Source organism: Melanotaenia boesemani, chromosome 22 (genome assembly GCF_017639745.1).
Source record: "Melanotaenia boesemani isolate fMelBoe1 chromosome 22, fMelBoe1.pri, whole genome shotgun sequence".
In the NCBI taxonomy this organism is placed as follows: Eukaryota; Metazoa; Chordata; class Actinopteri; order Atheriniformes; family Melanotaeniidae; genus Melanotaenia; species Melanotaenia boesemani.
The window spans coordinates 25,852,924-25,915,085 of record NC_055703.1 but is presented as its reverse complement, the minus strand read 5'-3'; the positions used below and the strand labels follow the sequence as shown (position 1 = coordinate 25,915,085).

Genomic DNA, 62,162 nt, shown 5'->3' with positions numbered 1-62,162 from the left:
ATTAAAAACATTACAGATGGTACAAAGAAAGCTTTAAAAAGTAGTAAAAGGCAGAAACAACTAGCAAAAATCACACTAAAATTATAAATGCAATGAAAATGATTAAAAGCAAGACAAGCTAAAAGTTACCCTGCAGATTTCATGCATGGATACATGAAAAAACGTTAAAATAAGTTAAGTGCTTTAATGGTCTGGACTCTGGTCTAGACTCTGGCCTTAACTCTGGTCTGGACTCTGGTCTGGACTCTGGCTCGGACTCTGGTCTTAACTCTGGTCTGGACTCTGGTCTATACTCTGGCCTTAACTCTGGTCTGGACACTTGCCTTAACTCTGGGCTGGACTCTGGTCTGGATTCTAGCCTGTACTCTGGTCTGGACTCTGGCCTTAACTCTGGTGGGGACTCTGGCCAGTCTCTGGTCTGGACTCTGGTTTAAACTTTTGTCTGGACTCTGGCCTGGACTCTGGCCTTAACTCTGGTCTGGACTCTTGCCTTAACTCTGGGCTGGATTCTAGCCTGGACTCTGGTCTGGACTCTGGCTTGGACTCTGGTCTGGACTCTGGCCAGTCTCTGGTCTGGACTCTGGTTTGAACTTTTGTCTGGACTCTGGCCTGCACTCTGGTCTGGACTCTGGCTTGGACTCTGGTCTGGAGTCTGGTCTGGACTCTGGCTCGGACTCTGGTCTGGACTTTGGCCTGTACTCTGGTCTGGACTCTGGCCTGGACTCTGGCTTGGATTCTGGTCTGGACTCTGGCCAGTTGCTAGTCTGGACTTTTGTCTGGACTCTGGCCTGCACTCTGGTCTGGACTCTGGCTTGGACTCCTGCCTTAACTCTGGACTGGACTCTGGCCTGCACTCTGGTCTGGATTCTGGCTTGGACTCTGGCCTTAACTCTGGTCTGGACTCTGGTCTGGACTCTGGCCTGCACCCTGGTCTGGACTCTGGCTTGAAATCTGGCCTTAACTCTGGTCTGGACTGTGGTCTGGACTCTGGCCTGCACCCTGGTCTGGACTCTGGCCTGCACTCTGGTCTGGACTCTGGCTTGGACTCTGGCCTTAACTCTGGTCTGCTAGGTTTATATTCTCTGAACATATCACAGTATTCTGGACCTAAATCGTTCTGGGATGTAAACCATCAGAAGGGTTTTAAAATCTATTCTGTGACTGACTGGAAACCAGTGTAAAGATTTCAAAACTGGTGTGATGTGTTCAGATCTTTTAGTCCTGGTTAAAACTCTAGCAGAAGCATCTGGATGAGCTGCAGATGTTTACTGCTCTTTTTAGGAAGCCCTGTTAAAAGACCATTACAGTAACCCAGCCTACTGGAGATGAAAGCATGGATGAGGCTCTACTGGTCTTAATGGAAAATTGTTTCTGGTAAAAAGCCATCTGACAGCTTTGATGTGGCTGCTGAAAGTCAGATCTGAGTCTCTCCAGGGTACCGACCTGGACGGTGGTTTTAAGAGCCGAGTCTCCAGGTGTTTTTCCAACGCTGACCATCTTCTCTTCGCTACCAGACACAATAATCTCAGTTTTCTCTTCATTTAATTGTAGAAAATTCTGTCATCCAGGTGTTTATTTGCTCCAGACACAGACACAGTGAGTCTACTGGGCTGCAGTCGTCTGGTGGCAAAGACACATAAAGTTGTGTATCGTCGGCTGTATAACCCTTACCAAGCACACCGGGGAAAATAAAACACTGGAAATTAAATAATGGATGTTACACTGACCCAAAAATTGTAATGAAATGAAACATATAAAAATATATAAATAAATATGAAAACAATTTAAAATAATTAAAATAAAATAACAAGACACTGGAGGAAAAGAAAGGAAAATTGGTATAAAGGTTCTGCTTTTTTGTTTCTGCTTTTCATTTCTTAGGTTCCATCTTATTTCCACTCAGAGGGAAGACAAAGTATTTATTTAGCTCATCCGGATAAATAAATCTGATCACATCACATTCAAATAAATTTGAACTATAATTTATATTCTGTATTATTAGAGCTGTCCATCTAAAACACATCTTTCTTGTAATTTTTAAAGGTGATGAAGGTTTTTCTGTTTTCTGTCTTTGTTTTAATTGTAAAACCTCTAAACTATTAATTTCTGCTTTTCTACATCTGGGTGTTTGTTTCTTGGTGCAACGAAAGAAACTCCCAGTTAAAAAAAGATGACCAGCAAATCACTTCGTAACTTTTATAGGGAACATGATAAAGAGCAGGAAGGATGTGGACCTCCAAGATCACATGATCACTAAGAGCCATCTAGTGGACAGTTTACAATTTTATCCACATTTCTGCCTCAATTTAACCCTTTAATACTGTATGTTTCATATTTAATACAGTCTTCGAGACCTTTTGCTTCACTTTATGGTAAAAAGTTTCCTTAAAACGCTGCTGTACACAATCTGACCCCCCCCTTAAAGAGTTAAGCTGATTTCTACGTCACTGACGTTTCCTGTTCCTGAAATGTTTAGGATGTCACATGTTCAGACTAAAAAGGAAGAATAAACAGGTTCTACTCACAACATGTTCGCTCGTCAGACGGTTGGAACATGTCTGTAAATCAGCTTGAATTGGGTTCAGTAGGTAAGAATGTGGAAATATCAACAGGATCACTCAGTGTATTTCAGTGTATCCATTTTTACTTGTTTCACATAAACCAACAGCAGTGTGATGACACATTGACTCATGTCAAATGTCCTAAAAATCCTTTTTATATGAATCAGAACCATGTGGAACTTTGGGATTTGTGTAAATTGGCTCATATGTGATCATTTATAGCTGATTTATGGCTCTACTTGATTGTTTATTTGTTAAATTGGTTACAATGGTATAGAGTGGTATTTCTCTGCATCAAATGGTAGATTTATTTCTATTTTCTAAATATAAAGAAGCTGGTAAGTGAAGACTAAAACCAGCTTCTTTTGACTTCTGTTTAAAAAAGAAAACTTTATTTATCGCAGAGGGAAATTGGATTGTGTTTGTTGAATAAATAATCGAACTAATTAACAGATAACAGGCTCTTGTATTTGTATTTGTATTTGTGTTTTGTTGTATTTGTGAAGGTTGTGTGATGGATCAGTGTGGAGACCGAGAGGAGGGAGTCCATCCCCTGTGTGAGGAACATGAGAGCCAAGCTCAGAGGTGAGATGAAGAGCTTTAACTGTCCATAACTCTTCTTCACGTCAATAAAACATCATTATTCACATTTACAAGTTTGTGTATTGCATTCAAGTCCAGCGCAGAAGGAACCAGACTCTGCTGTACCAGAACCAGAACCAGAATCAGGACTGGCTGTCAGCTGTGTGTCCATGGAGAGTGACCAGTCTAAAGAAACTCCTCTTGGTTTTAAAGGACCTCATTCTGAAACAAAGTAAGTCAGTCAAGATCAGGTTTATTTCAGGGTTCTATAGATTAAGTAAAATCAGATCAATGATCAGTCTGTGAATATTTGTGAAGCAGATTTTCAGTCTGGCCTCATCGTCTCTGCTGGTGTTTGACCAGTTCAACCAGTTTTCATCAGCTTCACTGTGGGGGAATGAAACAGCTTCAATGACTAACACCTTTCTCTGTGGGCTGGACAGCTCATCATAAAGATTTATTTATTTATCTGTTTGTGTACAACAGAAACCAGAATCTGAGACACTGTCCTGAACCCAGCTGTGTGTCCATCAGGACCAACATGTCCAAGGATCCTCCGATTGCTTTTAAAAACCTGATTTCCTCTGAGACAGAGTGAGTTCAGTAGTAATATTTACATGTTTCTGTTTATGTTTAGTGCATGTTTTGTCTTCAATAGATGCAAATATATTTGCATATGTATTTACTAAATATATTTAAAAGTTAATATCACAGAAAGGTACCAGAAAGTAAAGTAAACAAGATTAAAAAATATATGTGCAGAGAAAATATTTAATGAGACAAAGTTTAAATCTGACATTTGATTTCCAGTTAAAAACAAGGTTCTTCTACAGGGATGAGCCGGTGAGTTTCTGATGCCTCATTTCTTCATTGTCCTTAAAGTGATGGAGTTACTGTAAATGTTGATAAATTCTCAACAATCCATAGTGATGATGGTGGTAGAGTTCAGGGCTAGACTTGGACTATGATGAGCTGGTCTGATAAATAAACACTTTCATCATGTGTGTGCTGATTTTAAGGCACCCGGAGCAAAAATGACCTTAGTAGGCAGGAAGAAAGCACAACTTGTTTATCTGTATAGGTCCTTATGAGAACTGTGGAGATGAGATTAACTCAAGGACAGTTTAGTATTTTTTCTTTGCACAATCAACATCATTTCTGTCTCCTCTGTTTCCAGCTGTTTGTGAAGAGTCAATATAAGTCATCCAGTGAGAAAAAGTGAAAGTGTGATGTGCTGTTTTTTTCCCCTCAAACATCACAAACAACAATGAGAAGATCATTTACAAAAGAAATCCTTTTGTTTTTTGACTGGGACTCATTGACAAACTAATAGCCAAGCTGTTCTAAAGTTGACTGTTTTGCAGAATTAACCAGCAGAGCTCCGAGCTGCTCTGTGCTCAGCCTGTCACTCAGCACCAAACACAGCTAGACTCCACATTTACAGTAAGAACACCACTAAGATTCAATGTGAGATTCATTTTACAGAAGTTTTCATTTACACATAAAACAGATGCTCAGTGTAAAATGACCAAATCCATTCAGTCTAATTAATCCAGTCTTTAGAAATGCAACAAACACAAAGGTTAGATGGTTTTATTATTTAGTGTTTGTTGTGGGTTAAATTGTCATTGTTATCAAATAATAATGATGTTCACAAACCAGTTTTTCCACTTGATTTACTCAGAAATCTAAAATCACCTTAATTCATTACCTCTGTACCAAAGTAACCTTTATACCTTTTGTTCTTCCAGTTGCTGGAGGAGAACATTATCAGTTTTACAAAGAAAAAACTGAAACAATTCCAAAAGATTCTGAATCCAGATTACCCAGAATGCTCGGAGAGGCAGACAGAGGATGAGGAGGAGCTGTGCGGTGAAGATGAAGATCAGAACAGCAGGGAGTGGTTTCTGAAAATCACGGTGTGCTTCCTGAGGAGAATGAAACAGGAGGAGCTGGCTGACCTGCTGCAGAGCAGTAAGAGACACCTGTAACGTCAGGAAAGAGAGCAACATGGGAGAAGCTTAAATTTCCAAACTAGCTGAGTTTACTTGTGAGAAGTTAAGTCTGCTGAGGATCAGCAGTCGCCTACTGGCAAGTTGTAAAAATAGCTACATATATTTAATAAACCTGACATGGAGAAATATAAAATAATAGTATAAGAAATGAATGAATGAAAGTGTGGTGGCCTTCAGCTCAGAGGGCCCATGGCATGGTAGATTCTGAATTTAATTATGAATCCAACATGTGCAGCTGGATTTGAGTAGATGTCATGGTAGAAAGAAGTGTTTTGCTCTGTTCACAATTTGTAGTAGCTTCTAAACGGGATGTGCAGGTTGATGAGTCCCCATCAGCCCTTTTACCCACTTCCTGATCAAACCTCCAGTATTCCAGTCAGTCAGAAGACACTTCCCCCAAATCCTCCTTGTTTTTAGGAGAACGCTTTCCCCTGGAGAAGGTTCTCCCTCATGTTGAATTAATTACAATCTGTTTGGAGTTGTGTTGGTAAAAGCTAATTTAGAAGTAATTAGGAAAATTAAATGACTATATGATCATGCCAGGTCAACGTTGAGAACAGATAAAGAAATACTTAATAAGTGCAACTAGGGTATGTTAGGATGCTTATGAGGAACAGGACCTAAGACGGGTCTTAGAAATGTGCCAAAAGGTCATGATTAACATGTGGATTTCATCCCTATGTTTGGCCACTCTTGGGCCTTAAGATCCCTTCTGTTCAGGATGAAGTCAAAGGCCACGGTTCTTTACCATTAGCTACATTTACATGGACAAATATTTCATCCTTCCAAATGAAATCAGTCTAATGGTAGATTCCAGTTGACATGTTTACAAGGACACTGGATTAAGTGATCCTGTCAGTTGTATTGACATGGACAGATTTAATACTATCATAACACTTTTGACATGCATGGTGCCTACTAGTTGGGAAGAAGTGTTTTCTTGTTTCTTGGATGTTCAATCGGATTAAAGTGTTCCATGTAAACGTAGCTAGTGTTTAGAAGAAAAAAATAAAAAAAAACAAATAGCCTCCTACTTATATTAAGTGGCTGGAGAGCAGGTTCTCTCTTCGGTTTTTGGTAGTTAGTAACAACTATAATCACATAAAGTGCATAATGCCACAACTATGTCTCTTGATATACTAATTCTGACACGGTCGGAGACCGCGGTACAAAGAAGCAGACCCAAATGCAGAACACTTTAGTGAGACAAGGAGTGAGATGCAAACAATGTTTATTTATAATAAATGTTAGTGGCTTGGTCCAGGTCCGGGAAGATCTTCCTATGAGAGGGCAGAGGATTAATGTGGGTCTGAGAGGGTGCTGGGTTATGTCTGCTATAGCAGCGGCTTACTGTATTCCAGAGGAAGACTGACGGTGGAGGAGTAAGCCAGGTGATGGTTGCTGGTGGAGGTGGAATGAGTTTGTTTGCAGGCAGGGCGAGCAGGCAGGCAGTCGACTTGGCATGAGGGACAGTCTTTATCCAAGGTGCTGTGGTGATCCAAGGTAGCAAGGTCTAAGGCTGAGGAATTAAGATGACAAGATAAGTTTACTGAGAACAAGGCACAAGGTAAGACTTAGAATGAGGCCTGGTTACCACGCAGTAAAGTGTGACAATCTGGCGAAGACTGGAGCTCCTGCATGATCTTAAATAGCTGGGAGGTAAGCTGGCTAACGAAGGTGCTGATGCGCTGCAGGTGGGATCAATTGTGGTTCCAGCCTCCGCCCTTCATCCCCATGGCAACCTGCTCAACCCTACCTGCAAAACTCAGACACACAGAACCATGACAAATTCTAGAGTGTATTAGTTCAGTTTTAAAAAATTTACACAACAAGCACAAATTTTAAGTATTTATGAGAAGCACAACAGATTCAACTTCCGTTTTCTTTTCAGTTCATTCTACTTTAATCTGAAATTTAGAAACATGCTTAGCCTGTCTTTTGCTAGAAATAAAATCAACATGTGACAAAAGTGACATCTTTGAATATTTATCTTATCAGTTACAAAAACAACTTTATATCTCAGTGGTTCCCAACATAAAACCGAACATGGTTACAGCAAGGGTTGGGCAGGGGGTGCATGGCTTTTTAGTATTTGCATGAAGGGGGTCTCCAAGGAAAACAGGTTGGGAACGACTGGTATATCTTACTTTTAATGACCTCGCTGGTCCTGTGAGAGAAGGAAAACATCACATTTAGGAAAGGGTACAAACTTATGTAAATAATCCAAAAGATGATGGGTTGTATGTATGGATGAGTGGATTGAAGGATGGATAGATGGTTAATTGTATGTATTGTTTGTTCATTCAGGGGCTTCCACAACAGAGTTTCATCAAAAACACAAGTCAAACCTGAAGAAGAGGTTCGAGTGTGTGTTTGAGGGGATCGCTAAAGCAGGAAACCCAACCCTTCTGAACCAGATCTACACAGAGCTCTACATCACAGAGGGAGAGACTGCACAGGTCAATGAGGAACATGAGGTCAGACAGATTGAAACAGCATCCAGGAAACCACACAGACCAGAAACAACCATCAGACATGAAGACATCTTTAAACTCCCACCTGGAAGAGATGAACCAATCAGAACAGTGATGACGAAGGGAGTGGCTGGCATTGGGAAAACTGTCTTAACACAGAAGTTCACTCTGGACTGGGCTGAAGACAAAGCCAACCAGGACATCCAGTTCACATTTCCACTGACTTTCAGAGAGCTGAACGTGCTGAAAGAGAAGAAGTTCAGCTTGGTGGAACTTGTTCATCACTTCTTTACTGAAACCAAAGAAGTCTGCAGCTTTGAAGAGTTCCAGGTTGTCTTCATCTTTGATGGTCTGGATGAGAGTCGACTTCCTCTGGACTTCCACAACAATGAGACCCTGACTGATGTTACACAGTCCACCTCTCTGGATGTGCTGCTGACTAACCTCATCAGGGGGAAACTGCTTCCCTCTGCTCGCCTCTGGATAACCACACGACCTGCAGCAGCCAATCAGATCCCTCCTGACTGTGTTGGCATGGTGACAGAGGTCAGAGGGTTCACTGATCCACAGAAGGAGGAGTACTTCAGGAAGAGGTTCAGAGATAAGAAACAGGCCAGCAGGATCATCTCCCACATGAAGACATCACGAAGCCTCCACATCATGTGCCACATCCCAGTCTTCTGCTGGATCACTGCTACAGTTCTGGAGGATGTGCTGAAAACCAGAGAGGGAGGAGAGCTGCCCAAGACCCTGACTGAGATGTACATCCACTTCCTGGTGGTCCAGGCCAAAGTGAAGAAGGTCAAGTATGACGGAGGAGCTGAGACAGATCCACACTGGAGTCCAGAGAGCAGGAAGATGATTGAGTCTCTGGGAAAACTGGCTTTTGATCAGCTGCAGAAAGGAAACCTGATCTTCTATGAATCAGACCTGACAGAGTGTGGCATCGATATCACAGCAGCCTCAGTTTACTCAGGAGTGTTCACACAGATCTTCAAAGAGGAGAGAGGACTGTACCAGGAGAAGGTGTTCAGCTTCATCCATCTGAGTGTTCAGGAGTTTCTGGCTGCTCTTCAAGTCCGTCTGACCTTCATCAACTCTGGAGTCAATTTGATGGAATAGGAGCAAACACCATCTGAAATATTTGAACGGAATAAAAAATATAAAGAGCCAAAGCTCCACCAGAGTGCTGTGGACCAGGCCTTACAGAGTCCAAATGGACACCTGGACTTGTTCCTCCGCTTCCTCCTGGGTCTTTCACTGCAGACCAATCAGAGTCTCCTACGAGGCCTGATGACACAGATGGGAAGTAGCTCAGAGACCAATCAGGAAGCAGTCCAGTACATCAAGAAGAAGATCAGTGAGAATGTGTCTGCAGAGAGAAGCATCAATCTGTTCCACTGTCTGAATGAACTGAATGATCGTTCTCTGGTGGAGGAGATCCAACAATATCTGAGATCAGGATGTCTCTCTACATATAAAATTTCTCCTGCTCAGTGGTCAGCTCTGGTCTTCATCTTACTGTCACTGGAAAAAGATCTGGAGGTGTTTGACCTGAAGAAATACTCTGCTTCAGAGGAGGCTCTGCTGAGACTGCTGCCAGCGGTCAAGACCTCCAAGAAAGCTTTGTAGGTGGATTTGTGTTTTAGATATCTGTAACTTTAGGTATATGAAACTAATCATTAATTTGTCTCCACTGTTACTTCTTCCACAGTCTGAGTGGCTGTAACCTCTCAGAGAGAAGCTGTGAAGCTCTGTCCTCAGTTCTCAGCTCCCCATCCTCCAATCTGAGAGAACTGGACCTGAATAACAACAACCTGAAGGATTCAGGGGTGAAGCAGCTGTCTGGTGGACTGAAGAGTCCACATTGTAAGCTAGAAAATCTCCGGTACAGTTCTTTATTGATCACTTAAACCCCTCACATACATGTTGTTGTATGTGTTCAACATCTGTGGTGCTATATTCTTTTCCTCTTTGGTTACGACACTCTAATTCCAGGTTGTCAGGTTGCCAGATAACAGAGGAAGGCTGTGCTTCTCTGGCCTCAGCTCTGAGCTCCAACACCTCCCACCTAACTGAGCTGGATCTGAGCTACAATCATCCAGGAGACTCTGGATTGAAGATACTGTCTGCTGCATTAGAGTATCCAAACAGGAGACCAGACACTCTCAGGTATTGACTGATAAAGAATTCTTACAACTTTTTACAACCTAGGAAAACTTTTATATGAGAGATGAAGAGTTAAAGAGCCAGAAAAAACAGAAATCTAGTTGCCTTTATTCAAGCACTTAGATGCATTTCATTCTTGGACAGAGGTAGTTGTTTGCAGCACTCTCAGCCTCCACAGATGGACATATTTTCAACTGAGACTGACAACGTGCAGTCTTTAATAAATACTACAGCACAGAGACCTCTGACCTGACACTACACATTGGTTGAATGCTAACTGGCTAAAAGTTAGCTCAAGCCAGTAGGGTCTGACTCTACTGAACAACAGCTGATTTAACTTCCTGAGTCCTAGTGTCCTCATACGAGGACATCACATATTTGGTTGTCTGCACCACAACACTAGATTCTGTAGAACTGGAACATGTTGAACACTTACACTGCCATCTGGTGGTGTCAGGAAAGACTTTGTTTTTCAATTTAAAATTCTATTTATATTTACATCATATAGAAAAAAATATGTATAATCATTAAAAATGTGTATAATCACACATTTCTATATATTGATTCCTCCTAACTCCAAAAATCTGTAACACAAGTCAAACTTAAGCTCAGGTCTCAGGAGCAGCTACTGGCTGGGTGGCAGAGTACATCCCGGACAGGTCACCACTCCATCACAAAGACAAACAATGTTTCACATTCACTCCTAAGGAGATTTTAGAGTGAACAATCAGCCTTTTGGACTGTGGGAAGAAGCCAGAAAACCCAGAGAGAACCCACACATACACAGGGAGAACATGCAAACTCCACACGAAAGGCCCGACTCAAACCCTGATCATTTACCACTGTTTTCACAAAATGCTGAGTAATCTGCACAGTTTGAATCTTAATAATATTATTATCAAATTGAATTCAACTCTTGTTTTCTTTGGTCCATCAACATCAAACAAAACGTTCTGTACTTTTGATTTAAGCTAGCAGCAACGCTCCAGGTGGCCTAGTTTTTCTGTTGCAGCACTGTGAGAATGTCATATGATCCGATCCAGCTGATGAGATCATGGATCAAGGATAATGTCTCTGCCTTTACACTCTGTGATCTGTAACCTGGGAGACTCTGTGATAAAGGCTTGTCTTTACTTGTTGTCATAAAAACAACAAAGAAGGATGGATAGAGATTTAGTAGGAGGATCCTTCTCATCAGGCTCGTCAGTAACAGTTTCTCCACTTACTAAACTGCTAGTCAAAACACACATTTTAAAATTAACAGACATTTTTCAAATACATTAGTGTGTGTATAGAATGTTGTTACTTCCTAATGCATGAGAGGGACAGCACAAACGGATCATGTGACGTTTTCACATTGCTGAAACAGGAAAAACCAGGTTGTCTGGAACATTGCTGTCACTGGAAAGTTCAGATCTGGAATTCTTTCCTTGTTTGACAGTGATGGACGACATAAAACTGATTCAAATGAATGAACTTCCTCATCAAGTTCTTTGCTGCTTGTTAATGAGCCATTCATTTAATTCAGGTGTATTAAAATTGGGTTACTTCTAAAACACGCAGAGCAGTGGGCCCTGAAGACCTGGATTGAGAAACGCTGTTCTACATAATGGTGCCAAAGTTCAGCCAGTCATATAGTGTGAGGCCTTTGGCAGGCGCAGGGCCCCGAGCAGATCTGGTACTTAAACCAGTACTAAAGTTTTAAAACTCAAAGGGTTCTCACTTCACACAAAGTTGTTTGTCCATTCAGAGCTGCTCATTCCTCTGAGTCGGGTCGTAACAAAGACACTGTAGTAAAAAATGGTGGCAGCTGCCATGTAAAATAGATATAAACGGCTTGTTCTAACGAAATGAAAACATCACAGTTATTTTAGTAAAATGATTAGATACCAATAGAAACAATTTTAATAATATATTACATTTTGACCTTTGATTTTGCGACATGCTGCACCTTTTAGACACGAGTGTGAAGCATTGTGTTTCTTCCTGCAGGGTGGACCACTGTGGAGAGCAGTGGTTAAAACCTGGTCTGAGAAAATGTAAGTTTGTTTAATGGTTTGGGTATTTTAATGTTTTTACATTTATTGTTGTTGTTTTTGCATCTTGACTATACCCTTTTCCTCCCAGGCTGTATTATCTTTGGCTCTTGTGCGTTATCTTGATATCCTGGCCCATATCTTTTTTACATCTTGCTTTCCCATATTAATAACAAATTGGTAAATAATGCAAGTTATACAATAATACAAATTAGTCTGCTGTGTTTTTCTCTCCCTTAGATTACTTTAAACCTGAACTGGACACTAACACGATAAACACAAACCTCAAGCTGTCCTACGACAAAAGGAAGGTGACAGTGGTGGAGGATGAGCAGCCATATCCGGATCATCCTGACAGATTTGGCTGGTGGCAGCTGCTGTGTAGAAATGCTCTGACGGGCTGTTGTTACTGGGAGATTGAATGGAAAGGAAGAGTTCACATATCTGTGAGTTACAGAGGAATCAAGAGGAGAGGATTCAGAACTGACTGCAGGTTTGGAGAGAACGATCAGTCCTGGAGTCTGAGCTGCTCTGACACCGTTGGTTACTCTGTCTGGCACAATAACACAGTAACAACTATCTCCTTCTCCTCCCCCTCTTCCGAATCAGTCTCTAATAGAATAGGAGTGTACGTGGACTGTCCTGCTGGCTCTCTGTCCTACTACAGAGTCTGTGAGGAAAAACTGATCCACCTCCACACAGTCAACACTACATTCACAGAAGCTCTGTATCCTGGGTTTGGGTTCTGGTCATATGGTTCCACACTGTCTCTGTGTTAGGAGGGATGGTATCTGGAAGTGACAGGTTGCTGTAAATATTGGGATGTTTTTTTTTTTATTTTTGCTTTGAGCTAAGTCTTTGAGGTAGAAATAATCTGCTTTCATGTTTTAGTAAATCAAGTGATACAAGTGAATATTAAAATTATTTGTGAGAAAGAAAAAAAACATGTCCTTTCTCTTATTAAACTTGTTACTTCTTCACAGATTAGCAAAAAGAATAAACTGACTAATATCTGTGTTTTTACATTGTAAAGCACACACTGCAGTTTATTTTCAAGTGCACAACAGTTAAAGTAAATCTGGCTTTGTGTAAGAGGCTACTGCAGACCTCTACAGCTGCTTGCAGAGCTGCACTATAACTAGATGTATAATAACAGTGAGCAGCATTAGAAACGGTATTGCTGTGATTCTGTTTCATATGGTTCATATGGACCACATCTCCTCTATAAGGGGCTGTTCTTCCTTTCATCACATTTAACTTCCAGTAAGAAACTTTTATCTCAATTTCAGCATCAGTAAAATAAATTCAGAGGCTTGAGAGCTGTAACTGAAAAATAATGTTGTAGCAAATAAAAATGAATAAAAAAATGAATAAGCAAGTAAGCGTCACAATCCCATAATCTCTATGGTTGACTGAAGTTCTCATACATGGGGCCTCACAGTAAGTACTACAAGTGGAAAATATTTAATTTCATTTTCTGTATCTGGACAGTTTGGAGTCTGCAGGTAATAAACATCTCATATTCAGCATGTCACTCAGCGGAATAACTGCTGGATGGAAATGCATCCATGTATGCAAGACAACACTGACAATAGATATGTTTTTCATTAATAATATAAACAGAAAAACAAAATATCATACTGGTGTTAATATATGAAAAAAATATCTGTTCCATGACTCAGGAAAGACTAATTACCTGCTGGAAATTAGTAGGTAAACTAATAACCACGATCAACACATGCAATCAAATCAATTAACATAAGAAAATTAAGAAAAGTGTCCCATAGCAGGCTATATGTAAGAGGACTTTTAGTTGAACATTTCCTCTGATTAAAACCCTGAAAACCGGGACTCCCAGCTCAGCGTTTGTGTTGTCATGAAATCTCCTTGCTGTACCTGTCTGACAGCTTATCTGCAATTTAATTTTTTTTTCCACACAAACTTGTCTAGGCGCTAACCCATCACATTCAATGATGACGGATTCTCTGCGACTCCTTTCCTACATTTAAAACACAAACATGATCTAATCTTTCCTTCATTTTTTTTTACCTGATGTCACCATTTTTTTTTCTCTTTATTTTATAGTGAGCTCATTCTTATGGAAGTCCATTCCCACCACAAATAAATTCAGTTAAATTAAGTGTTGCATAACTATGAGATTTAAAGTCCTAATTATGAGAAAAATTAATTAATATGAGATTAAAAATCATAATTATGAGCAAAAAATCATTTTGAGATAAAAAGGCATAATTAAGTAAGTCAATAAGTTGAGATAAAATTGTGATTGTTTAAAATGCTATAATTATAAATTTAAATCTCATAATCATTAAATACTTTGTCAAAATGTTTTATTTATAAGTGGCAAGGAATGGGCTTCCATAGATTCTGCTTTAAACATGCTGTCAGGGATCAGCGCCATCTAGTGGACAGTATCTGTAGCGCATGTTGGTTCTACAAGTCAGGCCGGTTTTCCTGTTGTTCTAATGTTCTAACACTTGGCCTCTTGAGTTATGAGGATATGATCATTTGCACACAAGCAGCAGGAATGACGACGGAAAACTGCAGCTCCTTTGTTCTTCTTCACACGGTGGCGGGGAGTTTCTGTAAGTCGGCTTGAACTGAGCTGAGCAGGTGGGAAAAAATTCTGAGAAATCATTGAATAATTCTGACCTGTTTCTAATTTCTGTGTCATGCTGCTAAGAACACTGCAGCCTGATGTGTTTACTTATGTAAGTTGTGCTGACTGTGTATATGTGTGTATGTGAAAGTGTGTGTTCTGCGATGGATCAGTGTGAAGACGAGGAGGGAGTCCGTCCCTCTGAATCCAGAGAGAGTGAAGATCAGAGGTGAGAAATGATCTCTCAGTATTCACATTAACAAACCTTTTTACTCACATCACAGTTCTCTGTGTGTCTCTCTCTTCAAGGGCAAAGCAGCAGGACAGAAGAGACTCTGAAGGATTGACACCAGAACCAGAACCAGATCCTGACATTGGTCCTGGACCCAAACCCAACTGTGTATCCATGAAAAGTGACCAATCTAAAATCATAATACCTGATTTCAAAGATCAATCTCCTGCAGAACCACAGTAAGTGTGTCTATATGTCTGTGGTTGAACTTGAATGCATGTTAACAAGACGACACAAAGTTGGGACAAATATAAATTTCTCAGATAGAAACAGAATTTTATTCAGTTAGAAACTTTTAAAATTTAAAATTTAAAATTTGGTAAATGTTTTACTACATTTTTTCCAGCATATTTTATTATATTATGATTCAGAAGACAAATAGGTAACTATAAAGATTATTTATGTTTGTCACCATCCACCTAATTACAAAGCAGAATTGATAATATGATGCATAAATACAATGCTGTCGTCTTGTCCTACACACTTTTATCACTGTGTAAACTAAATGCTTAAACCTGACAAGATCACCATCTTTTTGTTTAACTGTCATGTCCGTTTTTTATAAACAGTGCATGTTGGATGCAAACAAGGCTATCACTTGAGTATCTTATTTAACTTGCATTGTGATGGTTAACTCAGGATCCATTGGAAAACACCTGCCTCCTCAGCACCCAGCTGTGTGTCCATGAAGAGTGACAAATCTAAGCTAATGTTTGAGGAGTTTAGAGCCGAAAACCAGTCTCTTTATGAAAGGTGAGAATGTAAACAGCTGGATTTTATTTAGTCGTTGATATCACATTCCAATATAACAGCTTTTCTCAAAGTGGGGTCCCGACCCCCCACTGGGGGTTGCCAGATCACTGTAATAAAAATCTATATATTTATAAATTTGGGAATTTTATTAGGCCTTTCAAGATTAATGGAGCAAAGTTAATCTGTGCTTTGTACTTATTCTTTTTAACACATTACCACATAAATAACCAAGTTATTATGCCATATTAAAAATATGAATTTGGCATTATCTGGACATGTAGGTGCTTTGTCACAGTGGTGAAAGAAACCACTTTATCTTCTTTATTTATGAAGATTCTGACAGTCTTCAAAGCTTACAAATATATTTTATATATTATTATTATATATATTATTGATATATTATCATTATAGACTAATACCGTTACCAAACTGTATATGTGCTGACAGTAAATGTTTTTTCAGAGGTCACAAACAGAACTCAGATGCATTAAGTGGACATTTGGCCCCTGGGAATCAAGCAGGTGTGGACTCCATATTCAAGGTGAGAACAAACCAGCATATAACACTTTATCGTAACATCAACTTGAAAGAAACTTTTACATCATAGGACGGGACAGGAAGGAAATTTATTGTGATTTTGTGTCTTTTCATTGTTTGTTTTTCTAACCCCAATGTTTTTACAAGATGCATGGATACTGTCCTGGGACATTTGAAAGAAGGTCTCATATTCTTATTTGTTTTGACTCTTGCCTTGTCTGTGTTTCCTTTGGCCCAGCTCCTGCAACACTTGTAACAGGCTCCATTCTGGCCCCTTATGACAATGTTCTTTGAAATTAAACCTCTACTTCAAGAACATCCTCTGTATTTACAGTTCGAAGAAACCTTTATTCCATTCCATCAAGGTAATTTTTGTTGAACTACAGAAGCTAGTAGCAGATTAGATTTGCTCCTGTGAAGATTATTTCCTCTAGACCATGGCTCTCACAAAAAAAATGGTGTAGAGTGATGATATTTTCCTTCAAAGTAAGGCAACCGTCATTGTAGGGTACCAGAATGGCCCTGCGTCCAGCAGCATCTCACCCTTTTCTGACTGAGGACTTCTCCGATTTGAAGGTGCTGATCTTTAGGCCTGCTGCTTTGCACTCAGTTTGCATATGTATTTGTGAATAGAATAGAATAAGAAAACTTTATTAGTCCCTCAGTTCTTTTTGTCTGGGTACACATTGACAGTAACCTCTCATTCAAACTTAAATCCCCTACAGAAGCAATTGGTTATGTATCTCTACAACTGAATTATGGAGAGATTTTCGCAACGAATGCTTGGTTGCATTATAAACAAGGATCCAAGAGACAGGGTTTTCTCTCCTATTCAAAATTGGTCAGACAATCTTTTCAAATTGGGGTTAAATGGTTGCAAATAAATATGTAGAACAACAGGTGATGTCTCAATATACAGTATGTAAGCTTCTCTGTAGAATTCAGTCCCTGTGCATACAGGATACACAGGAAGTCATTCAGAGAAGCAGGCGGAAGATTAACCACCTGTTATTGTTGAAAAGGAGGACTAGAGAAGCTATCGGCGCCTCCACACAAAAACAAATAGACACAATTGTGATTTTGGACTCTATAACAGCATGTGAGGATGGCAAAGATGGAAAATTTAACACTTTTTGATACTTCAGTCAGGGAACTGACAGAGGTGTTTAGACCATTCTGTCTTCACATCCAGATGGTATGAAGATTATTGTCCACACAGGGTCTTTTGATATTCTGAGGAGGAAAACTGGCTCTGAGATCCTGAAGAAAGACTTTTCTCTGCTGTTGGAGAGACTGTGTCAGTTTGGAGCACCATGTTTACATTTCAGGACCCATTCCTACAGCGGGTAAAGGTATTGAACTTTTCAGTAGACTTCTTGGCCTGAACACATGGTTATCAAACGCATGTATCACCCATGGGATAAAGTTCATTGATAACTTCAATATCTTTTGGAACTGTAAGGAGCGATTCAGACCTGATGGTGTCCATCCAAATCTAACTGGATGCAGATTACTTGGTGCACACCTGCGTCATGCTGTTGGGACGGCAAACCCAAACATGAGTGTACAGATAAGAGCGAAGGACACAGCAGAGAGGAGATCAACTCCCAGCTGTCCGCCCTCACCAGACCCTCTTCTCCACATCACCCAAGGTCTTCAAAGGATGTCTCTATCCAGGTCTGAACCCCAGCGACCACCATCTACCAAGAAATACAGGGCTGCCCCTCCTCCCCTCCTCATCCTCCTCTTAGATCATCTGTCCTGGCAGAGCAGGGCATGGGAGGAGGTGCAGGAGGTTCACAGAGCAGCAGAATTCACAACAAAGATAACATCCATGATGCGTTCAGGGTCCTTGCTGTAGTTTTGCTACTACTGACAGCTGTTCTGAGATCAAGCCTGGACCCAGTAGGATTCCTGTGTTAGTAAAATAAGGAATCAAACACGGTCAGTTTGTGGGGTGAATCGATCTAATCTGTTAACTGTACCTTGTATAACTCAGAATACAACCAGTGTAACCTTCATAAAGCTGCTGTACTAAATGTTAGATCTCTGTCCAGCAAGTCACTGTTAGTTAATGACTTCATCATTTCTCACAGTTTAGATTTTCTTTTTCTGACAGAAACATGTTAACAGAAGACACAAGTGCTACAGTTCTTAATGAAACACACCCCCTCATTTTAGTTTTATGAATAAATGTGGAAACGGGAGGAAAGGGGGAGGAGAAGCTGCCTTATTTAAAGATTCATTCCAGTGTAAAGAGATTTCATTTGCTGATTTTACTTCTTTTGAATATCTTAGTTTTATTTTAAGGGGCGTTCCTAAAATCCTATTTCTAATCATCTACAGACGTCCAGGACACTGTGTAAATTTTATTGATGAACTTTCTGAATTATTGTCGGTTATCTCTACTGATTTTAACCATTTCATCTTAACTGGGGATTTTAATGTTCACATAGATAACATGATGGATGGTAATGTCAAGGAATTTTGTTCCATATTGGATGTTTGGTTTGTGGCAACATGTAAAAGAACCGACCCACATTCAAGGTCACATTCTGGACCTGGTTATTTCAGGGTGTTGATATTTCTTTTGTTGCGGTCACTGACTCGGCCTTTCTGACCATTTTTGTATTTTGTTTGATTTACTGATCACTCAGAATGTCCAACCAACCTGCTCCTCGGTTAGGAAGAGGTACATTAATGAAAGAACAAGTGCTAAGTTTGTGGAGGCCATAGCTATGTTACCAACAACCAGTGCAGAGTCAGTTGATGGACTCCTGGATCATTTTAATCTGAAAGTCTTGAATGAAATGGATGCTGTTGCACCGATAAGAATCAAGAGCACTTTGAGCAAACAGAAAACACCATGGAGAAACACCACAAATTCACTATTAGCTGTACAAACAAAGCCTGCGTAACTATAACAATGAGCTGTGCAAGACCAGAGAGCTGCATTTATCTGAAATGATTAACAGGAATGTCAACAATTCTCTCTGTTTGCTATGATTGAAAAACTTACAAATCCTCCTATACAGATAAGCCCAGAGCTCCTTTCCACTGAGAAATGCAACCAATTTGCCAACTTTTTTAGCCAAAAAATTAAAACAATTAGGCAAAATATTAATTCCACACAGTCAAACAAGAAAATTAGTCTGTGTCTAAAACCCGGAAATAATTCTGATGTTTTGTCGCAATTTAAAATGGTTGATTTAAAAATCCTAAAAGAAATTTTTTGGCATTTGAAATCAACAACATGCACTCTGGACATGATACCATCCGACTTTTTAAAAACAGTTTTTACCTCAGTAGAAAGTGATCTCCTACTGATAATTAACAGCTCACTGGCATCAGGCCTTTTTCCCAAGTCACTAAAGATGGCTGCTATTAAGCCTCCTAAAGAAAAGGACTCTAGACGCCTCTATAATGAACAACTATAGACCGTCTCTAACCTCTCATTTATTTCCAAGATTATTGAGAAAGCTGTATGACTTTTTAAATAAAAGTGGAAATCTTGATAAATTTCAGTCCGGCTTCCGACCTCATCACAGCCCTGAAACAGCTCTGGTCAAAGTGTTAAATGACATTAGGTTGAATACTGATTCTGGTCAAGTATCAGTCCTGGTTCTGTTGGATCTCAGTGCTGCGTTTGATACTGTAGAACACAGAATCCTGTTGCACAGGCTGGAAAACTGGGTTGGACTTTCTGGAGCGGTCCTTAACTGGTTCAGGTCCTATTTAGAAGGCCGGAGTTATTTTGTTACGATCGGCAGCTATGAATCCGAGCGAGTGGCCATGACTTGTGGAGTCCCCCAGGGGTCAGTCCTTGGACCTCTTCTGTTCAACTTGTATATGCTCCCTTTGGGTAAAATATTACAGAACTATAGCATTAATTATCAAAGTTATGCAGATGATACACAACTTTATGTGTCTCTGTCACCAGATGACTGCAGTCCAACAGACTTATTGTGTCAGTGTCTGGAGCAAATAAACACCTGGATGAAGGAGAATTTTCTACAATTAAATGAAGACAAAACTGAGATTATTCTGTTTGGTAGCAAAGAGAAGAGGGTCAGCATTGGCAAACATCTGGAGACTCGGGCTCTTAAAATCACCAACCAAGTTTGCAACCTTGGAGTGTTGATAGACTCAGACCTGACTTTCAGCAGCCACATCAAAGCTTCACTAAGAAGCTTTTTACCAGCTCAGAAACATCAACAGAATTAAAAGTTTTGTCTCCCAGAAAGACCAAGAGAAACTCATTCATACATTCATCTCCAGTAGGCTGGATTACTGTAATGGTCTTTAAACAGGACTTCCTAAAAAGAGCATTAAACATTTGCAGCTCATCCAAAACGCTGCTGCTGGAGTTTTAACCAGGACTAAGAGATCTGAACACATCACACCAGTTTTTAAATCTTTACACTGGCTTCCTGTCAGTCAAAGAATAGATTTTAAAACCCTTCTGCTTGTTTACAAATCCCAGAACGGTTTAGGCCCAGAATCCATCTGTGATATGTTCAGAGAATATAAACCTAGCAGAGCTCTTAGATCCAAAGACTCTGGTCAACTAGTCCAGGCCAGAGTCCAGACCAGAGTCCAGACTAAACATGGAGAAGCAGCATTTAGCTGTTATGCTGCAAGCAAGTGGAACAAACTGCCAGTGGAGATTAAACTTTCCCCAAATGTAGACATTTTTAAATCCAGGTTAAAAACATTTCTTTTCTCATGCGCCTATGCATGAAATCTGCACGGTAACTTTTTAACTGATCTAGCTTTTAACCATTTTATTGTAATTTATTATTTTATTGTGATTATGTGTTGATGCCTTTTACTATTTCTAAATATCTGTAATGCCTTTGTTTTATGTAAAGCACTTTGAATTGCCCTGTACATCAAATGTGCTATACAAATAAACTGCCTTGCCTTGCCTTGTTGTCTGCAACACACTCCTCAGTGCATTTACGTGGAGATCTGAATGTTTCTGCATATGTATTTTATAATTAAAAATAAAATTCTATACACATCTCTCTTTCAGCTGTTGGAGGAAAAACTTTTCATTTTTATGAAGGAAGAGCTAAAGAAGTTCCAGATGGTTTTGAATGCTGATTACCTAAAATGTTTTGAGAGCCAGAAAGAGCTTGAAGACATGTTGGAAAATGAAGATGAAGAGCAGAAGAGGAGCTGCAGGGGTTCATTTCTGAAGATGACAGTGGACTTCCTGAGGATCATGAAGGAGGAGGGGCTGGCTGACCAACTGCAGAGCAGTAAGAGGATTTATATATATATATATACACATGTTGCTTCTAAGCTTTTTCTTTTTTGCTGATACGATAATTTCATTCAGCCAGGATCATTACATTTCATTCACTCATATAAAGTTCCACAGGTGTGCCCCAGGGTTCTGTCCCGGGGCCCCTGCTATTCATCATTTACATACTTCTACTTGGTCGTAACAATATCACATCAACTTCCGTTGCTATGCGGATGGTGCCTAGCTTTACCTCTCCTCCACACCTGATTCCACTTGTATCCCTTGCTGACTATAACCATGAAATAAAGTCCAGTTCGCATTCAACTTTTCTCAAATTAAAAAGCGATTAAACTGAAATGTTACTTTTCAGTTAGCCAAATCCCTTGTTTTCACAAATTCCATAGAAATTTCAGCCATCTCTCCCTCCACTCGGGTCAAGTACGAGGGTATCATCCTCAATAGCATGTTCTCCTTGAATTTCCTCTTTTCTGTTTTTATATCTTGACTTATTAGTCTCAAACAATTTTGCAAATGCATCTAAACAACTGCACAGTTTTAAGGCTCCCTTTACATACGGTACATTCCTTTCAAACGTCAGTGCCCTTATGCTTTCATGTGTTATAACGTTAGCGTGGTTGTTCTGCAAAAAATCCACCAGAGGGCAGTAAGAGTTTTGACTTCCCTTTCAATTTCCAACACCAGTTTTTCAGCCAACAATCAACATGATGTTGGTGGAGATCGTAATAATAATTATACATAATAGTCAGTGTTTAACAATGCCCCCTTGGTTTCCAGTGGCATTATGTGGTGCTACGTTTATTCTGTCAGGGAAAAAATGAGCAAGGGTCCCAAAAACTGATCAAATTACACACATTAAGAACACATAAGATAGGTGAAATTTTCCGTGTCCATCTTTTGCATAGAGCAATGGGCCTTTAAATGTTCACTTTCTTTCACTCTTTCAACTTCCCATTATTTTTATTGGTGGGAGAACTGAGCTTGTCCTGCCAGGATTTAAAACCTGGACTTAGTCAGGATCAATCTTATACACATGCTCATTCTAGGTGAGTCTGGAACAAGATTTAGTTATTTTTAATAACATTGGGTTAGAGTTTTATATTGAACTTTTTTGCTGAAGGCTCTCAAAGTGCTTACAGTAAATCTATTATTTATTTAAACCACATTCACATTTAGTGATGGAAGGCTACACGTGCAGCCACAGCTGACCTGGGGCAGAGTGACAGAAAGATAGCAACCAATCCATGCCACACACATTAATGCATCCATGGAAAAAGAACCACCAACTTTCCATTTGTAGAACAACCACTTGTGTAGAGCAGGTCGGCAAGTCAAATTGTGATGTACTGCAACATATCGCATCTCATCTCTTCCACTGGAAGTATGAACAGAAATTCATCTGTCCATTATGCATTCAAAGCTCTGTTTTCACAATCAACTTTTCTTCTTTTAAAGAGCATCATTTGTTCCTTACTTTTCTCTCCCTTCCTCTGTCTCACGCTTCTTTTTTTTTTACCTTACTAATTACATTTACTGTTTTTATCATTTAGGAACTTATGCTGCAGAAAGCAAAAGAAATCTCCAGTCAAACCTGAAGAAGAGGTTCGAGTGTGTGTTTGAGGGGATCGCTAAAGCAGGAAACCCAACCCTTCTGAACCAGATCTACACAGAGATCTACATCACAGAGGGAGAGACTGCAGAGGTCAATGAGGAACATGAGGTCAGACAGATTGAAACAGCATCCAGGAAACCAGACAGACCACAAACAAGCATCAGACAAGAAGACATCTTCAAACTCCCACCTGGAAGAGATGAACCAATCAGAACAGTGATGACGAAGGGAGTGGCTGGCATTGGGAAAACTGTCTTAACACAGAAGTTCACTCTGGACTGGGCTGAAGACAAAGCCAACCAGGACATCCAGTTCACATTTCCACTGACTTTCAGAGAGCTGAACGTGCTGAAAGAGAAGAAGTTCAGCTTGGTGGAACTTGTTCATCACTTCTTTACTGAAACCAAAGAAGTCTGCAGCTTTGAAGAGTTCCAGGTTGTCTTCATCTTGGATGGTCTGGATGAGAGTCGACTTCCTCTGGACTTCCACAACAATGAGACCCTGACTGATGTTACAGAGTCCACCTCTCTGGATGTGCTGCTGACTAACCTCATCAGGGGGAAACTGCTTCCCTCTGCTCGCCTCTGGATAACCACACGACCTGCAGCAGCCAATCAGATCCCACCTGACTGTGTTGGCATGGTGACAGAGGTCAGAGGGTTCACTGATCCACAGAAGGAGGAGTACTTCAGAAAGAGGTTCAGAGATAAGAAACAGGCCAGCAGGATCATCTCCCACATGAAGACATCACGAAGCCTCCACATCATGTGCCACATCCCAGTCTTCTGCTGGATCACTGCTACAGTTCTGGAGGATGTGCTGGAAACCAGAGAGGGAGGAGAGCTGCCCAAGACCCTGACTGAGATGTACATCCACTTCCTGGTGGTTGAGGCCAAAGTGAAGAAGGTCAAGTATGATGGAGGAGCTGAGACAGATCCACACTGGAGTCCAGAGAGCAGGAAGATGATTGAGTCTCTGGGAAAACTGGCTTTTGAGCAGCTGCAGAAAGGAAACCTGACCTTCTATGAATCAGACCTGACAGAGTGTGGCATCGATATCACAGCAGCCTCAGTTTACTCAGGAGTGTTCACACAGATCTTCAAAGAGGAGAGAGGACTGTACCAGGAGAAGGTGTTCAGCTTCGTCCACCTGAGTGTTCAGGAGTTTCTGGCTGCTTTTCACGTCCATCTGACCTTCATCAGCTCTGGAATTAATCTGATTGAAGAGGAGCAAACACCTAGGAAGTCTAAAGTCTTTAAAAACAAACTAAAAGTAAAACAGCTCCACCAGAGTGCTGTGGACCAGGCCTTACAGAGTCCAAATGGACATCTGGACTTGTTCCTCCGCTTCCTCCTGGGTCTTTCATTGAAGACCAATCAGAGTCTCCTGCAAGGCTTGCTGACACAGACAGGAAGTAGTTCACAGATGAACCAGGGTAAACTGAAAGATCGGTTGACACAGACAGGAAATAGCTCACAGACCAATCAAGAAACAGTCCAGTACATCAAGACTAAGATCAGTGAGAATCGGTCTGCAGAGAGAAGCATCAATCTGTTCCACTGTCTGAATGAACTGAATGATCGTTCTCTGGTGGAGGAGATCCAACAGTTCTTGAGTTCAGGAAATCTTACTACAGATAAGCTGTCTCCTGCTCAGTGGTCAGCTCTGGTCTTCATCTTACTGTCATCAGAAGAAGATCTGGAGGTGTTTGACCTGAAGAAATACTCTGCTTCAGAGGAGGCTCTGCTGAGACTGCTGCCAGTGGTCAAAGCCTCCAAGAAAGCTCTGTAAGTGGCGAGATTAACCATTTCAATCATTCCTAACTTCCAAATGACAACCTTTACATTATTTTTGTGTTAATTACTTATTCTTCTACAGACTGAGTGGCTGTAACCTCTCCGAGAGAAGCTGTGAAGCTCTGTCCTCAGTTCTCAGTTCTCCATCCTCCAATCTGAAAGAACTGAACTTGAACAACAACAACCTAGAAGATTTAGGGATGAAGCAGCTGTCTAGTGGACTGAAGACTCCACACTGTAAACTGGAAACTCTTAGGTCAGACTGCAGTTGGTTGATAGGCAAAGAGATACAAAAATAGTCTTCATACCAAGAGCAGTTTTAACCGTTTTATTTCTTATTCCAGGACAGCTGACTGCAATCTCTCCCACAGAAGCTGTGAGATTCTCTCCTCAGTTCTCAGCTCCCAGAACTGCAGCCTGAGAGAACTGGACCTGAGTAACAACAATCTGCAGGATTCAGGAATGAAGCTGCTGTCTGTTGGACTCCAGAGTTCAAACTGTAAACTTAAAGCTCTCAGGTCAGATGAAACATGTCACATCTGTCCAATCATTGTACATACTTTCCATTTATTCTCTTTATGTTTTAGGCTGACTGAAAAACTGACAGTTTGCATTTCTAAGCAGATATGAAAAGACATATTTTCATGATGAACATTTTATTTTACAGCATGGCAGCATGTAACCTCTCAGAGCAAAGCTGCGAAGTTCTGTCCTCAGTTCTGAGGACTCAGTCCTCTACTTTGACAGCACTGAACCTGCTCAACAACAACCTGCAGGATTCAGGGGTGAAGCAGCTGTCTGTTGGACTGCAGAGTTCAAACTGCAAGCTGGAAACTATTGCGTCAGTATTCATTTTATTGTTAAGTGTCATATTTGTTTCTACGTGTATATTTAAGGTTAGTAAAATGAAAAAAAAGCATCACCAGAAAGTCTAATGACAATGTTTAATGCATTTGTGGTAAGGTTCAATGGCAAAGCACTAACATACATCCCTGTTAAAGGGACTGTGGCAGAAAATGTGTTTCTTAAAAATTTCTTAAAACGACCATTTAGAGGAACTGCTGTCAAAGATTTAATTTGAAGAGTAATCCAATGTCTTGTTTTTAAGACTGAGCGGCTGCAAACTCTCAGAGAGAAGTTGTGAAGTTCTTTCCTCAGTCTTCAGCTCTCAGACCTCCATGCTGAGAGAGCTGGATGTCAGTGACAACAGCCTGAAAGATGCAGGAGTTAAACGCCTTTCCGCTGGACTGGAGAGTCCCCAGTGTAAACTGGAAAGTCTCAGGTCTGGATACAGCTGATTAGTTACATCATGCTTCATGTTCATGTTCCAGAAGTTAAACAGCTGTAGGGTTTTCTTCATTTATGATATATCTGATTCCAGGTTGTCAGGTTGCTTGGTTACAGAGGAAGGCTGTTTTTCTCTGGCTTCAGCTCTGAGCTCCAACCCCTCTCATCTGAGAGAGCTGGACCTGAGCTACAACCATCCAGGAGACTTGGGAGTGAAGCTTCTATGTGCTGGATTAGAGGATCAGCGCTGGAGACTGGACACTCTCAGGTATGGACAGACAGAAAGTGCTTACAATACAGGTTTGTCTTAGATATAGAAAATAAGTGTGACCATGTTTCTTCCTGCAGGATATACCATGGTGGCGAGCAGAGGTTAAAACATGATATGAGGAAGTGTAAGTTTGACTTATTATGACAAAACTTGTCATCAATTTCTCTTTAAATTTGAAGATGCTTGTTGTATTTTTCATTAAGACATCAGTGACCAGAGAAGCTGGTAAAGTGTCCTCATTAGTAAATAAATAAAAAAACATTAACCTGCCACTTGTGCCAAATATTTTTTATTTCTCTCCATCAGATTCCCGTGATCTTGAACTGGACATAAACTCAGTAAATAGAAACCTCAAACTATCTGAGAACAACAGGAGGGTGATGGTGGTGGAGGAGCAGCAGCCATATCCCGATCATCCAGACAGATTTGAGCACTGCTGGCAGCTGCTGTGTGGAAATGCTCTGACTGGTCGCTGTTACTGGGAGGTTGAATGGATAGGAGGAGTTTTCATATCAGTGAGTTACAGAGGAATCAGCAGGAGAGGAAAGAGTGAAAACTGCAGGTTTGGAAGGAATAGCCAGTCCTGGAGTCTGGAGTGTTCTGATGTTTTTGGTTACTCTGTCTGGCATGTTAACAGAGAAACGTCCATCTTTTCCTCCTCCATCTCTAACAGAGTGGCTGTGTATGTGGACTGCCCTGCTGGCTCTGTGTCCTTCTACAAAGTCTTCTCAAACACACTGATCCACCTCCACACCTTCACCGCCACATTCACCGAGCCTCTGTATGCTGGCTTTGGTTTGTGGTCTGGTTCCTCAGTGTCCTTGTGTCCTATCTAGAAAACAAGAGTCGACTGTGGCTTTTGCTCCAGAAATAGTCTGGGTCAAAAAAATGGCCTGGGAATTTGTTCCTGGGCAACCTGCTCGCTAGAAAAAGAGATTTTAAAAGCTTTTTACAGGACATCAAACAAATGGACAACTGAAACACTTTTTCAAAATAAAAAGATCTAGACCTCTCCAAGAAAACGAACATCCTCACTTCAGTCTTTTAGCGGAAGAGTTCACAGAGGCTGAAGCCTAATACATGTGGACCATGCATCCACGATTTCAATGTTAATAGATCAATAATCTAAAAAAAATGGACCCATTTATTTGGTATTGTCTGCTAAACATGGACTACAATAATACTGCTTTACTACCAGGTATGTTCTATTAAAGCCATAAAAATGAAAACTTCAGCTGTTTTAGACTATTTAAAAATAAGAAAGTTAAAATGATAAGTATACAAACTACCATAAAAGCTTCTAATGTTTGAACGTGTATATTTTTTATGTATTGCTGTAGAAACTAGCTACTTATTAACTGATTCGCTCCCCTCTGATTGTTGATATGAAATGCAGGGAGTGGTGTGTTTCCTGTTCTTTTAGGACCAGGCTGGCTTTATCTCTGGGGCTGAGCTCACTCATCTCAGCCGTCTGTCTCACCTTTGTTGTCAGGCTGCAGCTGTCAGTATCCTCAAAGCTGCCTCCATACATGGCAGAACAAGTCCTAGCAGCATGGACGTTTGTTATTTTCACTTTGATGTGCCTTCCGTATTTTTAATCTTTAAATTTTGAAGTAAGATGTTTCTGTTTGTTGTGATTTCTATTTGTTTCTACTGTTTCTGACAGATTAGCAGACTAGGTGTTGGAGCTGATCTACCCGACTGTGATGTAGTAATTATAAGGTCATAGTCTATAATATGAAATCACTACTGTCCTCACGGTCGAACTGTTAACTTATTTTCCTGCTGCAAGGTCTGTTGCCCACGTACTCCAGCAACCCACACAGAGATCTTACAGCACCCCTGATGGAATCCCAGATGTTTTATAGACTTTTGTCATTTATTAAATATTCCTTAAAACTCTGAGCTGAAAAAAAAAACCGTTGTAACCTCAGTTTTGTTTTTTTTTAACTGAAGAAAGATCAGGCAGATCCAGTCATTAATCTTCTCAATGCGCTTACTAAGAGCCTGTATGGGGCCTCGATCTCCTGGTGACACACACACACACACACACACACACACACACACACACACACACACACACACACACACACACACACACACACACATATATATATATATATGTGTGTGTGTGTGTGTGTGTAGCTATGGTAACTAATGTTGTTTTTCTTTATGACATGTGCCAGTGGGAGCATGTAGATGTTAAACAGAAAAAGCTCCAGGATGGAACCTTGGGAAACTCCACATGACTTAAACTTGTAAAGTTACCTGCAGACACAAAGTATTTCCTTTTCTCTAAGTACGTTTTGAACCAGTTTACTACAGCGCCAGAGAGGCCCACATGGTTCTCCAGTTGTTTGAGTAATATATTGTAGTTTACTGTATCAAATGCAGCACTGAGGTCCAGTAAAACTAGGACTGACATTTTTCATAATCTCTGTTCAAACATGTGTCATTAATGACTTTGGTCATTATAATCTGGATCATTTCACAATGAAATGTTTCACTTTATTTCTGATCAGGATTTCAGCTGATCCTCCTTCGTTGTATTTCTGGTTTCATGATGTTGCCATTGCACGGCAGGCCTGTGTGTTTCAGTTTCATAGTCTTTACTACAGAACCATACTGTTGTAATATGTTCAATACATGGTTTTTAATGCTAAAATAAGTTTTGGCCTGTTATACACACTGGAGACAAAAGCACTCTCCTGTTAAGCTCATATGTTTTTGTGTGTTTGCAAAACATTAAATGATCAACACTGCAAATGTCACAATAAGAATTATTAAATGAAGCTTGATGTTGGGTTAAATGTTGGGTGTCATTTAAAGGGATCAAGGTAAAAAAAATATCTAAGAATCTGACTAGCTGGTTATTATATGATTTATTGATTCATTGTTATGTTTTGAACTGGAATCTGGTACAATTATCCAATAAGTGACCATGGACATGCAAATGAAAAAGTTGTAAGTTTATTAACCTGATGAAAGTTGGATGGATGAAAACATTGTTACTAAAGATAAATAAAGAAAAGAAAAGTAACTCAGGCTTATTTTAATTGTTTCACAATCCTAGACAATAAAATTACTCAGACAGATGGAAAATTGGTCTCTTTGTTTGTGCAAGTCATGCAGAAACAGCAGGTTGCAGAAAGAAATGTCACCTTTTAAAACAAAGTGTCTGAAGATGAAACCAACTCAGAGGAACTTCATGATGCATCCAATAAAATTTTACAGTTTTAAGTCATTATTCCAACTGACTCAAATTAAATGGATCCAACAACGGATCTGCACAATGATTCAATAGTTTAAGTCAGGTGTGCTGGAGCAGGGAAATTTGGAAAACCTGCAGGATTGTGGCTCTCTAGGACCGAACTTGCCTACCCCTGGTTTAAACTGTTAAAATAATGCCATAACAAATACATACTGTCGGGATTACATACCCAGAATAAGCAGTAGAGATGGCTCAGGCAGATTTATTTCCACACATTTCTAATTAAATTCATTATAGTCACCATTAAACCTTTAATTTTATGTATGTGTATTGTATAGTGTATTTTACTGCGCGGTGTGTATCTGCTGTGTGTGTGTTTGGAGTTTGTGTTCAGATGTAATGAGTGTGTGTTAACCTGTGTACATGGACTCAGTCTGAACAAACAGCTGCTGAACTTTGTCCTGCAGACTGCAATCAGTCCGAGAGTTTCAGCGTAACTTCAGGTGGACGAGCGGCTTCTTCCAACTTTCTCTTTACTCTTTAAGATTTCAGGATGGCTGAGAGGAGGATGACGGGAAGGACTGAAGCAGAGCCAGACTTCTTGCAGTTTAATGATCTGGCCTGTGAGACGGTCGGTGGGAAGGTGAGGCAACGCTGCAGACTGAAAGAATAATTATTCATTAACTAAATGTGATTTAAGCAGATTTAATTTCAGCTGTGGATCTCTGCCATTAAATCCCGTATGATACCAGCAAATCCAAAAGTAGAGGGTAAGATGAGAGACTCATCTCAGTGAAAAAGAAAGTTTAAAGAACAATTCACTTAGTTCATTTCACTGTTATTTAATTCCATCCTGCTTTTCTTTCTTTCTGCTCTTCTTTCTTTGTTGCTGAGTCTCTGAAATGTGGAAAAACACAGGCGGGACTAACCCTGCTGTCAGGGTGGCACCGGCCCTCCCTGAACCCTGCTTGTCACATATTGGGTCCATAAGGACTTTAATTGTTTGATTGTTAAACCTGTAATGTTTCAGTGTTATTTACTAGTTTTTGTGATGTTGGATTCTGACAAATTTCCAGCTTTCCATGGTAAAAATTCAAGAATAAACACCAACAAGAAGTTGATTAAAAATGTTAAAAATCTTCTGCTAATGATTTATAAGCTCATTTTATTCTAAAGCTAATGATGATAATCTGTTGTTTATAACAAAAACAAATAAAGGAGTCCTGATTTCCCATCACTAGAGTACAGTGACTTAATTTATCCAGTTGGTATAGTCTCTTTATACACCCAAAACGTTTAAGCACAGAAAAAGATTTAACCACAGCTTATATTTCAAAAAGCACCTTCAGTGGTTTTCTCATAGAACTGCTCATTATTTTAATTTTCCCCTGAATGTTTTAGGAACTGTTTCCTCATTTTACAGCTTAGGGTTGAAAAGCTCTGATGGGAGTAAAAGTTCATGCAAACATTAACACATGCGACCCGTGTGAACTCTAAATCACCACAGACACTGAGAGCAGAGAAAATGATGAAAAACCAACAAACAGTACGTTTTACTTGGCAGAGCTAAAATCTATTTATATTTGCTTTGAGTTTTTCGGCTCTGATTGCCATGCAGAACTTGTAAGAAATATAAAAATCAGAATTGGTAACCTGTGACATGAAAAGAAATGGTGATCAGTAAAACATTAAATTCTTAATATAAGCTGCTTTCTATATTATAATCTGTTTCCTGTTGTGCTTGCAGGTTATTTTTGCAACAGACGAGTGGTTTGCTCCTGCCAAAAACCTGCTGAAGGTACAAATTTTATTATACCAGCAACACAGGTGATGATCAAATTTCTGACTGTCAGCTCTGAATTAACGGCACCTCCCTGTACATATTTAAAACCATCTCACACATAAAGTTTAAGCGCATTCAAGGACCTTATCATGTCCAACGCTGCTCACGTTACACAGAAACCTACAAGCATTGACTGAGTGTAGAAAATCCAAAGTTTATTAAAACATGAGGTCAAACTTGCACCCGGTCAGATAGAACATCTGCACAGATGGGGAGAAAAACAAACAACAACAACAACTACAACAAAAAACAAGAACACAAGAACAGGCAGGAAATTGCAGGAACAACATGGGAATAAAAATGTGAAGTTCTCACAATGGACATGACAAGAAGTGTAAAGCTGAATTTTGTGACATTTTAACATGTGTTTGTACAGAGAGAGCCGCCACAGTTCATCGCTTCTGCCTTCACAGAGTTCGGAAAATGGATGGATGGATGGGAGACGAGGAGGAAGAGAATTCCTGGTCAGAGTCCAAGTTCATGCCAGTCTTACCAGTTGAACTAAAACACACGATAGTGAAATGTTGACAGATTTTAGCCTCCTGTAGGACTTTCGTGGTACAGACAGATACTGACTGAAACTTTTTTCAAATGAAACATCAGGTAAAAGAAACAAGAATTAAACACTGAAATTTGTCTACATTTTCTTTAAGAATGATGTGCAAGCTTAGGCCAGGAAGGAGTAGATCCAAACCATGTTGTTGGCCACATCAGACTCTTTAAAAAAAGTACAAAGATTGAAAACTTTCTATTATAACAACTAAATTATGCTTGTATGATAATTAAAATGCTGGCTTCATGTTATCTAATGGAAGTATATAAAGTATCGGTCCAAGCACAGAGCCCTGAGGAGCTCCATAACTGGTGAATATGCCTTAAATCAGCTTAAACCAACATATCTACCACTGATCTCCTTGTGACAGTTAATTATTGTTTTTTTTACCTCCTACAAGATTAACCAAAGATCATCTTTCTTAAAGATGCACTATGTAACTTTCTGCCCTCAACACTCTGCGTTCTAGACCCGTCTGATGGAGCAGTGACATCTGTTATGCAAATTTGTGGAGATGTTGCTGCCCAGCAGGATCTAGAGACTGAAAAACCAGCCAGCCAGCCAGCCAGAAAGAGAAAGAAAGAGAAAGAAAGAGAAAGAAAGTCAAGAACTGTCTTTTACGGGCTGGAGAGCTCTCACAGTACAGGTAGAATAGGGAAACTTCAGTATGAACAAAAAGCAGATTTGATTCTGATGTTTATTCGTCTAATATTTTGCTTAAGGTCATGACTGGTGCATCATCCAGCTGGGAGTTCCTGGGCTGATTTACGGCTTCGATGTCGACACGTCTTTCTTCACAGGAAACCACTCACCTTACATCTCTATTCAGGCCAGCTGTCTGGGTACCATCAGCTCTGTTTTATCATCATCAGTGTTTACTTCTGTATTAAACCAGCTTTAGGGTTGGTAGAGCTATAAAACTCGTCCTGTTTCCAACCAGATCCGATGCCCTCCTTGACCCTGGAAGGAGACCGGACCGGGATGTCCGCTTCTGAGAGTCAGATGGCTGCTGTCGCCAAGGTAACGGTGACTGCAGGATGTTGACTTAATTCTGGTTGCAGGGAACCTACAGTCAATAAGTTGGTCACCATGGTAACATGATGGGTGGTTGACAGAGCACTGATGTGAAGTTTGATTGACAGCTTGGTTCGGAGGCGTGGCCAGAGCTGGTGTGTGTGTCGCAGCTGCAGCCTGGATACTCAGACTGCTGCCACAACTACTTCAAGGTCCACTTTAATAGTAGGGTCACACACTTGCGCCTCAACATGTACCCAGGTAACCACACACACACACACACACACACACACACTGAAATGATAGCATGCAACACGTGGTTTGTGTGTCCTCAGATGGAGGCATGGCCAGACTGCGGGTGTATGGCATTGGCCAGAGGGACTGGTCCTCCATCTCCACCAATGAGAACGTTGACCTGCTGGCTCTGACCAATGGGGGAGTATGCCTCGGTTACAGCGACGCCCACTTTGGACATCCACGCAACATGATTGGTTCAAATCAGCTCAAACCATTTGTGTCATTTAAATTTGTTCATGTCAAGAATAATTCAGTTGTGAAGAAAATCCAGTTTCAGATCTGATGTTTTTACTTACCGTCTTCATTCCCGTGGATGTAGTTTTCCACACAGTGTGGTGTTCATGTTACTGAACTGTAACACCTGGTTAGGAGCAGGATATTTTCATGATAATGTCCTGATACATAAAACCTGAGTACTGAAAGATGGTGGATGTTCTTCTTACAGAGAGTTCTGCTGACTGATCTGACTCTGGGTGAACTGGTTTCTCTGGTGTGATGCGTTTGCAGGTCTTGGCCGAGCTGCCAACATGGCTGACGGATGGGAAACGGCCCGCAGACTGGACCGACCCAAAAAACTGAAGGTTTAAACACAAACTCACATTAAGTGTCATGTACTGTAGGTTGTTCTTGGAAGATGCTGAAGATCAGGAGGGACAGGATGATGAGGAGCAAACCAAACTTTTAAAACCAAACCATTTTTAAAAGGTGCTGTGAGGCCGACAGTCCACAAATAAGAAAACAAACATCTGATCAGAGGCAGATAAGATCTGAAGCTACGTAAACAACGATGAACTGGTTAAAACTGAAGAACTTTAAATACTTGCAATGCTGATCAGTTAACAACAACCAGGTCTGAGTAAATCACCAACACAGGTGAAACCTGAAGACAGGAAGCTACCTGCGGTGCAGCAGGAAATCAGTTTTACAAGAAAACATGAAGTAAAGGCTACAGAAATTTAATGTTTAACATTAACAGGTAGTAATGAGGGAAAAAACAAAATAATTTAGTTTAAATAGACAGTTATCAGTAGTTTCCTGAATGTCATTTTTCTAGACTTCCCTAAAAAAAACCGTAATTTATAATAAATGTCATCATATTTTATTCTAAATCTCAACTTTTTTCTTCCAAACTCTTCCATCTTTTGTAAATGTCCTCATTTAATTTGAAAAATCTTCTTTATTGACCAAATTCACTGCAAATAACCAAAAATGTTTAATTGGAAAAGTCACAAAAACACATTTTCGAATGTTCATTCCAAAATTTCAAAAATTGTTTCCTAAAAATTCTTTTATTTTCGCCTTAAAAAATAAGCTCCTCTTTTGATTTATTTTAAAAAGTTTAAACATATAATAAAGTTCCTGTATTTATAAATTAAACATGTCCTCAGTCTTTGGTTTTCTGTTTGCTATATTTTTATTTTTTTTTGGCAGAATCGTTTCAGTCTAGAATTTTCTAGAATCTAGAAACTTTGGCACCTTCAATTTCTCCTTCTGCTGCACAATCACCACTAGGTGGCACAATTTCTCTGTAGATCCCTTCAGTCTGTAACATGCACATGTTGTGGACAGGACAATGTCCAAAGTGTCTTTATTTCCAGTAGTTTGGTCCCCTCACGTCATTTTCTTCCATTACAAAATTGATCAAGAAAATCTCAATTTCAAAGATGTAATAAATTTCTTAAAACTGTTCTTATCGTCCAACAGTGTCCCCACACCACATTTAGGATAAATTCTCCTCGTTTTCTGCCTTCCCTTATTGTAAAATGTAAACTTCCAGAACTTTCCTGTTTCCATAAAACATTCTCACCGTCCACATGCATGGACAAACAGTTTTAATGGCCGACCTGGTCATTTCTGGGTTAAATATTTTTCTGCCGGTTGTCTTACAGGCGGACCGGCGTGGGATCCTGCAGGTTCCCGGTTGGGAGTGGGCGGTGTTTCGTCTTGGTCATTTAGGACTGATCAGCAGCATTGAGGTCGACACCAACCACTTCAAAGGTGGAGACACATCTTGTCTGCTCTTCTTCTTTTTCTCTAAATTCAAACTCACTTTCCGTCTGATGTTCATCCTTCCAGGTAACTTCCCAGACTCCTGCCGGATCGAAGCCTGCCTCCTGAGCCCTGAACAGGAGGCTCAGTGCTTCAGAACCAGGTGGAGTTCTGTGAAATGGGAGGTCCTTCTCCCCCCTCAGAAAGTAGGTTTCCATCATCTGTAACTTTATAATTTGAAGCTTCCTGACAAGCTTCCTCATCACCATTTTCCTCTCTCTGCTGCAGCTCCGTTCTCATCACAGGCATCACTACAGCCAGATGGACCTGACTCTGAGCCGTCCTATCAGTCACATCCGTCTCACCATCGCTCCAGACGGAGGAATCAGTCGCCTCCGGCTGTGGGGTCGACCCACACCGATCACTGAAGCTCCAGCCAATCAACAGACACCAGCATCTAAACTCTGACAAACCTCAGAGCTCATCTAGTATCAGTTAGCTAAAAATCACAGTGGACACAAAAATGTTAGACTTTCACTCTTTGAATGTCATTTAAAGATAAATAAACTTAGAAGAAAATACTCAGTGGCAGTCTTTTAATGGTTTGATGTTTCTTACTTAAAATACGAGACATTAGATGAGACAAAATTATTATATATTTCATTAAAATGATTCATACACACAGACACCTTCATCAGGTCCACCTTACTGGTACCAGGTTGGAACAAAGTTGTGGAAACCTTCCTCAGAGATTTTGCTCCTTATTGACATGATAGCTTCACACAGTTGCTACACATCCATGATGAGAATCTCCCGTTCCACCACATCCCAAAGCTGCTCTACCAGACTGAGATCTGGTGGCTGTGGAGGACGTTGGAGTCCAGTGAACTCATCGTCATGTTCTAGAAAGCAGGTGGAGATGATCTGAGCTTTGAGACATGGCGCATTATCCTGCTGGAAGTAGCATCAGAAGATGCTCCACTGTGGTCATAAAGGGATGGACATGGTCAGCAACATCACCATGTTTTTATGTCTTTTCCACAAAAACTGAGACTCATCAGACCGGCAACGTTTCTCCATCTTCTGTCCAGTGTTGGTGAGTGTGTGTGAATTGTAGCCTCAGTTTCCTGTTCTTAGCTGACAGGAGGCACCCGGTGTGTCTTCTGCTGCATCCTGGTCCACCTGCTTCAAGGTTGGATGTGTTGTGTGTTCAGAGATGCTGTTCTGCAGACCTTGGTTGGAACCAGTGCTGATTCGACTTCCTGTTGTCTTTCTATTTCCAACCAGTCAGCCCATTCTCATCTGACCTCTGACAACAAGAAAACATTCTGGTCCAGACAACTGCTGCTCACTGGATATTTTCTCTTCTTCAGACCATTCTCTGTAAACCCTAGAGATGCTTGTGTCTGAAAATCCCGGTAAATACTCAACAACCATGCCACGTTCAGAGTCACGTAAATCCTCTTTCTTCCTCATTCTGATGCTCAGTTTGAACTTCAGGAAGTCATCTTCACCATGTCTACGTGACTACATGCTGCTGTGTGATTGGCTGGTCAGACATTTGTGTTAACAAGCAGTTGAACAGGTGGAGCTAATAAAGCAGACGATGAGTTTGTTTGGATTTGAAGACTTTATTTTTCACGCATTCACATCCTGAGTTTGAGGGCAATGAAATACAAAACGAAATATTTTGGTTCTTTAAAATGTTTTTCCAAAATCCTGAAAAGCTTCTATCTCCTTCAAATGTGATTATTTAATAATTATTATTATTTAATCCAGTGTTTCTCAATCCTGGCCCTCGGGGACCACTGCCCTGCATGTTTTAGTTCTGTCCAACTCCAACACATCTGATTCAGATTAATTAAACTGCTTGTCAAGCTCTTTGTAAGCCTGCTAATGAGCCATTCATTTGAGTCAGGTGTGTCAAAGAAGGAAACCTCTAACACATGCAGGGTAGTGGTCTCCGAGGACCAGGATTGAGAAACACTGATTTAATCACTGCACCATCAAAAATGTACATAAAACCACCTCTTTAAATAAACGTAAATAATTTTTTGTAATCACATTCACACCAAGTAAAACTGTTCTCTGGTGCATCGGGAAACATTCACCTGTCCTTCAGTAGCTGAGCATTTCCTTCCTTCCTTCCTTCCTTCCTTCCTTCCTTCCTTCCTTCCTTCCTTCCTTCCTTCCTTCCTTCCTTCCTTCCTTCTGTCCGTCCGTCCGTCCGTCCGTCCGTCCATTTCTGCCGCTTATCCGGAGTCAGGTTGCGGGAGCAGCTGCCTAAGCAGTGAAACCCAGGCTTCCCTCTCCCCGGCCATATTCACCAGCTCATCCCGAGTGATCCCGAGGCGTTCCCAGGCCAGCCGAGAGATGTAATCCGTCCAGCGTGTCCTGGGTCTTCCTCGGGGCCTCTTTCCGGTAGCTGAGCATTTCTTCTCAGTTAATCACATGAAAAACTAATCAGATGTCGGGGTGGGGGATTGATTGCTTCTCCGCTCTCCTCTTCCTCAGAAATGAGTTATTTGAGAAAAATTAAAGAGCCATTGAGCTCATTGATTTCCTTCAGTCATCTCTACTGTTCCTGCTTTCTGCCTCTTCTCTGCCTTCATCATCCTCACACAGCCCTGATTCTGTTCATGTTTGTTTACTCGTCTGAAGCACCACCCCCTCCATCACTCACAGCTCTGAGCCTGAACCTGACCTCTGACCCCACCTGGGCAGCCTCAGCAGTGAGGCGGATGTGTGTCAGCCCTGTGTGACCTCTGTGTGTGTGTGTGTGTGTGGCTGCTTCAACCCTTCAGTGATTTGCCACCTCAGTGTGATTTCCAACTGATGGCCAGCAGGACTGAACATTTCCTGAAATAGCTTCGTGTTTCTTCAAAATCTGTTCTCTGTGAGACGGATCGTGTTACAAAAGTGTGGTGATGCAAATAAATGATTTATAAATTAGTGTTCTGGAGGCAAAATTAAATAATACGAAAATAAAAATTGAATAAAATGTTTTAAAAAATAATAAAGACATCTGTGTTTAGAACTAAACTTGCAGAAATGTGTTGAATGGCTCCCTCTGGTGGTCATAGACACATGTAGAATTTGTATTAAAATAAAACACGCATTAATGCTTGATATGGCGCGGCGTGGCTCAGCAAGGTAGAGCAGTCGTCTTATAACCTGAAAGTTGCCAGTTCGATCCTCGGCCAAATCGAGTTCATGTCGAGGTGTCCTTGGGCAAGACACCGAACCCCTAATTGCTCATGATGGGTTGTGGTTGAGTGCCTTGCATGGCTGTGTGTGTGAAGGGGTGAATGTGATGTATAATAAAATATAATATTGTTCCAGGTACAGTAAAAAGCGCTATGTAAATACAGACCATATACCTTATATGTATTTAACCTTCGTTCTTTATCTTTGGTTTGATTTCCACCATGCTGGAAACAACAGGGTCAAATACCAGAAGGATTCCTGGACTTTATGGCAGGGATTTTTTAGATGTTTCCCTCCAGCAGCATCAGAACTGAATGTGGTCCCAAACAGAGAGGAAACAGCTTCTTCAAGATAATAATTCAGCACGGAGCATGGAAGAAGATGTTGGCTGTTCCCAGTCAGCTGCCAACATTTGAAGCAAGTCCAAAAAAATGGGAAGGTTGTAAAAGGGAAACATACAGGTGGACCGAGGAAGATGACAAAGCAAATAAAAGTTTAAGTGATTTTCACCACACAGAAAACTCAAAGCAATATGACTGAAAATAGACGATATCCAACCAAAGAAACGAAAAACAAATTAACAGAAACAGAAGTTGATGAAGAAACTGAAAGAAAGCTGGAAATTAAATGTAATTCATCACTAACAGTTAAAACCAGGTTAAACTGGGCTAAAGAGAAGGAGTCACAGACTGGTGCTGATTGGACAATCTGCAAGGAACAAGGAGATGATGCTGGAACCTTATTTAGTGAAGGTTTAATGAAACATTGAAAGATGACCATTGGCTGAGGGGAAGGGTGCAGCCTCGATGTGCCACCAGTCCCTCACAGAGACAAACAAGTATGTAATCTCACATTCATCCTCATTGTCATCCAGTTTAACCAATATGCACATTTTTGGAAAGTGAGGAAGCTAGAGAACCAGGAGAGAACCCATACATACACAGGGAGAACGTGGAGACCAGGATCTTCATTTATCAACCCATCTGCAGCTGGAGGAGGACAGAACCAGAACTTCCACTTTTGCGTATTGTATTGTTGTCCTGTGTTGCTCTCTGGTTAACCTTGGTTGGTTTAAAATATCCTAAAGATAAAGGCGACTTTATTTGACGTGACACACACGTTCCCAGCATCGAGGTAGCTCTTTCCTGTTTGATTTCAGGCTGATGTTGAATTGTTCAGCAGGATCAGAGAGTCTTAGGAAATGTCATCTCCTCTGCATGCCATTAAGCTGATTTGAAGCACCACCAGACAGAGAAAACCCCCCACGTGGCTCTGAGTGGCAAACTTAAACATAAATAAATGAATAAACATAATAAAATAATACATAAATACAAGCAAAAAAGAAGATAAACTTCATTACGTTCTTTTAAATGCACAACTAGATTTTACTGTACATTGTTGAAAGGACAAATTTTTTCTGAAACCAGAGTAACACAAAGAAAATTAATCAAAATCCAGATTTCACTTCTGTCTGATAAAAAGTGTAAAATTCAGGCTGAATGTGTCTCATGATGATTGATGTAATCTTAAATCCTCGGCTGCAGTTCCAGAAACAGAACTGAAACTAAATGTTGCAGCAGACGCAGCACAAATGTTTGCAAATGAGAACTGGTTCTCAAAACATTTTTACCTGGTTAAATAAAGGTTAAATAAAAAATAAATAAACAAAGAACTCCAGGAGGAAACAAGTTGATGGTAAGATGAAAAACGTTGTGATGCTGAGAATTTACACCCGTGTAAACATACCTGGAGATCAGACCCCTAAAAGACTAAAATATCAGAACCAGCTGGATTCACACACCAGCAGTGAGTCCTGAACCAAACCCGGACCGTCCTGAGCTCCTTCAGACCAGACTGAATGTGAGCTGACCTGGTTTCTTCCTCTGATCATCGACCGCTCTGACGTTAATAAAGATGAAGCACACAGAGGAAATTAAAGCCCAGCATCTTACTTGTAATGAGATCAAATCCATCATCCTCTGCTCTTTAACCCGCTGTACACACACACACACACACACACACACACACACACACACACACACACACACACACACACACACACACACACACACACACACACACACACACACACACACAAACAGACCTGGTTCCATCTTTTTCCTTAACGCTCAGGTCTTTGAGATAAACAAACTTCTGGTTGTAGCATCAGATGAAGCCTGCAAACCTTCAACACAATGACATTTATTCACAGAAGGAAAACAAAAACCTTCCATTTAAATCCAGTTACAAGCATACCTGCAAACTCAGACTGCTGTGAAAAAACAAACCCAGACAGGTGAGATGCCCCCAGAAAAATGTGTGATTTATCATGTAAATAAAGATAAAAAAAAAAAGCTCATTCATTTAGAATATGTACTAAGAAATATAAAACATTTGTGGATCTTTGAAAATATGTTTTTCTTGTGGGAGACCTGAGTTTGAATCCCTCAATAGACAAATAATAAAACCTTACAGATGGGTCCTTAGGCAAGACCCTTAACGCTACTGCCTAACCACCTTCAAAAGATAGTCACGTTGGAGCAAAGCGTCTGCTAAATGACTGTAGAATAGAACAGAAAAGCATCACAATAAATACGGTGACAGTTGTCTTTTGAGAGTCAATGCAGAACTTGATCACTTATAAATGGTGTGTGTTTTGTGGCTGTTTTTCATTTCCAGTCTGAAAAGATGAATCATAACAGTCACTCTGGCGTCTAACACATAAAAATGTTACTCTCAGACAATTTCATCCTTTATTCTTTCCAAAGCAACTTTAAAGTAAGGAAATATTAGGGGTTGTGTGGCTTTTTGGAAGCAGAAGTTGCAGTGAAATGAAGAGATGAGCAGCTGCAACTTCATTGTGTCTCTGAACGTCGTCATTATGGTTCAGAACACTCCACTGCACCATCATTTTGATGTTTAACGAAGCACTACTAAACTTTGGCCAATTTCCTCAGCAACACATCCCAAACAACAGCTATTTTAGCATCAGTCTTCACCCTGTCTCTTCTCTGAGATCTTTCCAGCCAGTAGAAGTCCGTCCAATGTTGACTCTTGTCTTATCTCTGGCTCTGTCCCTTTCTCTCTGTCTTATCATCTCATATTCCAATGATGTCCTCTTGGATTTCTTTGCTGAATTAGCCATTGTGCGTTTTGAAACGGCCGGCATGTTGGTATCTGGTTGCTAGCATGTTATGCAGTGTTGTAAAGTGATGCAGCATCCCGAGGGGAAAAAAGTTGTTAAGTGTGGTTCTTCTGCCTCAGGATGCTGCAGGGCAACAATGGCTCCAGCAATAAACCTCACTGTGCCTTCAAAATGAGTCAGAAACACATATTTTCAAGGCTGGGATGTTATGGAACGGGTAGACAATGCTGTTCTGTCGGGTTTTCCTTTAGACCGTTATTTATTATGAACTGGCTTGAACTGATTTGTCTGAAAAGTCAACGCTGCCCCCATCAGGTCAGACTGTGAACTACATTGTTTCCCTCTGTAATGTTGGTAAAAACGCTTTTCATTAGTTCTGCAGGTTCTGTTTAAAGCTCTGCGTTTCAGCTGCTGGTGGAGAACAGGACAAAACAAATACAAAATAAATATAAAACAAAGAATAGATGATTAATTCAGAGAAAACCAGAACTGAAGCTCATGATGAAGCTGCTGGACAAATATGTACCATCAGGGGGCAGTAGGGACACAGTGTGACTCCTGCAGACACAGTTCCTCCATAGATGAGATTTTATGCAATTGAGCCTCTCGTCTTATCTGATCCTGGTGTTTCCCTTTCTGCAGGGAGGAGGAGGAGGGTGTGACAGCAGAGAGGAGAAGAGCAGCATAATGAAAAAAGGCTTTTAAACTTAATAGGAATGCAGTTCAGAAACATCATTTGAAGCCTGCAGAGCAGAAAGCAGCATGAGACGCAGTCATCAGCTGCTGGAACAACACTCAGATACCTCCAAACAACGCTTCATTTACCCCCGAGAGCAGTCATTAATGTGTCTGTCAGGCTGAAGAACTCAACCTGAAAAACACTTACAGGATGTTTGACCTCTGAACAATTAAGCTGCTGATTTCAAGTCCATTGAAAAAATCCCACATTATGCAGTTCTAATGTTTTTTTTTTAGTTTTCTAAGTGCATTTAATGCTTTTTCTGTATTTATTACTAATTCTCTCATTTCAGAATAAGCTCATTAACATATTCAGTATATTTAGCCTCATATGTGGTTTATACATGTCATGGTGCATGTTAGCATGCTGATGTGTTGTTTTAATGCTCAGGTGAGTCTGAATGCCTCACAGAGCCGTTAACCTGACTGTTCTTCAGATAAAACCGTCCCATGAGCCTCTGCTGCAGGCCACCATCTGATCGCTTGCTGACAGTAGCCTCATAAACGCCAGCAGACTCTCCCTTAGCGTTGCTGTGAGTCCTCGGGGGGGCGGCGTCCCTCAGCTGAGCTGGACCCTGTGCACATTATTGCTCCGTCTAACAGGCTGAGGATATTACTTTGCCTGAAGCAGCAGCTCACACTCTTATTTCCCTTGAGACTCCTGAATCACATCTCCAACAACCCTCGCTGGAGAAATCTGGTAAAACCGTGGTGGTGCGAATCCCCCTGAGACAAACTTCATTAGCATAACGGTGAGTAAATGAAAACCACAGCGAGGAGGCCAAGTCGGGCCCAGCAGGTCTAACCTCCCCCATCTACAAGCAGACAGTCTGGATTCACGTTACCTGAATCCAACTGGTTATTTATAGGTAAAATATGTTTATTATGACCCAGAGTTATTTGAACATACATATTATAACCATTGTTTGCTAGATTATTTAAATTTGGGGTTATAATCCAAACAAATAGACTGTCTATGTTAGATTTACATGAGCAGTTACATGTTACTGGTGAGGGTGTCAGGGTCGGGTATGAAAACAGCATCCACCAAAGGTTTGGTCTTTCTAAGAAGGATGGGTTCAACATTTTAGTTCAAACTCCTTCAGAGAATCATCAATACGTTTAACATATATTTTTCAATGACAGATTGTAAAGAACTTTGGACTTTCAGCTTCTGCAGAGCAGAATACTGAGAAAAGATTCAGGAAACCTGGGGGAACCTTAGTCAGTGCTTTCAGACAGTCTCAGAACCGTGGCGCTTTCTGCTAAATCAGCCTGCGTTCAAAACAGTTTGGAAAAAAGTGGGAGGACTTTACTCAGTGGAAGTAATTGCAAAAGTATAATGGCAGATAATTATTTATGAGCTTTCATCCTGTATGGAGGCAACAGTCTGTCTTTATTTGTGGAAGACCCAGGGGATGGAGGTGGTACTCGGTCAGATTCTTCAGTTCTGGCTGAATTCTGCACCCCTAATTCCTGATTTGATGGACAATCACATGTCACAAGTTCAGCAGTTTGAGAGATGGACATGTAAAACCATGTCCAGCTCCACTTTTATCCAAGTCTTCTTAGTGTTGCAGTATTCCTTCTTCCCTTTCTAAAGCTTATTGATTATGTGGTCTGTCATTCAGGCTAATCCATCCATTGATGATGTCATGGTTAGAAAAGAACCGCTTGAGAACCGACGAAACAACTTTTTTTAAGTCTGAATGGGTCAATTGGGTTCAAAATTGCATTTGGGAACCCACACTGGCATGGAGCCCTGAAGGTGTGAAAGGGCTAAGCGTCTTTAGGTGAAGGACAGAAACCACAGCTGGATGGTCAGGACCGTCCAGCCCTCAGGCAGCACTGCAGTAAAAACTGTCATGACACAATGATCAGTACAGACACATGGACTCAGGTGGACCTTGGAGAACCCTTTTCACTCAACAAAGTCCATCACTGGATCCAGAACCAGAACCTAAAACTAGATTACATAAGGAGGAAGACTTACATAAACTCTGCTGGGAAGCAGCACTGAGTTCTCTGAGCATCAGTTCATCTCAGATGGACAGAAGGACAGTGGACACATGTCTTGTGGGCAAAGGAGTCCACAACGTAGCTGCTTTTGAGGAAAACTGAGGTCTGCTTTTATGTTCTGATGATGAGAAAGATCATCCAGGCTGTTATCAGAGAAAGATGTGGTAGTATGAAGGACATCAGAGTCCATGGAAGACTTTGGATGGATGTTAGAGGGATGGTGGATGCTGGAAGGTGAATGTTGGAAGTTTGGAGTGACAAGCTAGATCCATATCTGAGCATAATGAAAACGGAAATAAGAAGTTTCGAAGCCGAAATCTTGGATTCAGAATGGACAAAAGAAAAGTTTGAACTGCTCTTAGATTCATGAACTCCTCTTTACAGTCCTTCAAACTGTTTGAACTGACCTGATGACTTTCCAGGTTCGTAGGCCTCTGGTGTCACTCTGTGGTAGTGGGATGAAGTAAAATGATGGAGGTGATGAGTATGGATGGCTGGGACTCCACCAGCTTTCAGTCAGAGCTCACAGCACCTCTGAGGTGTCAGATTGATCGCTGAGACTCGACTCCGTCCCGTTCAATAAAGTCTAAATGAGTTCTCTGATGCTGCTTCTGTCACACACACGACTGAAAAGCTGCTCTTCTATCAGGAGGGATATATTAAAATCCAGCAGGAAGCCTTTCACCCCTGCTCAGACTGACTTCTTTATGAGACACACAAAACACTGACACTAACTTACTTTCTCTGTGTGGCATGAAATAACCTTTACCTGACATACAAAATGGGAAATCACCACAGAGCTGATCTTGTACAGGTAATTTAGCTGCAGCAAAATAAGACAACACAGAAAGGAGCCCCAGTACCCCAGAAGAACAAAAACAATACAAATACAGAAGTGACTACACAGAAGGGAATGACACCGAACCACTGGTTCAGATATGAGGATGACACCAAGGTCAGAATGTAAACTAATCAAGAAGAAGCATCTTCTGAACACAACATCTCAGCTGATGAGGATGTGAAACACATCAAGCTGCCTGTTTTTGGGCTGAGTTCAGCACAATGAGCAAGGTTTACTGTAACTCTTAAGAGAAAGCTAGCTTGGTTAAGTTTAGGCTCCTGCAGTTTCAGAGATTCCATCTTCCTCCTTAGAGAGCTAGCTGAGAGGTTGTCCAGCTCAGAACTCAAGCACAAGCAAGCTAGCTCTCCAGTGAATTATTCTGGACCTTCAGAGACCCCTTCAACTGGGTCCTGGCCTGGCTACCTTGGCTAGCTCGTGGCTCAGAAGGTTCTCTTGTTTACCTGCATGTAAAGCTAAGGGTCTGTCCCAATCCGCGCACTTCTATACTTCGAACACTACATTTAAGTGCTTAGTGCGCTGACACAGAAATTTCAGTAAAAACTCTGCACTGAAAGTACCCGGATGCTGCCCTAAACTCGGCCAAAAATCTAGTGCAAAACGATGGACACTACACGCACTAAACGGACGCCATCTTGCTGACGTAGCGGAAGGGGAGGAACTTTCAACCAGTTTTTTAGAGCTGGCAGCCACCGACTCAGCGGTACCAATGCAGGCGGAGGGTATTTTCTACTGTTGTAAGTATGAAGATATTTGATCATAATATTAATATAAACTGCAGCATGCTTCTTATCTCTTCTATCCCTGATGACAGTTTTGGATCTGATCATTTGTTGGAGGCTGCAGTAGAGTTAGCAACGTAAATGTTAGCAGTTTTATAGACGATTTCGCGGATGTAGATGGGCTATAAGTGTTAAAAATGATTAATACTATAGGTTCCGTATGTTTATTCATGATAGTTGAACCTCCAGATTAAGCACTGTGGGGTCTCTGGCGTAAACGAAATGGTCCTTGATCTGAAAACTAATTAGGAAACACCGCTGGTTAGAGAACCGGTCCGTTTCCATGGTAACGCTGACTAAGCTGTAGCTGATTGTACATCACTTTAGATAAGCATCTGCAAAGTACCCATAAAGTACATAATAATGTTTGCTTTTATATAAACTGCCATTCTGTGGTCACCGTAGGTCACTGTGGCATCAAACTACCGGGCCAGCAGTGGCACTGAGGCATTTACCACCTGCGGGCCAGGACGCTGCTGTGGAGAAGAGGAGGCAGCAAGAGAGAAATGTTTTAATAAAAAGTTTAAATAAAATGTTTTCTGCATCCCTGTTTTAGCGTCTTCATTACTGCATTTCATATTTTAAATGATGGTTTCTAGTAAAATCGGTTTCCTGTTGCAGACGTGAACGTATCGGTGTAAACACCAATGAAAACAGATGTATAATGTAAAGTACTTTAATTCAGTTAAGATATCTTTGCTTATTTAAAAGCTGTTTTTTAGTGTTTTAAATTGCACTTTATACTAACAAGTATGGGGGAGACATGCAAAGACAGATGAACGTGTGCTGATGGTTTCTATTATCAACTGAGATAGATTAATACAGTGGAGGCCACGGTTCTTTGTTTCACTAGTGAGGCCTTTTAAAAGGCATTTAATAGCATAAAAGTATGATGACATGCAAACACGTATGTTAACGGGATTTTGGAAGAAAAAAAAGTATATTAACAGAGCGGTGCTGCTAAGCTGGTACGTCACTACCGGTAAGTGCAGGACCCTAACCCACATAGTGTGCACTACAGAAGGTAGTGCTTAGTGCGCACTACACACTACCTTCCAGTGCACTCATGTAAGTGCGCGGTTTGAGACACACTCGAAGTATTTGGGAGATCTAACCAAGTACTCAGTAGAAATAACTTTAGCCCTTTTGTATCACTTTATGGTAAAAACTTAGCTCAAAACCCTGTCGTCTGCCCCCTGGTGGACACTTTTTGCACTATAATAATTTGACATATCGAAAATAATCTGTAAATATACTTCTTTTTTTTTTTTTTTTTTTACATTTTGTTAAAAGGCCAAATAAAGGCTTCAAAAATAAATAAAAAAAATCTCACCTAATTTTTCTTGGGTTGAGCTTTTAAAGGTTATGTTAATGTGGTCGTCCAATTGGGGGTTTGATTCCCACTCCCCCAGTCATCTGTCGTTATGTTCTTGGGCAAGACACTTCACCCTCCTTGTCTCCAGTGTTGGCACTGCTGGTGTATGAATGTGGATGAATGTTCGGTGACGGTTGGAGAGGTGGATGGGCTGCCACATTTCCATCAGCCTGCCCCAGGGCAGCTGTGGGTACACATGTAGCTTACCATCACCAGGTATGAGTTTGAAGATCTTTTAAGACCCAGCTATGGGTGTCCAGAGAAGCGCTATATAAATCAAATCCATTATTATTATTACTTGATGTTGTGTTTTCCTGGCTGCCATACACTGAATGAGATATTTTTGGGTTAGTAAAAGCTATGGCAGGAATGACTTTAAATCTTTGAAGTGATTTTTAGCATCACTGTCGTCATCTGATGGGAACACAAACTTTTCGATTTGTTGCTTCTGTCGAACGTCTGCAGACTCTCTTTGTGTTTCCTGCAGATAACCCTCTGCAAACTGACAGTTCTGAGTAATAACTCTCAGGGCAGCGGGCTCTCTGCAGGACACCAGGGGTTACAGAAACAATGAAAAATTCATACAGCTGAATCGCTCACATCGACTTCCTCCTCCTGAGTGTTTTCTTTCATCGCTCTGCAGTGAAACAGCCAGGAACACTGACAAACGTGGCCTCTGTGCTCTGCTGACTCTGCCATTCTCAGCTTCATCTGTTGTATTGTGTCATTTCGAGCGGTTTCTGCTGAAGGACTGCATTCAGTCCAAGGTGAGAAGGATCAATGGCAGCAGTCGGAGCAGGAAAATGGGATCTTTACGCTATAATGAGATGCTCCTGTAGGACAGAAGAAACTCAGACAATCAAAGCAGGAATACTGATCGACAAAGGGTCTCAGAGGCCCCAGGTAACTGTGCTAATGTGGCTCCCAGTATGCTTTGTGTGGAGTCCCCCCAAAGCCTTTTAAGGTCAAACTGATGCAACATGTTATATGTCAATGATAGACCATCAGGGACACAGAAGTTAGAGCCTATCCCTGCTGAAAGGTGAGAGGTGGGACACATCACATGGTTACGGTGTTCATGAGTTGCTGCTTAGCCTTTTCACGGCACAATGCTGGTGCCTGAAGCTATTTTTAAGCTGGCCGGTGTATTCACAGCGGAAAAAGTTGGTTCAGGACCTGAAAAGTCGGTTCTCAAACAAAAAATAACAAAGAAAAAATAGTGTTTCTCAATTGAGGACCATAACGTCATCAGTGGGCAAAAGCTGTGTTCACCTGAAAGCCAGACCGCTGGATTACTTTTGTTGCAATGAAGACATAAAAAGCAAAATTAGCCTCTGCTTTTGATCAATATTTACACTAGCAGTAGTGGGCAGTGATATACAGCACCCAGGGAGTGTAAGTGTGTGTGTGTTTCTCAGGGGAATTGAACCTGGTCTCCCAGACCCAAGTCCACTTCTCTAACTACGAGGCTACTTCCCCCCAAAAAGCCATCATATAGTCCACATTAGTCCAAATTATAATAACTGTGTTCATATAAACTAATTCATAAAAAATAATGACCTACCCAAGAAAAATTAATTAGTTCATAAAGCGGTTCAACTTATTGTATATCTGATGTTGGTGTTGTCATTCGTTTTTCTTATTTTAGCAGGTATCAAGAGTTATGGTGTTTGTTGACCCTCTTTCCTGTTCTCTCATCCTAGTTCTGGTTCTGATGGAGGTTTATTTCTCTCCACTGTCTCCTTGTGCAGCTCAGGATGGAAAACTGATTTAAAGATTTGATGCTATCTGTTGGTTAAGGATATGATAAAGAACATGGTGAGAGTGAATACGTGTTTTTATGTATTTTATCATGTCAGTTTCGCTCCTATCTCCAGGTTTCTTGTGAAAATGTGTTTTATATGTCAATGGGGTTAAATCAGGGGCGCCCAAATCCGGTCCTCGAGATCAAGCATCCTGCAACTTTTAGATGCCACCCTTCTCCAACACACCTGAATCAAATGACTGGCTCGTAATCCAGGCCTCTGCAGAGCTGAATGACATGCAGATGACATCTGATTCAAGTGTGTTGGAGAAGGGTTGCATCTAAAAGTTGCAGGATGGTAGATCTCGAGGACCGAACGTGGGCACACCCTGTGTTAAATAAAGAAAAGAAAATTTGTTAATTAAAGGTGTTTCCTATCAGCAGAAAACAGAAATGAGTGACCTTCTGAGCAGAAGGATGGTTGGCTTCATGTGACTCTGCAACTTCTTTAAAAACCACTTGCGAAACATTTTATTTTGTTTTACTCATAAAAAAAGACATTTTACTCAATTTGTTAAATCGATTCACTCTGGAGGCATAAAAAAGTCATGTGACCACATCCAGAGTCCCTCTCAGCTGGTTGTGCGTCAGCGTTATCTGCTGGCTTTCTGTGAGTTTACTGCAGTGGAGCAAACCGGCACATTTATATTTCAGGATAAAGTTAAACTGCAGGAACTCATGTGTCTGAGCGTTTGTGTTCATGAAATCTTAATGCCTTCAGACGCCACCAGGGACGCAGCCAATCAGCAGCCAGAATATCCTCCCCTCGTTTGGTGTGCTTTATGACAGATGGCCGATCAGTATGCAGAGCACACACTCAGCCCTCCACCACCTCCACCGCTCTTCTCACTTCATTTCTTCGTCATGCTCGGCTGGCCTGTCGACTGGCTCAGGTCTGCGGCGTCTGGAAATGAATGAGGGTGAGACGGAGAGGTGGAGGCAGCGAGTTCAAAGGGATCGACATTTTTAGAAGAAGTGATGGAACAGAGGTGGGGGAGGAGATGGCTGCAGTGTATTTGTGCTCCCATTACACCCAGTCACCAGCTCATCACCCAGTCTCCTGATACATAAACACACTGAAACAAATCGTCACAACACTTCCTCCTGGTCAGAGGACAGTTTAACACATTTAAAACTGTTCTGAATGAAGACAAAAGTCTACAAAACAAGCATGTTAAACGGATGATATTATCATTAAATCAGACAGATTGGAAACAAAACAGCAACCTGAAAACACAAGTTAACAATATTTCCACTGAGAACCAGAACCAGCGTCTTTTCAGTCAACATCTGCATCCTTTCCCTCCTTCTGACAAAATACTAAATATTTTCTTGGATTTGTCTATTTCCTGAATTAAGTGAGAGATTCCATCTATTCCACACAAACAACACAGTGTTAGTTGCTCTGGGTGGTCTCTATAATCCAACCTCTGGTCTCTGACATAAGGAGTCTTAGACCCGTAAAGAGTTGATGTTAATCTGGAAGCAGTTTCCCTGACTGACAGCTGGTGTTTTGGTTGGTGAAATACAGAAAACTGGTCACAGATCAGGGACTGGCTGTGAAGATGGAAACCATCAACAGGAAAGCAGAATGGGAGAAACTGATGGTTCTGGTTTAACAGCTTGAGCTGTGCAGGTCGGTCAGGAAATATAACTTTATGTGATATGTGTCTGAACAATCCAGATAACAAAACTAAAGACAAATGCATTTTTATACTGAAGAAAATCTTCTGAAAAGGCTAAGAAGTTTTCACCCCAGAAGACCTGCATTAAAACCTGGGACATCTTAAGAGATCCTGTTCTTCTGACAACTTTCTACCTAAGTAAGGCAACGGAGGAACCATATTTCATCAAATCAGCACCAGGTGGTCATCACCAGCTTTCTACCTGCTATTTAGCGCAGTCAGCTACAGCAATGAGGGCAGCTGAAACTCTACAAAACACCCCCCAAAAAGGGGGTTTTAGATGAGGGATGTCTCGATTATAGATTTTCATTGTACTATTATTGTTAAAGGTAATCAGGTAATCAGGATTTTAATGATTATTATGCATTAATTGATTTCCCAACACTATAAATGTGTGAAATCACATTTTATTTATTTCTATCTTTTGATGCCAACATAAAAAAATAGCATAGAAACCAAGAAACCTGATTCCATCTAAATCCCCTTTGGTCTGTAAAAAAATAAATTAATCCTACATATTGTTAACCGTTCCTGCTTGGTGTCCAGACCGTGGTCAGAAGACAAGGGGATCTATCAGGCCGAGGCTGCAGGCAGCTTCGGGGTTAAGTAAGCAATAATGCCTGACGAGGTGTTCTATATAATAAATTAATGGAAGATGCGAAGGCAGGCACCTCCATGAAGTCCATAAATTTATGATAATCGACACCTCGAAGGGCATTATCCCGCTTATACCATGGTCACTTACGAAAGAAAAAAATATTAAATAAATTATTAATGCGTTAATGTTGTTTTTACCATTAAAATAGTAGGTTTTTCACAAGAAGCGGCTGAGTGGACTATTTCGTTCGTGACACGTTGCCAAGGTAACCGGCTCTGACACAGAACCTGCAGCTCGGTCGGCTGCAGTTATGTTGGGTGACAACAAGAAACATTTCAGAGGGCGGGTGCAGCTCTTACAGCTTGCGTGTGTACAGAGGATGATGCAACATTTTGTTTCAAACAGTCAAAGTCCAAAGATGGTTTCCTACATTGTTTTTATTGCAAGAAATATTATCCACCATTCACCATTCTGATCATTAAATGTATATCAAGCAAGTCAGTCTATTCTAAATCGTTTTTATAATGTTATCCACCATTCACTCTGTTTAAAGGTCCCATATTATGCAAAATTCACTTTTTAATGGTTTTGGAACAGTCATACTGGTCCCCCCGCATGTGTAGGAGACCCGTAAGTGTGAAACTCTTTCAGGCGCTCTCTCTCCCCCCTGCTCCACCTCTAGGGAAGTAAGCGCTGAATTGAGCGAGTTTGAAAGCCTGTACGTTAAGACGTCATAAGGGACAATAACCACTCCCCACAGAGCGATGGACCCGCTTACCGGCTCTCAAAGCCCGCCCTCTAAAAATCACCTAGCGCCCAGTGTTTTTCCTTTTCGGCAACCCTCGTTAGCGGACATGGCTAAGCGACAGAAGCACTGTTCTGTTTGTGGCTGCATAAATGAACACGAAAACGTTTTTTTACTTCCATCCACTGAACCCACGAGGACTGAGTGGATTAATTTTATTTTTGGAGGAAATGTACCCGGAAAACTTCCAAAGGTTTTGCATGTCTGTGGCCAGCATTTCAAAGAGGACTGTTTCCACAACATGGGGGCATGGAAAGCAGGCTTCACCAACCGTTTGAAGCTGAAGCCAGGTTCAATACCAACTGTCCGTGACACAGCTGGAGAGGTAAGAGCTGGCAGTTATTTTATCGTTTCGGCCTTATTAGTCTGATAGCTTGAAAATATATTAGCACTGTTGTAAATGTAGCCAAGTCACTGTTTCTACTGTTTGTATCCGGTGCCATTGTGCATCAGATTGATGAGCGTAGCTAGCTGTGTTCTCCGTGCGTCGCGGTTTGGGTCGGTAATGGGGGCTTCAGGAATGGGTTCCGGTGTTCCGGCGTTTGTTTATCCTTCACTACGCTGTAATCAGCGTCTAGTTACCGCTAAGGCCTAACCTGTCAATCACCTCATGACGGGCGATGCGATGGGCGGAGCCAACAGCTGAGCTGCTCCACCAGGGTTCCGCCCACCATAAACGGCACATTTCTGAAGCTGCTAAAAAGAGGGAGGTGAAGAGAAGCCGCTGCACTCAAACTGAGGGTCGATTTGTCCATACCATGGCGGAAATATTTCATTTAGATATTAATGAATGGTCTCAGATTGGGAATAAAGTGTATAATATGGGACCTTTAAAGTATGTGAGGTATCTAAGCATAGCATTTGTATGGTACACACTTAAGTCTTTACCATATAAGGTTCTCTGTCCTACAGACTGGACTGACACAAGAAGATGCATTCCATGCAAATGAGCATCCTATAGGCAAACTCTATGATTGGAGGACACAGGACTGTTTGTTTAAACCCTATATAAGACAGAATGACACATCAGGTCTTTAGGTCTTCGTTCTGGCTTTGGGACCTCCAGATTTTGCTGCAGAAATCTGTTTTGATGTCTGAACTTTTGTAATAAACTTCTTTTTATTATTCAAGTCAGCGTCCAGAGACGTTTTTGCCTGAGAGCCAATTTTTCCACATCTCCTGATCAAGATACATCATATGTAAGTAAGGTAATCAAGAGAGAAAGACAGGTGACGACCTGTTTAAAATTAAATGTAACATGGCCGTTGATCGTGACATCTCATGAAGATACTGGCATGTCCATAGTGGTGTTTGAAGGACGGAGATTTAACGTTTGTGGATCCTGACCACTGCTGGTTGGAATGTTGCGGGACGACAAAATGTTGCTCCATTCTCGTCTCTCCTGGGCTGACGGGGCCCAATAAGCCTGCAAAATGGTTTCACAGCAATGCGCCGTCACAGACATGGCCTGTGTCCGAATGTGCACCCTACTCCCTACATAGTGCCCATTATAGGGGTCACGCCATTTTGTCGGAGAGTCCGAATGTCCAGAGAGAAAAGAGTAGGGCACTCAAAATTACACACAATGCATCTTGAAAAGTAGTGAGTATCGATAGTCACTAGACGGGTCAATATAGACCACAATGCATTGCGGGCAGAAGCTCAACATGGTGCAGGGAGGCGAAAAAATTGAACTGCGCGAAGTTACCTATAAGCAAATGAACAAAGAATAAAATACAACATAAGGAATAAAAAAATATATTTACACACAACTTTGGATTGGATTTGGAATGACATCTTGACGTGGGTTGCGGTTGCCATGGTGACGGCTGTAGTCACGTGGTTTGCGGTGACGAAAAAATAGGCAGCTTCGTGTCCGAATCGCCAAGAGAATGAGTCACTATGTAGTGTGCTATGTAGTGGAGCCCTACGTAGTGAAAGAGGGGTTAGGGAGTAGGGTGGACATTTGGACACAGCCATGATCTGGTGTGTCTGCAGCCCAGCATCTGAGTTCTTTCATAGGTGTCATCTCTAAATTCAGAAAGTTCATTTCTTCAACTTCTTTCTCCAGATGGATGAAGGTAGATTTCCAGCAAATTCCTCCTTCAGTCTCATCTTCTTTCTCTCTCTGAGTGTTGCTGTGTTCCAGCGCTGAAGATGGACCAGCGGAGAAGAACAACGCCTGGAAGCACCTGAGACGTGGGATCGAACCTCAGCTGCAACAACCTGAGGTATGAGTGTGTGTGTGTGTGAGTGTGTGTTGGGGGAACTAAAAACACAAAAACAAAACAAAAACTTCAAAACCTAAAAACACAAAACATCTAAAACCAAAACCTGAAAACTCTGCGAGCATTTCCCATCAATAATTTCCGCGGAAATCGAGCATTTCCGGTTGCGAATATCCGATATTCGTCAATTGTGACCTTCAAGATGAAGAAGAGCAGCTGAGTCAACGGTAAGTTTTACTGCTTGCTACGTATAACTTATATCAGTTGGTCCTTTCATTGACTTAAAGCAGAAATTTGAGCCTGTGATTAAGTGAAGAAACACTGAAATGATGATTTTCTTCTCTAAAAGGTTCTCCAGGATTCAGGCAGCAGACCTGTGAAACAGGAAGAGCGAATCTGAGCCTCACATTCGCTCTTCCTGTTGGGGTTCCTCCTCAAACTGGTGTATGTGGATCCTCATCACTGGTTCCAATCAGCTCTCTTAACATCATTTAAGGTCCTTTTCCTCAACTGTGTGACTGAAACATGACAACAGGTTCATTTGTGTAATCAGACCTCGGCCTCTGAGTTGGGTTTAACTCTGACACATGTTTTGTTGGTGGTTCTGCAGGAATAACTACTGGTGCCATCAGTCCACTGGGCCGGCTCCATGAAGTCCTGCTAGACTCTGATATCTGCGATAAACCTGTAGAACCGCAGGAGGGAGGAACTTTTTACATTTTTATTTAACTTTATTTAACTTTATTAAACAGACTGTCAAGTTTATAGCAAACAATTAGACTAGTGGTTTTATAGATGAGAAGGAAAGTATGTTTTCCACTGACAGCTGGATCAACAGCTTTTTAAAGCTGAAAGATCCCATTTCTCCCATGTGATTTGAATGCAGCAGTTAGTGTGTGAAGCACGTCTCTGAAGCCACCACAGTTATCGCCTACAGACAGCAGACACTTAACCTCTGAGAGCACGTCAGGGGGAAACACCTCAAGCCCTGTAGATGATGATGATGTTTGTTTACTTTAAACTAGTCCATCTGTCCAGTAACCAGTCCAGTAGAGAAAAGAGACAGAAGATGTTTTTGCTTTGGAAATGTTTTAGAATCAGAATAATCATCTTGTCAGTCGGAGGTTGAGGAGAAAATATGATCATTATGTGAGTTTCCGAGCTGCAGAAAGAACTTTGTTTAAGACTCAAATGTTTTTTCAGCATCTTCATCACTTCAGAAAAGCTGAACGCGGATCACGTTTCTGTTTGTTTTCACGGCGCAGTTCACTGAGAGCAAGGTCAGAGGTCGATGAAGGCAGCGCCGAGGAAGAGGAGGGGTGGATGGGGGGGATTGGGCCACCGGGGGAGCCTGAGGAGGCAACATAAGCTGCAGAGCAGGAAGGAGTGACAGAGGCTTAAAACCAGACAGCGGTTTTCTGTCAGCAGGACAGCAGGCAGAGAAAACTACTGAAACCACAGACACTTCCTTCAAACCGACTATATCTGGTTTCACTGTTAAATAAAAGACTAAACTTTTATTTACTTTAAAAAGATACATGTCTACTTATACTCACTGGTCACTTCATCAGGTCCACCTTCTAGTACCAGATTGGAGCCCTTTTCTTCCAGAACTGCTTTAATTCTTGGTGTGATAGATGAAACAAGGTGGTGGAAACTTTCCTCAGAGGTTTGATCAACATGACAGCATCACACAGCAGCTGCATCCATGATGAGAATCTCCCGTTCCTCCACATCCCAAAGCTGCTCTACTGGACTGAGATCTGGTGGCTGTGGAGGCCGTTGGAGTCCAGTGAACTCATCGTCATGTTCTAGAAAGCAGGTGGAGATGATCTGAGTAACAGATTGTTATGTTCTGTTCAATGTGTGTGAATGTTGAATTGAGGTGTGTTTTAAAAACAACAAGCCTGACTGAGAACTAATGAATCTTAATTACATCTGGTTCTTATTTATCTGTCACTATGTATTGGATGTTCTAGCTTAAGGACACACTGACTCAGATGATTTTATTAAAACAAACGTTTTAAACATTAATAGCAGAGCTAAAACAGTTCAGAATGAAAGCAAGTTTTACACCAGCAAACATCTTTATTCACGCCCAGATTCTTATTATCAGGATGTTAAATGTTTCTGAAAAGCCTCCAATTGGGAATTAATTCATGAGAATAAGCATCAAAACTCACATTTCTTCAGTTTTAGCTTCTTTTTATCCGGTTGGTGTTAAATTCAGAAGAGAATTTAAAATTGTTGTCTTCAGAGTCGACTCTGGATGTTGGGACTCATCCGTCTTGGGGTTTCAAACTGTGGAAACTCTGTGGCGTAATGGTGGCGTGTCTGACTCCACATCCCAAGGTTGTGTGTTCAAAACACATTAGGGTCATCTGACGTGTTTCATGTGTAATCTAAATATTTCTTACTGTTTCTAGCGACAATATTGATATAAAAGAGGATTAATCTGCAGGATTTTCACCATGTAACCTCCCTGTAACTGACCAGAAATTCTGACATTTGCATCACAAATAAAAGAAAAACCTACGATTTTAAAATAAAACGTTCAATGTACAGTTACAGTGAAACACAAACAATAGAAAATATAATAACACTGCTGGGCAGCTTTCTAAATGCAGGTCTCCAGTATTATTTATTTGCCAAACAGCAATTATTCTGCTAAAAGCTAGCTAGATGTTTTTCCTCTGTTTCTAGATTCTTTTCTCAGTTTCAAAAGAAATGTTAAAAATAATAATAATAATAATAAAATTATAATATATATTTCCAAGTCCAGGTAGAGGTCTTATAGCCTTTTCATCTGTTTTCTCCAGAGAAATCCGTAGTTAATTTTGTTATAAGAATGGCACTGTCACTTTAAGAGCTGGTGAGAAGGGTGAGAAGGGTGGAGCAGCAGGAAGAAAGATGGAGACATGCAGCGTTGGAGCATGCTGCATGAGAAAGAGGGAAAGAGAGCTAATTCTGTGTGTTCTAATCAGAGACGTTTGTAACTTTTTTTTGAGAGTGATTGTACAGTTTTTGGACCCGATCTGAGCAATAAATGCCACAGCCATCCTTAAGCTGCTCTTTTGTCTGGGTTGGCGTGGCTTAGTGGGTCGCGTGGTTGTCCTGTAACCCAGTGGTTGCTGGTTCAATCCCAATCTGACAAACTCATGTTGTGTTCCTGAGCAAGATACCAAACTCCTGATGGGTTGTGGTTGAGCGCTTCAGCTTTTGCCATCAGTGTGTGAATGAATAATACTATGTAAAGCGCTCTGGGTGCCTTGAAAGGAGCTGTATAAATCTAATCCATTATTATCAGGGTGGAGGGGTTTGATCATATGAGCTCAGCTGTCTGCTTGTTTTTTGCCCCTGGTAGGGTCACATAAGACAAACATCCTACATGAGAGACAGGACCAAGAGAGGTTCAAAAAGACATCTAATGAACAAAACTATCAGATTCCACTCTCTCTTGCCTGGATGCAGGTCACTGCAGGTCCCTTCTAGAGTCAGATCTGGTGGTGGAGCAGACCAGGTACAACCTGAAGGGCCCCTCTCACAGTCATCCATGAGGGGCTCAGAGTAGAGCAGCTGCTGCTTCACATCAAGAGGAGCCAGATGACGAGGCTCAGGCGTCTGGTTAGGATGCCTCCTGGACGCCTTCCTGGTAGGGTATTCCAGTCAAGTCCCACCGAGAAGAGGCTCTGGGAAAGACCCAGGACACCCTGGAGGAACTACGTCTCTCAACTGGCCTAGGAACACATTAAGATTTCCAGGTTCTGGACCTTTCCTTCTCTTTATTCTTGATTAATTTCTCTGACTTGGAATATTTATTTAGCTGCTGAATCCTTTTGTTTTACTCTATTGATTTCTCTTAATTTAGAGCTGGTGAGACACGAGCGTCTCTCTGACTTCAGCTGTCCACTTCAGACTGACTGACTGCAGAAACTACAGAAGAAAGGTTTCAGGGTTAAACAGGCTGTAAACTGATCTGCTTTTTTATTGAGTGTTGTTTGTGGGAAATTATCTTCCAGTGAAACCAGAAAGCTCAGTCTTCATCAGTCATCACAGGGATTGTTTTACAGTCTGTACCAGCAGCTGGAGATCATCATCAGAGCTGGATTTCAGGTAAAAACCAGAGTCAGTACCCGGACTTGTTCCTGACAACAGTTTGGATGCTTCTTTTCCTCTGGAACACTGATTGGTCTGACGATGGTCCATCCCAGATGCCTCCGAGCCCAGAGAAGTCAACATCTCTGGACTTCCGGACCAGGTTAACATGCGGCTTCTTTTCTTTTCAGTTCTGGACTGTGAATCTGTGAATCTGTGAAATTCTGGATTGTAGAGCTTGATGAAGTAATCCTTGTTCTGGTGGTTCTATCAGCTGGAGATGAATGACGGGTTTCAGTTTCTCCAGGAATTTCTGATGTTGGGTTTGCAACTGTTAACGCAAATTCATTATGTCTTCACAAATTTATTACGTCTTTGTAATTATGTCCAGCTGGGGCCTTGTTGCTGCATGTCACCTCTTCCCTCCTGCTTTCTGTCTAATGAAGGGCCCAGACCCGGAAATACTTTCCTAGAGCTGACCATGAAATAGACGAAAAAAACAAAACAAACAAAAAAAAAAAAAACATTTTTCTACCTCAAAACACCACCAGAGAAGGTCTGATATGTAAGACCCTCTCTTTCTTTTTATGTGCTATTTTTATTTTAATCATTTCTTGTTTTACAATAGTTGCAGCTTTAAGAGCCATCACAACTTTTGATGCACTTTTCACTACAGGTGTCTCAAAAAGTACTGGGATCTTGATGCAGTTGACTGAGGCATCAGAGATGACTCGCTCCTTTGTCCTTTACACACTGAAAATCCTCAGATTGACTGAATGCTTTAATGATATTCTGATTGTAGAAGGGAGAAATATGAAAATCCCTTATATCTTTCTTTGAGGTGCTTTGTTTTTAAAGTGTTCAATGATTTTCTCACAAACTGGGATCCTCTCAACATCCTCCTCATTAAAACGTCTTTTCAGATGCAGGATTTTATATGTTCAGTAACTTGATTGACAGCTTTCAGATGTTTCATCTTCCTTCACCTCCTTGCAGAGAAGGAAAAACTTCCAGCTCTTGTGTAAATGAAAGTAGAGATCCTGAAATCAGCAGCTAAGTGTGACCTCCACCCTCCTCCTCCTCTGTGGATCAGTATGCAGAGCAGGTGTCACCTCTGCAGAAACCAGCTGATAATTATTGATTGTGTCTCTTCATGCATGAAATAATTTGGGACGTCCCTTATTTGCATGCAGTCCAGGAGGAACCAGCTGCATCTGATCTCAGATCGACTGTAATCTCTGCTGAGGGGATTTAATATGTGATATGTTTCCTGCCTGGAATTAGATTTAATAAAAGGCAGAACATAAACTGGACCTTTCATCAGGTTTTTTTTAGGAGTGGTCTCATGGCTGCTGCAGTTAACGTGTCCTGGTGAAAAGGACCAGGCACATCTAAGCCTTGGGTAATGACCAAATCATTTAACATGGAGACGTGCTGCAGACGCCGGCGTCCTCACATCGGCACTCGGAGGGGTTCATTAAATCCTCCTCTGGGCCCTTCAATGCTGCCGGTCTCTGAACGCATCATTGTCCTTTTAATGAGATCCAAGCCTCTGGTTGCAGTTCAGGTAGCAGAGCAGCTGTGGAGCATCATGTGACACGTCCCTCAGGTTCGACATGACACATATCTGGTAATATCAAGATTTTAAAAAGCAGATAAAATATTTATCATATCATGCATGTTCATATTCGGACATTTATTTCCCAATTTCCACAACCAGTAAAAACGTTATGTAAAAGAGGCAAGCAGTAAAACTTACCGTTGACTCAGCTGCTCTTCTTTCACTTGAAGGTCACAAACGACAAATATCGGAAAGTCGCAACCGGAAATGTTCGATTTCTGCGGAAATTATTGATCGGAAATATTTTCAGGTTTTGGTTTTAGATGTTTTGTGTTTATATTGTTGCGTTTTTAGTTCCCCCAACACACACTCACACACACACACTCACTCATACTTCAGGTTGTTGCAGCTGAGGTTCGATCCCACGTCTCAGGTGCTTCCAGGCGTTGTTCTTCCCCGCTGGTCCATCTTCAGCGCTAGAAAACAGCAACACTCAGAGAGAGAAAGAAGATGAGACTGAAGGAGGAATTTGCTGGAAATCCACCTTCATCCATCTGGAGAAAGAAGTTGAAGAGATGAACTTTCTGATTATAGAGATGATTTTATGAACTGAGGACATGAAGTTGTGGAGCTTCTTTGTTGTTATTTAGGAGAAGAATAAGATGAGTGTGTTGTCTGTCCTGCATAGATCAGTGGTTAAACTACAGATTTTAATGCAGTTTATCCAGGTTCAACTCTGGATTCTGATTTTTTTATTTTTCTTTTACATGTGAACCACTGGAACGTTCCTCTTCTTAAGAACTAAAGTTCATGTTTATCAGAGAAATTTGGGGTTTCACAGTTTTCTTTCGTCTTTAAGAAGAAGACCAAACTTTGTAAAAGTTTGGCCTTCGTTCATCTGCAGTCTGCAGGAAGTTAGTTGGACTATCGATGGTGTTACCAGTCTACCATGCTTGTGTTTTCCTCTTTAAAACATCTATAAATATCAAACCTAAGTTACTGAAAATGTCTTGTAAACTGTGCAGTGTGAATAAAACTCACTCTTCATTTGGTCAGAAATCTGTTTCTGAACTTTTTTCTCTACATTATGTCAGTAAAACCTTTTGCCCAGAAACAGACAGAAAAACATTATGAGAACAAAGAATATTTTCCTACCATATCACATTCTGATTGATTAATTAAAGAATTAATTTATGTTTTAGCTTCTGGAGGTTCATTGCAACTTGAGTTCACAGATAAGTTTTGTCTTCATTCATATGTAAATTTTAATGAGTTTATTTGTTCCGGTGGAAGTTTAATGAATCAGATCTTTGTGCCTCTTTGCCTTAGATTTGACTCCAAGCCTGGAAAACTGGAAAATAAGTGTATTAACAAAGAAAGAAAAAATTAATTTCCCTGAAAATTATATGGTATGAAGAAGAAAAGCTTTGAAAGACCTCAGATAAGCTGGAGAACATTTAATCAAGACCACTTTAAAAGATTAAACTAAAGTCTGACATTAAACCAGTGGAAAAAAATCCTCTCCGGTCCTCGTTTCTTCCTGCTTGTGTTGATTCCACATGTTTTCTTTTCTCCAGTTTCAGAATTTTTCTGAACAATAATAGAGTTAATGCGACTGACAGAAAGCAAGTAATAAACACACACTCAGCGATGTGTTTCATACCTGCTTTAAGTGCGACCGACTCTCAACGTGTCACAACTCATCTGTCAGCCGGAGGTTTATCATTTATAATGCAGGACGCTTCCTGGCTTCATGCTCCACTTTAATCAAAAGATTGCCAGAGTTAAGGGAACCTCCTCCTCTTCTTCACGCTGTTCATTTTATATCTCCTCTTCTCCAAAGACAATAAGGGAAACCATGTTAACACCTTCAGCTCCAGGCTGGTTTTTAGATTTTTCATGAGAAGGAAACAGTGTCACTGCCACGGTAAAAACTCTACAACCGTGATGTAGACACCGAGAGTCTCCATCAGATGATCTCTTATTTCTTAGGTTCTCTCAAATACTCATTCATTAAAAGTCTGTTTTCCATCAATCTTCTGTATCGACTTGTTCCAAGGCAGGATCACAGGGGCCGGAACCA

General features: G+C 41.0%; 2 protein-coding genes and 1 pseudogene across 3 annotated transcripts; all 3 read left to right on the top strand.

Annotated features, from left to right (window-relative positions):
* The first annotated feature begins 2,499 nt into the window (after positions 1 to 2,499).
* LOC121633430 lies at positions 2,500 to 29,482 on the top strand (annotated as a pseudogene).
* LOC121633441 (NLR family CARD domain-containing protein 3-like) lies at positions 14,362 to 24,708 on the top strand. Its single transcript, XM_041975476.1, has 8 exons — positions 14,362 to 14,468; positions 14,606 to 14,683; positions 14,764 to 14,925; positions 15,386 to 15,499; positions 15,962 to 16,040; positions 21,072 to 21,300; positions 22,856 to 24,352; positions 24,407 to 24,708. The coding sequence occupies exons 2-8, from the start codon at positions 14,619 to 14,621 to the stop codon at positions 24,706 to 24,708; spliced, it is 2,448 nt and encodes an 815-aa protein (XP_041831410.1). The 5' UTR covers positions 14,362 to 14,468; positions 14,606 to 14,618.
* A 462-nt stretch (positions 29,483 to 29,944) lies between the features above and the next one.
* Positions 29,945 to 35,759, top strand: allc (allantoicase). 2 transcript variants are annotated; one of them, XM_041975555.1, is made up of 11 exons: positions 29,945 to 30,125; positions 31,230 to 31,280; positions 31,702 to 31,789; positions 32,601 to 32,720; positions 32,819 to 32,898; positions 33,021 to 33,153; positions 33,228 to 33,383; positions 33,697 to 33,770; positions 35,079 to 35,187; positions 35,266 to 35,384; positions 35,467 to 35,759. In XM_041975555.1, the coding sequence occupies exons 1-11, from the start codon at positions 30,036 to 30,038 to the stop codon at positions 35,644 to 35,646; spliced, it is 1,200 nt and encodes a 399-aa protein (XP_041831489.1). In that variant the 5' UTR covers positions 29,945 to 30,035; the 3' UTR covers positions 35,647 to 35,759. The 2 variants fall into 2 exon arrangements, with proteins under 2 accessions (XP_041831489.1, XP_041831490.1); XM_041975556.1 differs by having other exon boundaries at positions 30,102 to 30,125; positions 31,739 to 31,789.
* Positions 35,760 to 62,162: the final 26,403 nt, after the last annotated feature.

Bases quoted from the DNA above. Each gene is read 5' to 3' on its own strand.
- allc (XM_041975555.1), top strand. From the start codon at position 30,036: ATGGCTGAGAGGAGGATGACGGGAAGGACTGAAGCAGAGCCAGACTTC. The intron at 31,281-31,701 runs GTACAAATTTTA...GTGTTTGTACAG, and splicing joins CTGCCAAAAACCTGCTGAAG to AGAGAGCCGCCACAGTTCAT. The intron at 35,188-35,265 runs GTGGAGACACAT...TCATCCTTCCAG, and splicing joins CGACACCAACCACTTCAAAG to GTAACTTCCCAGACTCCTGC.
- LOC121633441 (XM_041975476.1), top strand. From the start codon at position 14,619: ATGGATCAGTGTGAAGACGAGGAGGGAGTCCGTCCCTCTGAATCCAGA. The intron at 14,684-14,763 runs GTGAGAAATGAT...TCTCTCTTCAAG, and splicing joins AGAGAGAGTGAAGATCAGAG to GGCAAAGCAGCAGGACAGAA. The intron at 15,500-15,961 runs GTGAGAATGTAA...ATGTTTTTTCAG, and splicing joins AACCAGTCTCTTTATGAAAG to AGGTCACAAACAGAACTCAG.